This window comes from Globicephala melas, chromosome 2 (assembly GCF_963455315.2).
Source record: "Globicephala melas chromosome 2, mGloMel1.2, whole genome shotgun sequence".
NCBI classification, from domain to species: Eukaryota; Metazoa; Chordata; class Mammalia; order Artiodactyla; family Delphinidae; genus Globicephala; species Globicephala melas.
Window position 1 is genome coordinate 1,840,530 of NC_083315.2, and position 72,089 is coordinate 1,912,618.

Below are 72,089 nucleotides of genomic sequence, written 5' to 3' on the forward strand. Positions count from 1 at the left end.
CAGAGTTTGCAGAGGTGTTAGGAAGATCTTAAGAATCTCTTTAGAAAGGTGAATTTAAAGGTCCATGTTTAGGTCTCAGAGATCTCCGTGGAATGCTCATTTTTTTAGAACACTGAAACAGACAGGAAGAAGCCAAATTTTAATGTGTTTGAGCCTTTAGCTCTGAGGCTCCTCAGGCAGGCTGCTCTTTTCCTATCCCAGCTGGGGATATCCCACAGACCAAGCAGGAGTGGGAGAAGGATCCGGGGAGAAGATGCGGCTGCATCCCAAGGATGGGAATCACACTCTTCCCAGATACCAGCCCCCTCCAGCTCAAGGCTGCTCTCCTCTGCTCTGCAGCCCCTGGCAGGCATTTCTGCCCAGAAAAAGGCATTCTTGTGGCTTGCTGGCAGCAACATTTCCAGATGTGTGGGCAATGCAGCCAGTGACAGATGGCCCAGAGAAGGGACACCGGCCTGCAGAGGAAAGAAACCTGGTACCGCCATCTCACTTCCCTCTTGCCCCTTCAAAGAAATTTTCTTTCTTCTTTCTTTCCTTTCCTTTTTTTTTTTTTTAAGAAAATAAGATATGAGTTAGCATTAAATGTGGCAAGAATAAAAATGAATATTTCTGTGCTGGTGACTACGTGTCTGAGTTCATGGGTTTGTTGGCATCTAAGGTCATGGACCTCATCATTAAAGACAGGATCACAATGAAAACTCACCTATAAGTGAATCAGTAGAACTCTTTGTAATCTAAGTAAAAAAAAAAATAGCATAAGCATGGACTTCCCTGGTGGTGCAGTGGTTAAGAATCCGCCTGCCAGTGCAGGGGACACGGGTTCCATCCCCGGTCCGGGGAGATTCCACATGCCACGGAGCAATTAATCCCGTGAGCCACAACTACTGAGCCTGTGTGCCACAACTACTGAAGCCCACACGCCTAGAACCCGTGCTCCACAACAAGAGAAGCCACCTCAATGAGAAGCCCGCGCACCACAAAGAAGAGTAGTCCCCGCACGCTGCAACTAGAGAAAGCCCATGCGCAGCAATGAAGACCCAACACAGAAAAAAAAAAAAATAGTATAGGCAAATATAGCCATTATTATTATTACTATTAAGAGGAAGTAAAATAGGCCACCTCAAAATATACCAGTTTAGTGTATTGATTATACTGAATTAAGTTCACTTGAAAAACAGCTGGTGCAAGACACACTGACCCTCCTTTTTCCCCCTGGAAGCAGGAAGTAAGTGTCCCATGTGAAGTTACCCTCCCTGTACCAGGAGGGTAGAAAGACATCCTTATCACCAGAGACAGGGAATTCAAGGCTGAGAAGGCTGTGGAAACAAACCTCACTTGCTCACTAATTTACTGCCCCAAGCCCACACTTCTTCGTGTTGTGGATTCTTCACAAATTACTGTTTCTCTGTCTAAAAGGTATAAAAGCTGTTTGCTTGGGCTTCCCTGGTGGCGCAGTGGTTGAGAGTCCGCCTGCCGATGCAGGGGACGCGGGTTCGTGCCCCGGTCCGGGAAGATCCCACATGCCGCGGAGCGGCTGGGCCCGTGAGCCATGGCCGCTGAGCCTGCGCGTCTGGAGCCTGTGCTCCGCAACGGGAGAGGCCGCAGCAGTGAGAGGCCCGCGTACCGCAAAAAAAAGAAAAAAAAAAAGCTGCTTGCTTTAGTCACTTCTTTGAGTCTCATATATTTATGGACTCCCTTCCGTACAAAAATTCAGTTTGCTTTTCTTCTGTTCGGTGTGTCTTGTGTCAATTTAATGATTAGATCAGCCAAAGAACTTAGAAGGAAAGAGGAGAAGTTTTCCTCCCCTGCATTACAAATATGGCAAACAGCATCTCCGTGGAGAAAAGTACATAGTAACTCTAGCAATGACTAGATTAGATGAGGTGTTTTTTCCTGGGGTAAACAACTTCTTCAGAAAAGTGTAGAATTCCATGGGATTCTACACACACACACACACACCCACACCCAGAGGCACACACAGCAGTGATTCTCAAGCATACCTAACACTAACAGCTCGTAAAAAAATGCAGATTCCTGAATCCCACCCCTGGATAGTCTGATTAAGTAAGTCTGGGGGTACAACCCAGAACTCTCTATTTTAGCAAGCTCACCAAATGCTTCTGATGCAAGAATCAGGTCCCTGGACCAACTTCAGAAATCCTAGCATCCCCGAAGAGAAAGAACACGTAGTGTGAAATATACGAAGTAAAACTGCAGGAACATTGGTATCACATTTCCAAAGCCTATGTTCACATCTGAAAACATTTGATTATAAGCATTTGTACAGGACTCTCAACCTAATGTTCCATCTTCATGTTCCCCAGACAGCAGCAGCCACTTAAAAAAAAAGTCACAGGAGAAAGAGAAAAGCTGTCAGTGCCACTGCTTTATAGAAAGCATCTCAGGGGGAATGAAGATACGAAGCACTTTCCATTAAGGCAACTTTGTAGCTCAGAGCTCTGCTTAGTTCACTTAATAGAAGAGATTCTTGTGGTCCTAATAGAAATATTTCCCGTGATTTGAGGTCTGTACAAAAGCCCTCTATGTGTCTGGAGGTGCCTGAACTACTCTTTCTTTAAGGGTCTTCTGTTGTTGTTTTTAAAAAGTACTGTTAAAATATCATACTTTTTCTTGAGAAAGAAAGAGATATTGACCAGGCAGGGACTGTTGGTTACCCTAATTACTATTCTACCTTTACTCACAGCCTTTTTTTTTTCTTTTACCTTGGGCAAATTATTTAATCTATGCTTCAGTTTCCTCACCCATAAAATGAGGATGGTAATAGTTTATTTTATCAATTCTAAGATGAACACTTTCCCCATATTTTGATATTGCTGAAATCAGAGTGCACCTCTCCATTGACAATTTTTTAAAAAGCATTGTGTCCTACATTAATTGGCAGATTTTTCTTAGAGGTGCATAAAATAATGGAGTGTCTTATAATGAGGATGTCTTAGGTTAGATGAAATATGATAATAATATGGATATCCTAAGGTTTTGCGAGGGTTAACTGAGTCAAAAAACAAAATGCTTAGAACTGTGACTCGCTAATAATTAATCACTTGATAAATATAATCTTAATATTCTCACCCATGGATGGATTATAAATTAACTAGTCCCTCCTTGGTGGCCCTTTGGATTGTCTCCACTATTCCTACCATTATACTCTGCATCAAATATCTTTGTATGTAAACCTTTAAGTGCACCTCTAATTAGGACAGATTCCTAGAAATGGAATTACCGGGTCAGAAAGCAAGGACGTATTGAAAGGACGGACTTAAAGTCAGTCAAACCTGGGTTAGGATCACCAAAGGATCTTAGTCATTTTATGTAATCTTTCTACATCTCAAGTTTTGCAGGTATCAAATGGGGATAATAATAAAATCCACGGGTGTTACAGAGAAAAACTACAGGCCCAGAATGGCATCACTTGGGCTAAAGCCCAAGATATCAAGCCTCGACTTAATACCTCACCTGTTTGCAGTTTCGACCTCCCCTGGAAATGTAATCTTAATCAACCAGTCTGGAATTTCCCGGTCAGCACCAGTGACATCCTCTATCACGTGGGCCCTGTCCATTCCCCCCGCGGCCCCCCAGAGGAAGAGGCCAGCTGTTTGATAAAATCCCTGCTATTCCCTTCCCACACTGCCCCCCCAAAAAATTGTCCTGGCCTGAAAATAATCCTTTCCTTTCTTTTGTTAATAGCTCCCTTGTCCCGTCCATCTCTCCATAATAACTCTCCATTTTGTATAACCCCCTGGGGTGCCTCTTAGTTGCAAGGTTGGGTGCTGCCCTGTTCAGGAACCGTTGAATGAAACTAATCAGAGCTTCAAATACACTCGGTAGAATTTTGTTTTTTTAACACAGGCATATTGTGAGGTTTAAATTAAACGATGCAATTAGACAGCATACAATACGGGCCCAGAGTAAGTTAAAAATGAAGGTAAGCTATTTTGCTGGGACGTTGAGACCCCAACAGTAAGCAGGGCTTCACGCCAGCTTTGGAGGGGTCTGAGCTGCACTGCTTGAAATCACCAGTTTCCAACAGTGACCCCGTGTGGCCATAATAGAAACAGCATCCGCGGAAGGGAGGCCTGTGTCGTCAGAATTGATAAGATTCCCTCAGTTCTTTCTCCCGGTGTCGGTTGACCAGACCGTCCGCTGGCAGAAGCCTGTGCCTGGGATTCTTGAACAACCTGAGATAGACAGATTCAGGGAAGGGATAAGGGGCTCCGCCGATCTGAATAGAACGGCCTGAGCGATTGCTTTAAAGGTTGACAGGGGATGACCTCCTAGATACCAATGAACTGGGGAAACAGTTTATCATCATTTCTGTGAAACTGCATGGGAACAGTTGATCTCCCTGCATAATATAACCATGAGACATACTTTGGCAGTCGTATTTGTCCATTATAAATCCCAACGAATTCTAAGAGTGAATTTTAGTGAGTGTTTGGGATGGGCAGCTGATACCCAGGCTCTAATTCACCAAAGGCCTCCTGGCTTGAACTTCTGGAGCAGGAGTTTATATAATGAGCACATTGCATATATTTAACAACTGGCTTGTCAGATGATCAATTTTCATATTTTCAGCGATTGTATGTCACAGAACATCATGCCAACCTTGATTCCCTGGTTTCTACAACCTACTCATAAAGATTAACTAAAAGAGAATATGATTTTAAAAGAAGCTTTTAGTTTCTTAAGTAGATAGCTTCTAGGGCTTCCCTGGTGGTGCAGTGGTTAAGAATCCGCCTGCCAGTGCAAAGGACACAGGTTCGAGCCCTGGTCCGGGAAGATCCCACATGCCGCAGAGCAAATAAGCCCACGAGCCACAACTACTGAGCCTGAGCCCCCGTGCCACAACTACTGAAGCCTGCACGCCTAGAGCCCGTGCTCCTGCAACAAGAGAAGCCACCACAATAAGAAGCCTGCGCACCACGACAAAGAGTAGCCCCCACTCGCGGCAACTAGAGAAAGCCCACACACAGCAACAAAGACCCAAGGGAGCCAAAAATAAATAAATAAAAAAAAATCACTCACCTTATGCCTATGTAAGGATATACTAGTATCTACATATAATTTATGAATTCATAACGTAAACGTTTTCTTATTTTTCTTGATATTTCCAGGCTATGAGTTTCACCTGTAAGTTTTTTCAAATTGTCACAAATGTCCCGAAAACTTTCCGATACATTTATTGAAAAAAATTCACATGTTAAGTAGACTCAGGCAGTTCAAAGCCGTGTTGTTCAAGAGCTAACTGTACTTTAAATCATTTCTAGATTACTTATAATACCTAATACACTGTAAATGCTATGTAAAGAGTTGCTTTCATGGGGAGAATTCAAGTTTGGCTTTTTAGAACTTTCTGGAATTTTATTTTTCAAATGTTTTCCATCTGTGATTGGTTGAACCTGCAGATGTGGAAACGGTGGATAGAGAGGGCTGACTAATTTAATTCTATAGTGAGGAAAAGTGTTATTTTTCTATTGCAGCGAAAATATAAATATTGTAGAGAATGCAAACTTTTCATGATTTTATAGATAAAAAACATAATTTCACAGAAATTGCAAGATTGTGATAGCTCATTCTTTTCAAAATCCCAGTGACTATAAGTTTGCTTTTCTTTGCTAGTAAAGCTTTCCCTGGCATCTCTGCTTGCTGAGCTGTTCTCAGTCGATATATTCAGCTTTGAATGTGAAAATCCTTCTTGGTGACTTGAACAGGAAACCAGGATCTGAAAGGGCATTAGTAAGGTGGCCGGACAATTTATCATCCGAATGGGAACACTTTTGAGAGTGAAAGAGTGTGGAGTTAATAATTACATGGGCACAACCTGAATATATGGTTTCTGGAGCCTTATATCACACACGTTCACATTTTATCAAAGACTAGCTTACCGTGTAAAAAGTATTTTAGTGGCATATGAAATGTAGACACAATTTAAGAATTCGCTAATTCTTTTGCTATTGGCTTTCCAACCTGCATAGGATTCCTTTTTCTTTTTAATGATAAAAATAATACCTGTTTGTTTTTTTAAAAAATACCGAGATGCTAAAAGTCTCTCATTTCTATGCCCCTCAGCCCCTACTTTCCCATTTATTGTCCCGCCGTTCTGAAAGATAGAAATCCAAAGTGAAGGTGTTAGCAGGGTTATGTTCCCTCTGAAACCTACAGAAGAATTCTTTCTTGTCCGTTCCCAGCTTCTGTGGTTTGCTGGCCAACTTTGGTGTTCTTTGTTTTTTGGCTACATCCCTCCAATCTCCGCCTTGTTATCACCTGGTATCCTCCCTGTGCGTCTGACTTTACATGGCTGTCTTCTTATTTGGAGGTGATGAAGCGTTCTAAGCATAATTGTAATTATTGCCCATCTCTGTGAATATACTAAAAACCATTGAATGGTACACCTAAAGGGGTGAATTGTGTAGTATATGACTTAAATCTCAGTCAAACTGTTACAGAAAGTGTGAAAGAGGGAGCGAGGGGGAGAGGGAGGAAGGAAGGAAGGGGAGGAAAGCAGGGAAAGAAAAAAACCCTGTATAAGGAAACCTAGGTTTAACTTCCATTTCCGCCCCTGCCTGGCTGTAGAACTTTAGGAATGTTACTCAACGTCTCTATGCCTTAACCTCCCCGTAAATAAATGGAGATAAGAGTTCCTACGTCACAGGCTTGTTGTAAGGATTAAAAAAGTCAACCCACGTAGCGCACTTAGAACAGTGTTTGGTAAAGAAAAAGTGTCGTTTATCATCTTCTAAGTATAGATTCGCAAGTCAGTGCTCCTTCCTCATGCCCTTGCTCTCTGGTTCTATTTTCATGACTCAGTTTGAAAAAGTAGGTGGCGTGCTCGTTCTCCTGGGAGCCTTCTTTTAGAGAACCGTGGGAGAGGGGAAATCAGACACGTGCGAAAGCCTCATTCAAGCCGCAACTCGCTCTCTTGTATAAGCGAGCGTCCTTCGCCTAGTTTGACCCTCTAGGCCTCCCATCCTTTCCCACCTCCTCCGCGCGCATGCGCGGAAGCGGCGCCCTTTCGTCCGCGCTCTTGCACGTTTGACGATGGCGGCTCGTGGTTTGGGGCTGTTGACCAGTTTGCCCCTCCGTGCTCGGAGAAGTCAAGTCCAGCGTCCTCTCTGCAGGCTTCTCAGTTGCCCAGGAACGGTGGCCGCAGCCCTCGGGAGGGAAGAGCAGTCTTCGGGGAGCGCGGAGACAGGTATGGCGCCGGGGCTGGGGTTGCGGGCGGGCGCAGGGCCGGTGGAAGCGGCGGGGGGACCTCACGGCAGTGTCCCGGCCTCGCTCGGGGAACCTAGGGCTGCCGCCGTCCTTCCGGCGGCGTGGCGGCGGCGCGGTGTGGGACGTTCCTTCCTTCGGGGACTGCGTGCCCGGTGATGAAGTCGTTCAGAGCTCCGCAGCGCAGGCCAGGAGCAGAGTTTGCTAGTGTCTGACAGTTGGGCGAAACGCTGTTGCCAGTTACGGTAGTGATGCCACAGTTGAGCCAGTCGCTTCTTCGTTCACGGATGTAACTGAGGTTGATGCTCGCAAGTTGCCGATGGAGGCCGAGCGGAGTGAAGCCTTGATGAATAACCAGGACCCCTGGTCCTCCAGTGGAGGCTCTGCCTCTGCAGTTACTGACGTTTGCTTTATTTTTCTGATTCTACCAAGAATCAGCTTGGTAACAGATTTGCCTGGGCTGGAATAGGCAGGCGTTCTAAGTTTATAGGCTGGTGTGTTGAGAAGCCCAGTCCCCCTCTTGTGATCCAAGAGCTGCGTTTATGTTATTTACTATTCTTAAAACAATCTGGCAGGATTGTATCACGGTCTCCATTTTGGAGATGGAGACAGAGGCGCAGAGAGCCTAGGGACTTGCCGCTGAGTTAATTTAGACCTCGAGCCCCGCTGTTAAATAAAAAGGTGTTGATTTCTACCATTTCTTGGAGCTGTAGTTTTAAGGTATGAGATGATTTGTGGGAACAGTTCTAAAGAAGGCTAAACAAGTATGGTATTTTCCCGTAAAATAAATGATAGGGTTGCTGTCCTCATCAGACTGTATGAGAGACTCATATTGACAGAGCGTTGGAAATATCAATTACCATGACAGTTCATTGAAATGGTGATTGGACTGTATTTAGTAGAAGCTGTTTCTGTTAAAAACTTTTAAGTGACTGAAAATGTGAGTAAGGCTTTTGCCAAAGGAGCTATTGTGATTTAACATGTGTATAGTGGTTTAAATTTTAGAGTATTTTCATATGCTCTTTGAGATATAAAACTCTGTGAACTAGGTTTGGAAGGAATTACTATTACTCCATTTTATAGATGTGGAAACAGGCTGGTACAGCTGGCTGGTAAGTGGATCATGCTTAGCTATTCAGTAGCAAAGATGAGAATAAACCCTTCTGATTCCAAGGCTTCACTTAGTAGAGCTTTGTCGTTTTTCTCAGGAAATGTGTTTCATTTTGTATCATTAGGATAATATGACTGGCTAAATATCCAGGGACTCTTGTGAGGCATAACAAGTAACAAAATCCTCATTTGAATTTCTTTTCCATTTTTAAAGAGAAGAAGGTGATTATTATAACTCACTTAGAAGCATATACTTTTTTTTTTACATCTTTATTGGAGTATAATTGCTTTACAATGGTGTTAGTTTCTGCTTTATAACAAAGTGAATCAGTTATACATATACATATGTTCCCATATCTCTTCCCTCTTGCGTCTCCCTCCCTCCCACCCTCCCTATCCCACCCCTCCAGGCTGTCACAAAGCTCCGAGCTGATCTCCCTGTGCTATGTGGCTGCTTCCCACTAGCTATCTACCTTACGTTTGGTAGTGTATATATGTCCATGCCACTCTCTCACTTTGTCACAGTTTACCCTTCCCCCTCCCCATATCCTCAAGTCCATTCTCTAGTAGGTCTGTGTCTTTATTCCTGTCTTACCCCTAGGTTAGAAGCATATACTTTTATAATTAGAAGGAAATTGAGAAATCTCCAGTTCAGTTTTTCACTCAGTGTGAGAACTCGTTGCCAAAAGTTTGGCCTGACCAGTAAATAGGAGAGAAGTGCTCTTACCCCCTTGGGTTTGGATTTGATATCTATATGAGTCTTCTCCCTTTCCTCACCCCGGAAGCTAAGACATTCCCTTGGCTCATTTTGAGCCTTCATCAGATCAAACTTTTGGTCTTCTTTTGTCCATCTACTGCTGGCTGAATTCCCCCCCCCCATTATGTGCTTGTGTCTTTATGTTGTTTTTAATTCTAAACGCAGGACAGTGTGTTTTGTGCTTATGGTTTTCAGATTCTGTTATCAAGACCGTTGCAAATTTGAGTCTGTCTTAAAATACTAACACTTATTAGTTTTTCCTCCCAACTTTGTGTTGTTTGTAGATTTGACAAGCCTTTTGCAAGGTCATGTACTTATGCTACCTGAACTTTTTGTCCCCCTCATGACTTTGTCCCGTCTACTCCGTCGTGCCTACTGCTGTTCAAGGTTAGAGCCGTCAGTCCTGTTCAAGCCTGTCGCCCCATCTGTCATCACACTTCTCTGTCTCCCTCTCGCACGCAGTCCTGTGCTTCCCCAGTAATCCAGCTGCAGGGATACCTGCATAATAGTGCAAAACATTGTATACCAGTGATATTGCAGTATTGTTTGTGATAGTGAAAAAGGTAAACCATCTCCGTATTTATCAGAAGATTGATTAAATTACCATAAACACCTAAGAATGTTTATGCAGTTATTTTAAAAATGAGGTAAATATATATCTACTGACACAAAAAGATATCAACTATGTATTAAATATTTAAAAGCATGCTACAGAAGAGAATGTATAGTACATTTTCAGTAATCGTGTGAAAAATGTTTATCTCCGGGGAGACACAAATGTATATGTTTATGTCCCACCTAGTAAGTGGGTATTGGAGGGAACAAGGGGAGGATTTATACTTTTACTCTCTGAAAGTTTACAGCTTGACTTGACTTTTACAGTAAGCAGTTGGACGTCAGTGTAGACTCGGTAAATATCAGAGACAAGAAGATAGAGGTGGTAATTCCAGCTGGAAAAGCGGGTGAGGAAAGCCTGGACCATAAGAAAAAGAAGGACAAGTTGGAAGGGCTGTCAGTAGACTGAGGTCCAAGTGAGTGAGAGTGGTCCCTGCCCTCAGCGTGGAAGACAGATGTTCTTCCGTGCTGTTACGTAAACACAGCACCGTGACTTACCTTCTTCCATAGATGTTGAAGTGAGGTAGTGCAGAGGTGGAAGCAATTCTGCCTTGCAGAGTCAGCTCTTCTCAGAGCTGAGCACAGTTTGGAGGATGAATGGGAGTTTGCAGGGCAGAAAATGAGAAGGTGGGCATTCCAGCCAGAGAGGAGAAGACTGAAGAGTTCCAGTGTGTGTGGTGGTGCCCTGTGAAGGGCAGCGTGCGTGAGCATCGTGGAGGAGGTGGGGCTGAGGTTGACATGGCTGAGGAGGGGGCCGAGATGCCGGCAGCTTCATAGCCGGGCTGTGGGGCTCAGACCTCATCACGGATGCGGCAGGGAAGTCAGAGAAGAAGACTCTCTGAAAACGATTACCTTAGGAAGCTGACTTCGGCAGCAGTGTGGAGAGTGGCTTGAGAAGGACAAGACGGGAGCGAATGAGACCAGTTTAGCGATCAGGCTGCTGTGTTCCAGGCCTGAGATGAGAGATTGATGTGGAAGAATTGGCATCCGGAGGAGAGGAGAGGACGCGTGTTTAAGAGGTGCACGTCTAGCATCTCTACAGTGAGTGTAGGGAAGACGCGCAGTGTGTTTGATCAGTTGTTAGAAACGTGGAGTAGGGCAGGGCCAAGAGTGCTCTGCGGAGACCTGCCTCCAGGTGGATGCAGCCCAGCAGGCTGGAGGGTCCCACCGGCGCGTACTGCCTGCCTTCCTCTGTCTTGACCATGAGGATGTCTTGGGGTTTGCTGAAATGAAGGTTCAGTGTGTGTGCAGTATTTCCTGTATCCATCAGTTTTGTGACCTTTTGAAAGAAGATGAGGCTGAAAGCTTTTGCTGATTTCTGTGCATCGGTTACATTTAACCTCTTTGGAATTAGAACTTGAATGATTTTCGTTTTCCTTGTGTTTAGTTCACTTGTTGATCTTTCCTTTGTGGTCAGTGGAGTATTTACTTCTTGCCTGTCACAGCTCTTGCCTGCATTCCCTGTGATTGTAAACTCCCTAACCCCCGGATGGTTTTTAATGGGGAAAAAACCCGTCTATTTCTGTAGTAAAAAGTATCATGAGCTCTTTATGGGCAGCAGCTAGGGTTCGGGCTCGCAGATTTCCCTGTGATGCAGAGCACATGATAGTGGGTAACTCATTGTTAATTGTTTGAGCCAGATCAAGACCCTTTACAGAGAAAAACTAATCACTTATTTTATTTTTTAAATATTAATTAATTAATAATTTTGGCTGCGCTGGGTCTTAGTTACAGTGTGGGGATCTTCATTGCGGTGTGTGGGATCTTTTAGTTGCAGCACGCGGACTTCTTAGCTGCGGCGTGTGGGATCTGGTTCCCCAGTGAGGGATCGAACCCGGACCCCCTGCATCGCGAGCGCAGAGTCTCACCCACTGGACCGCCAGGGAAGTCCCCAAAACTAATAACTTACTGTAATACATTAAACTTCTAAACTCATTGTCTCGTTGCGCTCAGGCTTGTAATCATTTTTTTTCAGGTTTTGGAATGTTACAGCTTATACAGACTTTGTATGTGTGTATTTGTGGAAGTGGTTTTACTTTTAAAATTTTGTGGAGTGCTCCCTTTTTAGCGCTCTGCATTGAGTGTAGTCAGTCAAAACAGAGTGGACAATTTAATGGTAATCACAAGAGAATGGTAATAGGAAGACTGGGAATAGTATAGCTTCCCCCTTATCAAGAAGAAGAAAGCAGACGGAATGAGGATGAAGTTGGTGTGGTCAGGAGTAAAATCTGTATATACCACACCAAGAGATGCTTTGAATTTTACGTGTGTGTGTTGGGAATGTCTTTGTCTCATTCATAGGCTCTGAAGACAGGACTCCAAAAAAGAGATTCTCTGAGGTGCAAAAAGAGAGACGAGAACAGGCGCAGCGGACTGTGTTAATCCACTGCCCAAACAAAATCAGCGAGAAGAAGTTTCTCAAGTACTTATCCCAACATGGATCTATTAACAACCACTTCTTCTATGAAAGCTTTGTAAGTATTTGAAAAACAATCTAACTTAACATTCATACTTTTTTTAAAGTTATTTTTTGCTCTGTTGCCTCTGCAATATGGTAAAGTTAGATTCTTTTTTGATATCCTGCATCTATCTTTGTCTAAATTTCTTCAATGAGATTTTTTTTGATATGAGAATAGAAATCCTTATAGGAGTATCACAGAATTATAAGCATAATTATACCTGAATCATTTCATAATTTGAATACTTTAAATCGTTCCATTACCTTAGGTGTAGAAGCCAGCGGGAGATCTTTGTTTTGCCTTTTAATTTTCTATTTCAGCATTATTTTCAGCTTCTCTTAACTAATACCACTTTATAATGTTCCTTTTCTTAATCTGCTTATAATGGTTAAAACCATTGCTCGTGTTAGAAGTGTATCATTGTAAATTTTAAAAATTAGTATTTTGCCTGTTATGATAATTGCTTTGAAATATGAACTAAAATACTGTGTTAAAAATAGAATTTTGAAATGTGTTCTGTTCTTCTTGTGCTTTTGGTATAGGGTCTTTATGCTGTTGTAGAATTCAGTCAGAAGGAAAGCGTAGCTTCACTGCAGAATGTAACTCGCACTCCAAGCCTGGGCACAGAGGCTGCAATTCCATTCAGATCACGTTACTTCAATTTAAAGTTGAAGACTCCATTAAACCAGACTTCTGAGCAGTCAAGTATTCGATGTAGGAATCAGTCTTCTCCTTCAAGCAAGAAGCTTTTTGAATTACTTTGTTGTGCAGAAAGTGTAAGTTGATAGGTGTCCTTCCCCGACTTGATACGTGTGTGTGTTTGACTTGTTTTGTATATTGTAAGTTTTTATTATTAGATATTCATACTGAATGAAAAGTAAAAGTAATCCTTCCCTACTCCCTGCCACCATATCCCATTTGTAATCCTCAGAAGGAACCACATTCTTCCAAAGTCTTGGGCCTTTGGGTTATTCTGGCTTTCTTTCACTTGTCAACATGGCATATAATCGTACATGGCATTCTTTTATAAATTTTAAAATACCTTATTTCTGGTTTTATCTCTTTTTTTCTGCTCTAGTAATGTTTATAGTAGTTTTGGTTTTTCTTACTCAGACTTGTCAAAGGTTTAGCTAGTCCTTTCCAAGAATATGTTCATGGTTTTAGTTATCAAAATACTATTTTGGGGGTTGATTTTCTAATTTTTAAAGAAAAAACCTTTTGTATTTCCTCTGCTTTCTGTTATTTATTTTTCTTGAGTTAAGTGTTTAGTTCAGTTATTTTCAATATTATTTTCAAATGTGGGCATTTAAGGCTGTGGTTTTCATTTTAAATATTCAGCTCCAGCATGCGCCTTCACAGTGTGTGATCGTTCTATCACCAGCCTTCTAGGGAACATACAGGACTGCTGTTCGGAGGAACTGGGGGACCTTGGGCCTGCATTCCTCGGAGCCTTGCTTATTTCTGGTGTTGCTTGCCTTTAACATTGGTTCTTCTCTCCCCCCAACTTCATTTAAATGTCCAGCTTTGTGGTTGCTTTGACCTCCTCTACTGGGGCATTTTACTGTTTGCATTTTCTAAAACAATACTTTATACTCATGGCCTAAGAAAAACAGTAGTTTTAATTCTAGGCAACTTTCGTTTTTTGCTGGTGTCCTCATTCCTTAGTGCTTTTTAAAGGGCATTTGTAAAATCCACTTTTAAGGCTACATGTAAAAAGATTGCCCCTTTTTAAGGTAGGTCTCCTGAGCCATCAAATTTCTGGAAGTAAAATGACAGTTATTTCACGTGACCTTAACATTTTCCATATTCTCTTGTTTTTGTTCTGGCCAGCTAGGTCGATGATCAGCTGAACACTCTCCTGAGGGAATTCCAGCTCACAGAGGAGAACACCAGGCTCCGATACCTCACCTGCTCTCTTATTGAAGATGTAGCCGCTGCGTATTTTCCGGACTGCACCGTCAGACCCTTTGGCTCCTCAGTGAACAGTTTTGGAAAATTAGGATGTGATTTGGACATGTTTTTGGATCTAGATGAAATTGAAAAATTTAGTACTCACAAGGTAATTACACTTCTTTAAATCACAACGTTGTCAGAAAAAATAAAGGAAATCTTTGGGTTTAATAAAATTACAACTTGATTTCTAAGCTTAAGAAGCAATATGGTTAAAGAATAGGGTCTGTTTGATACTGATTCTTTGGAATTGTAAAGTCTTTCTTTGTATTGGTCTAATGTTATCATTTTTTTGTGAATATCTTAAACATGTAATAAAATGGTTATTCTTTTTGAGGGTTGAGAATTTTTGGGGGTAGGCCAGGGTTCCTTACTGTGTTATTCAGATTATGTGTGTATTAACTAATTTTTTCATCTGCGTGATCTAGTTAGTGAAATGCTTTTTACATCTCATGATTTTTGTTTCTCTTCATTTCTCAGAATTCTTTTGATATTTGTTTTATTCAAAGACTATGTTAGCTACATATAGGTATATGATTATTATACCTTTTTATTGGGTTGTTCATTTATCATTAAATTTTGTCCATCATCTCTAAATGCCTTTTCTTTCCATTCTTTTTTGTTGGTTAAGATGGCTGCTCGTTACTTGTCTCACGCACCTTCTCCTCCTGCATCAGCATTTCCAGCCTTCACATGTGTTGTTACGTTTCGGGTATAAATAGCAGATACTGAATTCTGTGCTTTTACTCCAATCTGGGAGTCTTCTTATTTATTATGACTGGTAATTTTTGGCTTATTTCTCCTGTCTTATTTTTTATTTCCTGTTTTCTATGCTTTTTCTTTGCTTTTCATTCCTTTCCTTTGCTCCTCCTGTTGGATTCTTTCTTTAGTCTGCCCTTTCCTCCCTTCCTGTTACAGTTTAGAAATTGTATATCCCATTTATGTTCTTATTAACATGTGTGTCTGACAGAGTAAACTTAATCAGTGTGTCTGTCATCATCCCAAACAATATGAGGTGCTTTAATTTCATTACAACTTTGATTTGAAAAGGCTTCTGTGTTTTTGTAAAATCTTAGCTTTTTAGGACTGTTCTTTCTTATGTATTTCAAACTAGTAATCATCTCTGTGTAGATGTCCAGTTGAAACTTCAAACTTGACATTTTGAAAACAAAACTTTATCTTCATCTCCTTGTAAATATTCTTTATAAGTTTTTATAAAAGTTCTTAGGTATGTGTCCCATGTTAATCAGTGGCATCTTAGCTTTCCTGACATTTGCTGTCGTCTAAGCGAAGATACCTAAGCTAATCTTTCAGGTCTACCTCTTCATTTACATACTCAAAGCTATAGTGACACGGTCCCTTATAAATTCTCACTTAGATGGTTGTAGCAACATCCTGCTTTCCACGTGCTTCTCGTGTCATGCCTTGGTATTCCAGCCCTCAGTCTCTGCTGGGGTTATCTTAAAACACAGACTGGATCATCCACAAGCTTAGAACAGTTCTTGGTTTTAACACAGAATTGAAATGATCTGTCTCATAATTGATTTTAGTCATCGTTTGTCTTTCTCTGTCTTCACACACCCAGTTTTCCAATCACGTCATTTAATTACCAGTTGTGGGGCACTTTTAGGATCTGAATGGCCACTGAACCGTCGTTCTGTGTCTTCACCGAGGAGTGCGCTTCCCTTCCACGCCTGGCTACCATTCCTACACGGGTTTCAAGGCCTCGTTCTGACTCCACTGTCTTAAACCATACTTGATTGTTTCCTCTGCTCCGGTCAAAATTAGTCACTCCGTTTTTGGAGTGTAGCTCATACTTCTGTCTCCAGATTCCTCCTGTGTTACGTTTAGTTCGTGGTTGATCTGTGTCTCTCACTGTATCCTAAGCGTGGGCAGGGCAGGATCCACGTCTGTTCATTTCCTCGTCCCACGCAGTGCCCGCCATACTTTGTCTGCTCAGCATGTAATTACATAGTTGAAACTGGCCAAGAAATACGAAACACATGAAAGTGAAACGGGTCAGTCTGATTAAGACTAACATGTCCTTGAAATTGTATTAAATTCCTGGCAGGGACACTTAAATTATTTTAGGCTATTTTTATATTAAATAAAAGAACTTGCCAGATAATTGAAGTGCATTATAATGTGTTGTAATGGTGAAAGCTTGGGCTCGGGAGGGCAGAATAGCAGTTCTTTTCCTTACCAGCTGTATGACCCTGGGAAAGTTATTTACCTTCTCTGTGCCTCGATTTTCCTAGCCATAAAATTGGCAGAGTGCTATAATGCCAGCTCATGGGGTGTTTGAGAGGATTGCTAGACAGTGAGAAATACATTTTTTTCTGTTGGAAGCAGAGGAAGGAGTTGGAAACTTAGTTGGATCTTAGATTTCTGAAATAGAGAGCTGTTAGGAAAAGATATTTTAAAAGACGGTGCTCCAGTCTCACTAAACAATTTAACATTATTTCGTATGTAGATTTAACTTATGCAGTGTTGTTATAAACATATACTCTGAAATATATGCTTGTTTAAGATGATAATAGCTTTGCTAATAGAAACATTTTAAAAATGAAACATGAAAAACAGGAGCACTTTTTTTTTTTTTTTTTAAAAAAGAATAGATTTTAAAAACCAGGAGCACTTTTAAACTCATCCTCCATAAAGCAGCTTCCTGACCACTGTATGCAGCTGTGAGCCTCTCCCTCTTACCTCTTGGTGCTCCGTGTGTCCCAGCACTCCCCCTTGGTGTGTGGTTCTCTGGGCTTGTTTTATTCTTCAGCCTGAGTTGAGGGCAGTTAGGAAGGGATTATAATATAATCTATACAGCTTTTAACGTGATTTTTCCCCCCACTTAATAGTGTCTCAGCATCTCAGTCTACTGCATCCTTTTCAATGGATGCAGAATGTTCTATTGAACGAATGTACCATAATTTACTTAACCAGTGCTTTATTTGTTAGACAGGGGACAGTATCTTTTTTCCCCACTTTATTGCCAACTATATTAGGTAATATTTTTAGGTTGTGCATAACAGAAACCAACCCAAAGCAGCTTAAACAAGCAAACAAAAGAAGTAGAGGAAGCATCCCAGAACCCAGGGTCAGGAATGTGGGTGAGTCTTAGGAAAGGACAGCACTAGGAAGTATAACCAATCAAGAGTCCACGAAGGGTTCTGTTTCTTCTCCACGTATTTGATTTACTTAATATCTTCCTTCCCTTCACTCCCCTCTCCCCACCCGCTTCGATTTTCTTTACATTTTCATCCTCATGGTGTAGACTGTGCCTGCCCCAAAGCTTCTGAGTTATATTTCAACCACGTGGTTGCCTCGTAACCTCAGCTGCAGTTCCTGGTGGAGACGGCTGGCTGGATGAGGGTGTGCCCCCACAGTGCTCACATCAGCCGCCCTGCCTGGTGCACATGTGTTGTCAGGGCCATGATCCTTTCAGGGGGACTGAGTTCTCAAAGAGGGGCAGGAGGCTTTACTAAGCTAGACAGAGCTCTTAAAAAGTGTCTACCACACAAATAATGCTGCAATGAGGGGACAGCCTTGCAAATCAGCTCATCTGTATGAGCGTTCCTTTGGGGTGATTTCCTAGGATTTGAATAGCTAATCAAAATCTTATTGATATGTATTTAAAATCTTGCTATTTCAATACTAAAGTTGTCCCAAAAGTATGTCCCGGTTTACACTCCCACTGACGGGATGTATGTGTTTCCCCTCACCCACCAACACTGGTCCTGTCGCCCTTTTTGTCTTTGCCAGACTGATAAATGAAAAATCTCATTGTTATTTTAATTTCTTCTTAGTTTCTGGACAACAAGAACATCTCTTTCTATGTTTCTTACTCATTTTTTTTTTTTCTGTTAGTTTCTTATTCAAGTGTTTTTGTCCATTTTTAGAATTGGGTGGGCTTTCCTCCCTTCCATTTGTACAAACCCTTCATAAATTAGGAAAGTTAGCCCTTTATATGATATGTATTATTGTCTTCATTTGTCTTTTATCTAGTAATGAATATGTGCTTGGCCTGAAGATGGTTTTAATTTTTATTCATCCGTATTCTTTTGTGTGTTCTGGAATTTCATGTCATGCTTAGAGAATCCTTCACTCCAAGATTGTAGAAACTTTCACCCATTGTGTTCTGGTACTTTATTGATTAAAACCTTTTATGTTTAAGTCTTTGGTCTGTGTTGAATTTACTTTGGTTTTGGACTAGTCTAGTGTATTTTTTTAATGGCCACTTGGCTCATTGTTTCAATAGCAATTTTCCTGCAGTAATTCGCAGAGTTCATTTTATTAACTATTAAATTTCTGTAGTTAGGTCTGTTTGTACTGTTTTCTTCTATTGATCTACTGTCCTCGTGCATATATTTCCTGTTATAACTACTGTGGGTTTACAGATCTTATTAAAATGGAAAGGCTAACTTGGAAAGGGCACATGTATGTTCACAGAATTTATAGAATCTATGGTTCTACAATTGTATTACTTTATGATATATACTGTGGTATGTAAGTTAATTATAAAAAGCCAATGATTTTTCAGGTTAGTATTTTTACTCTAGAGAAACAAAAGAAAACTGAAGATATTTTGAAAGTATTTTTATTGAAGTATAGTTGGTTTACAATGTTGTGTTGATTTCTGGTGTCCAGCAAAGTGATTCAGTTATACATACATATATTCTTTTTCATATTCTTTTCCATTATGATTTATCACAGGATATTGAATATAGGTCCCTTGCTATACAGTAGGGCCTTGTTGTTTATTTTATGTATAGTATCAATAGTTTGTATCTGCTAATCCTAAACTCCTAATTTATCCCTCCCCCACCCCCTTGGGTAACCATAAGTTGGTCTTCTATGTCTTCTGAGTCTGTTCCTGTTTTATAAATAAGTTCATTTGTGTCATATGTTAGATTCCACACACAAGAGGTATCACATATTTGTCTTTCTCTTTCTGACTTCACTTAGTATGATAATCTCTGGGTCCATCCGTGTTGCTGCAGATAGCATTATTTTGTCCTTTTTAATGGCTGAGTGGTATTCCATTGTGTGTGGGTGTGTGTGTGTCACATTGTCTTTATCCATTCATCTGTCGATGGACACTTAGGTTGCTTTCATGTCCTGGCTATTGTAAATAGAGCTGCAATGAATATTGTGGTACATGACTCTTTGAATTATGGTTTTCTCAGGGTGTATGCCCAGTAGTGGGATTGCTGGGTCATACGGTAGTTCTATTTTTAGTTTTTTAAGGAACCTCCATACTGTTCTCCATAGTGGCTGTATCAATTTCCATTCCCACCAACAGAGTAGGAAGGTTCCCTTTTCTACACACCCTCTCCAGCATTTATTATTTGTCGACTTTTTAATGATGGCCATTCTGATGGGTGTGAGGTGATACCTCACTGTAGTTTTGATTTGCATCTCCCTAATAATTAGTGATGTTGAGCATTCTTTCATGTGTTTGTTGGCCATCTGTATGTCTTCTTCGGAGAAATGTCTATTTAGGTCTTCTGCCCATTTTTTGATTGGGTTGTTTGCTTTTTTGTTATTGAGTTGTATGAACTGTTTGTATAGATTGGAAATTAAGCCCTTGTCGGTCCCATCGTTTGCAAATATTTTCTCCTAGTCTGTAGGTTGTCTATTTTGAGAGCTGAAGATTTTTGGTCTGCGTTTGGCTGTGATCGCATGAAGAATTTTTTGTGTATGTGTTTGTGTGGTTATTGATTTTCTTTGTTTGTTTTGGGTTTTGTTGGGGGGGGGGGTGTGTGTGTGTGTGTTTTGGCCAGAAATGCCTTAGAGCATCCTTTTAGAAAAGTTTTTTTAAGAAATTCCTTTTTATGAAAAGCTCCTATTTACAAATGTTTTTATTATTCAGGCCTCAGGAAATTTTCTGATGGAATTTCAAGTGAAAAATGTTCCTTCGGAAAGAATTGCAACACAGAAGATCCTGTCTGTGGTAGCAGAATGCCTTGACCACTTCGGCCCGGGCTGTGTGGGGGTGCAGAAAATACTGAATGCTCGGTGCCCCCTTGTCCGGTTCTCACACCAGGCCTCTGGATTTCAGTGTGATTTGACTACTAACAATAGGTATGGTCTCTTATTTATTATCTTAAATGTGAATGTTATAAGGTATTAGGATAGTTTTTCTGGTACAGAAACAATGGCTTTCGACTCTTTGATATGCTTTAATAATAATTTTTTAAAAATTTGAACACTTGAATTGAAAAGTAGGGTTTTCAATTATTAAAATGTTAACGTGCCTAACTAACATCCTCTGAGAAGACTTGTGTTTCATTGTTCTTACTTATGTAGCCTGATAACAACTAAGAAATTCCGAAGTATATAGCCTTCTAGCGCACTTGGAAAATAAAGCAGTACCTTGGGTTTGTGCTCTCAGCTGCTTCCAGATGCAGTCGACTGTGTGTCCAAACAAAGGTAGCATTTGCTTAAGTCAGACGGTGGTCTGAGCAGCCTAATGAGACTGCGTAGTTTTTCTTCAGCATGTTTTCATTTTATTTTCAACCTGTTTGCTTTAAAACACGTAGGATGAGAATGACAAGTTCTTTTATACTCTGACGACTTTTCTTTGGTTCTCAGTAGGGAAGACTTCTCAGCTGAGGAGTTTGTTCCTTTATACTCTAGTATGCTCATTACGTGTGTTTGGTTTCACTGTACTCTCTGCTAGATACATAATCAGAAGTACAAATAGATTCAGAAAATCCAATCTAGAGCAGTTTTGATTAAACTCAAGTGTTCACTAACAAGTCAGTGCTAAGTACTTTTGAATAATAAAAATATATACTGTATTTCTATCATTACTATATTTTCTTTATAGTATATAAATAGAATAAAATGACTTTTTTTTTAGAGGTGAAAGATTACATCATTAATTTTTTTTTTAGCAAGAAACACCTTTATATAAATCCATACAATCAGAATAGTTTTTAAACTACTGAAATTTTTTTTTCACACATACACGCTGTATTTTATTTTTACAAGAGATAGACTGACACCAAGCATTGTAAATGGATGACCACAACGAAAGCAACAATGACTGCAATTACCAAACATGAAACCCACTCACACTATGTCATAATAGTGACATTCAGTCCAGGAATCGTCCACTGTAACAGCTCCTTTACTTTGCAGTGAAAATTGATTTGTATATATTTTGCTTCTGAGTCCTTGTGGGATTTTTTTTTATTCAAATAGAAAGTCACAAAAATTATAATCATCCTCATCAGTTCACTCAGTCCCATGTAATTAATTTTTTTTCATCTTGATCTTTTGTTAGCACTTTTATGAATTCATCAGTTTTCCGTAAGAGTTCTGAAAATGCTTATTCATTCAGTTCAGCAGTATAGTCAGTTACCAGAAACCTGTACTTGTCAGAGTCTTTTCCATGAATTCCTTGAAGAGGAAACCCTTTTATAGGAACATTTTTGCAAGAGCATCAGAGTACACCCGGAACTGTCTGTAAATGACAAAAGACTTAAAAATGACCACAGTTAAAGATTTGATAAAAGTTTATAATAATGCAGTTGACAAGGAAATTTAGTTATTTCTGAGATATACATTTTAAAGTAATAACTAGAATTATGACTTATAACATTATACCAGGACATATAAGATTTTTAGAAATTTCATGTAACGTCTGAAACATTTATATTAACGTATTTCCATACAAATAACCCAAAGAAAGTTTAGTATTAGTTGTTTTTCTGTGTGTTTGTTTTTTTATACAGCAGGTTCTTATTAGTCATCAGTTTTATACACATCAATGTATACATGTCAATCCCAATCGCACAATTCATCCCCCCGCCCCCACGGTTTTCCCCCCTTGGTGTCCATATGTTTGTTCTCTACATCTGTGTCTCTAAAAGGACATTTATCTTTGTAATAGTGTTATTTTCGTGGTCTTGTTGGTATAGTTTTAAAAATTTTGTTTTAATATGCTTCAGGTTTTTATACTCTCATTGTTTTTTTATATCAGATACCTTGCACTATTTGATATTTATTTTTCAGCTTAATTTACCTTCATTTACATGGATAAAACATTTAATCACCATGAATTTCTAATTTGACATTTCTGCTCTTTTCCTTAAACTCAGGAGGTAAATGCCATCCATGGTGGTACTTAGTAGACAGTTTGGAGCTGATACTGTGAAATGATGCTGTGCCCTCTCTCAGCTCTTTGAGTAATTAAAAAACATGTCTTGATCAGTAGGAGGTTAATTTTAAAATAATTCTTACAATTCTTTGCAGTGTAACACTATGACTAGAAAACTTATTGAAAACAGGCTCTGAAGATTGATTTCTTAATAGACATTTTATCTTCATGGATTGTGGTTTTTATAAATATTAAACTTAAGTAATTTGGGCTGAATTTTAAGACATTTATACTTTCTTGATAAAATAAGTAGAATGTTTTCCTTGTCTGTCAAAGGACTAGATAACCCCCCTTTCCCATTCTAAAGTGTCCTGATTTAGATGATAAAGTATAAGGTTATTTCACCTATAATCTACAATGAGATCAAATTGTTTTTGAAATTCAGTTATCAGGAAATCTTTACCCTGGAAGAATTATCATGTTTCTCTTTGTGGCCAGTGTAAATCCTACAAATGACCGCATTTCATTTCTAGCTACTTCTGGTAGGAAGATCAGAAATAAACTTGCAGCTCAAATTTTAATTAATCTGCAGAACCATCGGGCTGGAATGCCTACAGCCCGAATGCATTCTGGTGCTGACTTTGTTCGTTCTGTCTGTATCTTCTCTGATCTAAATTTCTAGACTCATACCTGGACAACTTACTATAGGGGTTCTTAAATGCTCCCTAAAAACACTGGAAAAGCAATGGGTGCAACAAATAAACACATGAACTGATAGCTCAAAAAAAAAAAAAAAAAGAAAAAAGGACTAGATAATCCAGGTGTGCAACTGAAGTGTGAAGCGTCTTATTTACAGATGTGCTGGTGTCTTTACTGCTAGTTAATAAAGAGTGCTTAGGTAGTATTTCACTTATTAGGTCATGTTTAGGAACTTTGATTTTAAAATTTTAAGCTTTAGAACTGCATCGTGGTTGTCAGCAGTTAGAAGAATGTTCTAAGGGTAATGAAAGTATAACCATTCACGTTAAATTTTATATTGCGAATACATAATGCTTTTGATGATCCGCTCTTGTTATTCTGAATATGTTCAGGTAGAGTAAGATGTTTAGATGCGTCCCCAGGTATGTGTTTTATTCTACTCTGGGATCATAATTTGGGGGTTTGACAATTCCTGTTATTTTTCTCTTTTGAAGGATTGCCTTGAAGAGTTCTGAACTCCTTTATATGTATGGCGCCCTGGACTCCCGAGTGAGAGCCTTGGTGTTCAGTATCCGATGCTGGGCTCGAGCACATTCATTAACGAGTAGTATTCCTGGTGCTTGGATTACAAATTTCTCCCTTACCGTGATGGTCATCTTTTTTCTCCAGAGGAGATCACCCCCTATTCTTCCAACACTAGACTACCTAAAAACCCTTGCAGGTGAGACTGGAAGCATCTATTTTCTCTCTGACATTTGAATGGATAGAATTACCATGTGTTTTCAGAAGCGTGTGTGTGTGTGTTTGGTGGTCATGTATTTTCAAAGCCTTATGAATCTAAAATTTAAGAGCTTTTAATTTTCTTAATGTCCAGCAGAGGTCATGAGAGCAGATGATTTGTGAAGCTGAGGCCTTTAGAATTTTTTGAGAGTTCTGTCTTGTGTCAGTTGGCAATGTTGTTTACAATCTCCTGAGCCAGTTGGAACCTCTCCCTTGGTTTACCAATCTTGGAATGACCTTGGAAAAAAATATATCCCAGATGCAGCTTCTGATAGGATCCCAGCTTCAGAGATGGCTTTCCAAGTCTGAAGCTATTTCCAGATTTCTCTTAGAGATGCTAAAAACTGTTTCATGTTTTTTTTGTTGTTTTCGCATCTTTATTGGATCATAATTGCTTTACAGAGATCCTAAATTTTTTTTTTGTTAAAGCTTATAAGGAATCATAGGTAAATGGTTTTAAAATTAGTATACTATTTAATTTATATCTTAAATAAATTGAAATTTTGCTAGACTGCTGGATGAGATACTAAAGTATTACAGTCCTAAATTCTGAAAGGAAGATGATTCAGGGATGTGCTCAAAGTGTATGCGCACTCCATCTTCTGCCCCTCCTGTATGTTGCTGCCGAATGGTTCTCTTAAAGTACATCCCTGAATCGCCCCTGTTTAAAATCACCTTAAAGGAATTCTATTCCCTGTAGAATAAACCTCAAGCAGTTGACTTAGCTTGGTGTTTAAGATTTTCACCTGTAGCCACATCCAATTTTTCCAACCTCTTCTCCCACCATTTTTCTTCATGTGTTCCCACGTTTCAGCCAATATCACGTTCATAACATTTCCTCTTAGCTCTTTCATTTATGCTGTGTGTTTTTCTTCCTAGAATGTGCCTTTTCTTCTCTTAAGTTCTTTTAAGTTCCCTTCCATGCCACTTTTCCTTACTATTCAAATTAGAAGTAATCTCTTCTTTCCTGTGAACACTGTAAGTGGTGGTACAGCTTGAAAGTAAGCTTTAAAAAAAGCTCCATGTGGCAGGTTAATGGAAAGTAGCAAGTTTTCAGGGAGGTGGAGTGGTGAGCCTGTGTCTCATCTTTGAGGTTGGGTTAAAGGGCATCGTCCGCGCCGGTGCTCATCTCATCGTTTGGTGTCATTCATTCACTAAAGATCTGTTGGTGACTTACTATGTGTCAGGTGTGATTTTTGGCACAGACGATGTTCTCAGGTAACTCAGTCTAGTAAAGAGATAAGAAACAAACAGAAAACATGGGTAGATCTCACCAGTAAGCAGCCTGGAAATAGCACTTCCTGCTCAGTCCCTGCTGTGTGCCCTGACGCTTCTGACTGCTCTCCTAGAAACCACTTTGGGGAAATATCATGGAATCTTGGAGTTCAGAAGCTAAGAAAGAGTAGAAACTGAAAAAGAGGAGGAATTGAGGCAGGTTTATGTTGGGGGCTGACTGCTGCTAACATCGTGATTGTTCTCTTCCAGTCTGGCAAGCGCTGCCACCCTGCCACGCTCAGGCCCCTCGCATCCCTGCCCGGGGAGGTTTATACTGCTTCTCTCCTTCCCACTGCTCCATTCTTAACAGAGTGATTTTCAGAAATTCATGTCTAATTGTAGTATTCTCTCTCTTGAAATCCTTCAGTAATTTCCTAGTATCTTTTTTTTTTTAATTTTCACTAATTGTTTCAGAAAAAATATGATTTGTGAACTAATTAAAAATGACATGTTGGGCTTCCCTGGTGGCATAGTGGTTGCGAGTCCGCCTGCCGATGCAGGGGACACGGGTTCGTGCCCCGGCCCGGGAAGATCCCACGTGCCGCGGAACGGCTGGGCCTGTGAGCCATGGCCGCTGAGCCTACACGTCCGGAGCCTGTGCTCTGCAATGGGAGAGGCCGTAACAGTGAGAGGCCCGCGTACCGAAAAAAAAAAAAAAAAAAAAAAAAAGACATGTTGAGTTTTTATTCCAAATCTGTTTTAAACCCAATTTAAATTTATTCACATCTTATGGCATCAAAACTGACAAAATTAGTTTGTGAATTCCTTCATTTTCTACTTAAAAACACCAAATTAGTTGTTAAAAATTCTTCATGTTTTTAAACGTGGTCAGAGAAACTTTGGGACCACTTCAGTTGCTTCTTTCCACACAGCACATTATAGGTGTGAATTGCCAACAATGTAAAGCGAATTTGATGTTGCTACTTTTTTATCTTTGGTTTTTGAAGTTCTAGTGAAATCTTGAACTTGTAAAATAATTTTCTGTGGATGAATGTATATGAAGGATGTGGTGAAGATGATTTTGAGGAGAATTTGTCAAAATATTTTTTTCCTACTCATTTAAGTATTTTTCAGAATCCATGTTTTTTATACTTTCTGATTTTAACCAATGGTCCCATACTGATGTACATTCAATAGTATATGGCTAAGAATAAAAACAGTGTTAAATCGTGAAATAATCAAAGCCATCTTGGGCACTGCATAACTAAGCAGCTGAGGGACTTGTGTCCTGTTACAGTCCTTGTCTTCTAAACTGCGCCTCTCATTGGATATTCAAGTAGAGGCTGTCGTTTGTGTTGTTTCACAAAGAAGACAGTGAGACCCTGTCAACACGAGTGCCTACCTGCATGCCTGCCTGCTGGCTTGTTTGTTAGTAGACGGCAGCGTCAATTTCTGGGGCGCCTGTTAGCACTTCTAGGACTTTGTCAACCGCTGTTTGAAATCCAGAAGTGGAAGTCCAAACTTCTTATCCTTGTGTTTCGGGTCCTTCGTGGTCTTCGTTTTCCTCCTCCTCTTGTACCTTCCCTCTTGTGTGTCGATCGGGAGCTGCAGCCCTTCTGCACATCTCTGTGCCTTCGCCTGAGGTGGCCTTTTCCTCCTGCCTCCTCTTCTTGCCTGGAGGACCCCCTCATCGTCAAGGCAGAGAGGACATGCCCAGTCCACAGACTTGCTTGTTAGCTCTTTCCTGGCTTCTCTCTCCCCGCTGCCTCCCAGGAGGCAGTGCCTTGTCGGCTCCCAAGTACCTGGAGCGCACCTGGCTGGTAACAGCGGGTAGACTGCTGTCGTTCTTTTACCTGCCTGCCTTGGCCAGGCTTTTCTAGGGCAGGCTGTCTGATTCGTCTCTGCATTTTCTGCTCCTGGCTTAGAGAAGTTCGGTAAATAGATTGAAATGATTGGATGAGCATTTTAAAGTTGAAGGTGGTTTTGTACTGAGCATGATGGCAAGTTTCGTATTTTGGTTATTCTTGAGTTTTTGTTTCTTTATCTTTTCTTAGTCACTACTACTTCCCCCATGTGTCTTATTTTCGTGGGTCTTCTGCCCTTTTTTTGGCTTTGCTACCTTTGTTATATTTACTTCTGTGTTTAATGCTTTTAATATAGCATCTTCCTCTTACACTCAGTTGTTTGATTAGAGTTCTTTTGTTTAGGATTCCTGCTTTTCTTTCCTATGACAAATTGAAGGTTTGAGGAAGAAACGACTGGGTAGTGTTTTCAGCAAATTTGATGCGGAGACCCCAGCACAGAAGAGAGCTTTATTTGCCAGCTTTCTGTGACCCAGTAACAATGTATTGAGTACCAGGCACTTGGCTAAAAAATTTTATGCATCGTCTCAATTTCCTAAGTTCACGTAGTTAGAACATGCTAGAGTCAGAATTCAAATGCAAGCACTTTTCAGAGCTTATACTTTTTTTCCAACTGAAATATAATACACATCAAAGTGCATATGTGTGTGTGTGTTTGTGTGTGTGTGTATGTGTGTGTATAGATTTTCGCAAACTGAACACACCTCTGTAACCGCCACCCAGATTGGATAAAGCACCTAGAAGTACCAGCTGTGCTCCTTTCTGGTCACTGTACACCTTCCCGCAGCCCAGTCTCTTCTGACAGCGTAGATGAATCTTACCTGTTCGTGTCTCTTATGTCAAAGGTATCACAGAGTACATATTCTTCTGTGTCTGGCTTTTCCCTCTCAACATTGTGTTTAGGAGATTCACTCATCTTAGTGCATTTGTGGACCATTCATTTCCATTGCTATGTAGTATTCTGTTACATGAATATTCCAGAAGTTTTTTCAAGTTCTATTTTGGTGGACACTTGGGTGATTTGTAGTCTGGAACTGTGACAGGTAGTGCTGGTGTGCCTGTTCTGGCGCATTTCTTTTGGTGAGAACTGAACACAGGTACTCATTTCTGTCCAGTGTATCTGAGGAGTAGAGTTTCTGAGTCTCAGGCTTCGGGTATATTGAGCTTTGGTAGAGACACTGGCAAACAGTTTTCCACAGTGTGAACTCCCGCAGGCCCAGCATACAAGTTGTAAATGCTGTTGGTCTTTGCCAACACCTGGGATTATCTTTTTTTATGTAGTTCTTCTAATTGCATGTGTCGTGGCATCGCGGTTTGTTTTGATTTTCTTTTCCCCGGTGACTAATAACATTGAGCACCTTTTCATATACGTATTAGCCATTTGGGTATCTCTTGTGAAGTTTCTGTAAGTCTTTCGCTTATTTTTCTGTTGGATTATCTGTCATTTTCTAATTCATTCGTTGGAATTCTTTACATATTCTGCATGTGAGTCCTTGGTCACGTGTTCTGTATGTATATGCGTATCTGTGTATCTCAACTATGTGCACACTGGTTCCCTTCACGCCCTTGATAGTGTCTGATGAAAAGGACTGTGGCTTTTAAAGTTCTATCAGTTACAGATGCGCATGGTTATTGCGGACTTTGTGACTGTAACTCGCGCTCTGGGCCCGTGCCTTCTACTCCTTTAGTCTCTCACTGTAGGCACCGCTTTTAACTCTTCTACCTGATCTGTTTCATATTTTAAACCATATTTCCAAAATAAAATCCTGAATTGCTGTTTCTTGATTTTCCTTTTTCTTTAGCATTCGGCACCGTCTGTGACTTCCCTTTATGGAAGAGGAGGAATAACTCTTGCTCCTGTAGGGCCCTCACACATACACACGTATTTTCCACCCCTCGTATTGTGACTAGAGCTACGGCATGATCTTGCTTGCACTCTTGACACTGTTGTGACTATGGAAGCACTATTCATATCTGATCCATGCAGTAAACTAAAATTAATTTCCTTTCCTGCCCAACTTCTTATATTTTTTGGAGTTAATAGTTTTTAATATTCCTTATTTATTTTGTTTGCTTAGTTTTTCATGTACTTAACATTAATTGAATCTCAAACTTGCCATGAGTTATCTCAATAAATCTTTTCTCAAAATAGAAGCGTCAAATACTCTGTTAATTAATTCTTCTTCACCTAACCTCTGTTTTTAAAAATAGTTCTTCATTTTATTTTGTTTAGTCTCATGTTAGAGGCCTTCCTCAGGTGTCTGGTAATCTTTGAATTTCTGCTCATGTTTGAGTTAGAAACTAAAAGCTCATCTGAGTCTCTGAGCCCGGGGGGAGCTTGCTGGCTGTGACACACGATACAGGGCCCGGCCGGGCTGTTCTCTGGGGCTTTGGGTCCCCATATCCAGGTCGTTCCTCTGGGGCTGCAGGCTCCCCAGAAAGGACTCTTTCGATCTTTTTCTCTGGCAGAAAAGGCCTGGCTACTGGCATGCTGAAACTTTGGCATTTATTGTGCCATTTCTTGCATTTAGAACAGTTTTCCCACCGTCAGCTGTGTCTTGCATCTCCCAGTCTAGAGGTTCTTTCTTCTGTCTCCAGGGTAAACGTGACATTTTCCGTCAGGAAGAGACCTGGGGTCGGGGGAGGGTCTCAGTGCTTCTGTCACCGTCAGGCGTCCAGGCTGGGCCTGGCGCTTCAGCTCCTGAGCCACTGGGAGCTCTGCCTGGACATCTGGCTTCCTCTTGGCTTTCTTTACTGCTGGGTTAGGACCCGGTGTTTGCACGTTGCCTGAGTCATTGCTGCTTGTGCATCTGTTCTTCATCTTAAAAATGTTGGTTGCTCTTGGCTCTTCTTTTCTCCACCTTTAAGATTGTATGTCATCTTACTGTCATTTCAGTGGTGCTCTGGGAGGGGGTAAAGGTGGATGCCCGAGTTTATTTTGCCATCTTTACCCCAGAGGGGCTGAGTGTCACTGGAGCACGAGGCCTGATGGGGGAGGGGTGCGTAGAAGGACCTGGCCTCGCCTGTAGACTAGCACGGGTGATTAGCAGTAAGTAGTCTGTGTTACAGATGCACACGTGTGAGGAACAGCATCTAAGTGTGAATTATTCTGGAGTCGCGTGAGCTACGAGGTGTTAGAGCTGCTTTCAAGGGGGGATATACCCATGCCACTCAGAGTCTTCACAGAGTTAGATCCAGGTACTTGAGAGGCGATCCCTTGGATGTGCATTTTCAAAAATCACTGGCTGGTGGACTAGAAGGAAGCAAAACGGCAACTGCCCGGGTGTGTTACCCCCGCCCCACCCCCAGATATTAAAGAGTTAGCCTCACAAGTGAGTGGGGCGGAGTCCCCTGCCACCTGCTGGCGTCTCTCAGTTACTACTGACCCATGGCATACCGGAAGGCCTGGCGCTGTTAATAGTTACAGTAGAAGCGGAATGTAGTTAGTTATATGATTGTAGCTATTCAAGTTTAATTCCAGTAAACTCTTCTTATAAGAGTAGGACATGATAAAGGATTTGTTACCAAAGAAAAATTAATCAGCTTTCATATAAACTTGATGCCTGTTGTTACGTCCCTTATTTAGATGCCTGTCCACTTCAGGTTGTTTGTTAGAAATGCATGTGGCTGGTGCAGTGTTGATTTTGGCTCTTTCGAACAGAAAGATGAGCCTAAGTAATCATATAACCCCGTAGATGCGATTATCTCTGCTGCAGCCCCTAGTAAGCCAATGTATACCAACTCTTACCAGTTGTGGCCTCTCTGGCAGACTGTGGGTTACGGTAGTTCAATATTAGTTCCCTGACAAATGTGGGTACGTTTATCAGTCTGGATATGTCTGTGAGAATGTTACTCAGTGAATTTCATTTGTCATATGTATCATGTTGAAAAACAGTAATTGCTGTAGCAGTCATTGAAAATCTAAAGATTTCCAAAGGAAGCAAGAAAATCAGATTTAGCAAATACATAATCCTCATTGTTTTCGTGTAGTTTTGAAGCTCACTTAAGGGGAAGGACTCTATTCTGAGTTAATTAAGGAGCTTACACGGCTATTTTGTCCACAGCTGAGAAAGTTCGTATTAAGAATTTTTGCCAGTGTTTCATACAGTACATTTAAGAAGAAAGTCATTGCCGCGGGAATTAACGCAGAGTAATAGGGTATCTTACGTCTGAGTAGGTTGAGCATCATTTCTCTGTGGCAGTGCTGTCCAGTAGAACTTTCTGTGGTCATGTTGTACATTAGGGCAGCCACTTGTTATCTGTGGCTATCAGGCACTTGAAATATGGTTAGTGTGACTGAGGAACTGAATTTTTAATTTTAATGGCCGCATGTGTCTAGTGGCTGTTATATTGGGCTGTGTAGCTGTTGTTTGGGTGATAGTTTAATAGCAGAAAAACGAGGGAGAGAAAAAAGGGGAAGACTTCAACAGCTGAGTTGTTTCTTAGGTTTGAATGCCTTGGGGATTTTGAAAAAACAAAAATGGCCCTATCTTAAATCAGAGGATAATTTTTGTCCTTTAAGTTTTACTACTTTGTTAAAAACTCTTTTAGTGAAGACCAGCAGTCATAGACACAGTCTGTTTTTCATCAGTGTACATTCCTAGAAATACTTTAATGTAGAAATACTTTAATGTGGATCTCATTTTTCTATTAGAATTACATTTCTGGGGGAAAAAAAGGACATAGCAGCTAAAAGAGCATCAATATATGTGACTGGCCTGTGTCACAAAAAATATAAACTGTTGATAATTTGAAATAATAAAACATATGCCCAGGTCCCATAAAAAGTAGATCTAAGTGGAACTGTATATAAGTTCTTCAGTTGTATAGTAGAGTACATAAAATTTGCTACTAAAATTAATAGCAATTAATTTTAGAATCTAGAATTAATGGTAGAATCTGGAATGCTTTTTGACAACTTAAGTCAGTAACTCAGGTCTTAACCAAAAAATAACCAAAATCATAAAAAAGGGGAGACAGAAGTTGGAAGGAATCTTGTTTATCTCTTTCTAAATTTCTTTCTGGCTGTTCTAGATAAGCACTCAGAGTCAAATATCAGCGATCATTCAGATTCTTGGTTGTGTGCCCGCTGTACGCTGGACTCTGTTCTTACGGGCTGGATGGGAGCGGGGAGGGAAGGTCATCACTGCCTTGATTGGACAGTGGCCTCTGTAGCCCCAGACTACAGAGGGTAAGGGAGCAGACAGCATGCACGCAGTCATAGCGCAGTCGGGCAAGTGCCGATGGAGCACAGAACAGAAAGGCTGGAGCGCCAGCTTGGAGTTAGGGAAGGCGAAAGCCGTTTTTAGGTGGCCACTCATCAGACTTTCCAGAATGGGAGTTTGCCTGCATGTTGTACAGTGGAAGGTAGGTTAAAATGGTTGCAGGATTTCATGGTAGCTGTATATTTATTGATAACTAGGGAAATGATTACCTCTGAAGATGTATATACTGTTAGGAAGGGTGAATGTTTAAGTCCACTGTGCTGTTAAGTGTGTGGTGCTGAGTCCCAGTCGCTCTAGAGGCCTGCGTCTTAGAAATTACTGGAAGCTTTTCAGAATTCTTAGGACATTCAATTCGTATGTATCGTGGATGAATTGTTGAAAGTAAACGCACAAAAGGGTGATAGGAATGAAAATGGAAATTAAATATTATTGATCAAAGATAGTGCCAGGATTTAAGTTGGTGAAAGATGGGAACTGTCTACATTTTCAGCTAGAAAACTGATGACCTCAAAAGATAGATTAGGAGTCATCGAGTGTTGACAGACAATTCTAGTTTGCTAAAGTACATGTGAAGTTAATTTTACCGAAGTAAAATTGCTCTCAAATCTTTTTTTAGTCGAGTTTTAATCCTACTAACCGTCTATACTATATATAAAAAACACTGACTAATAAGAGGGCACATTCATCTGTAACTTTGATTTATGTGATTATAGATTTCTGGAACAGGGCATATCTTTGAAGTAGCATGCTAAATATTTCTCATCCCTGTTATTTAAGATGCAGAAGATAAGTGTATAATAGAAGGCCACAACTGTACCTTTGTTCGCGACTTCAGTAGAATTAAACCTTCAGGAAACGCAGAAACACTAGGTAGGTGTTTTCTTGCTCTTTGTTCCTTTTGGACTGAAACAGACTTTTTTATTGTTTTCCTTGTTTTATTTTCTTACAGAATTACTACTGAAAGAATTTTTTGAATATTTTGGAAATTTCGCGTTCAATAAAAATTCCATTAATATTCGACAGGTAAATACTGTTTCAATGTTTGGTTATTAGGTAGATGGTCTTCTACTGCACTAATATTTAATGAGTTTTGTTTTCAAAGCACTGTAACAAATGTCATTGCGTGTCACCTCTATGGTGATAGACAGTAATAAGAAAGCTGGTGCCTTAGTGGAGCTACATGACTTGGCTAAGATCAGTCATCTAGTGTCTGGAGGAGCAAAGGCCAGCTCTTTTCAACTTCTGCCTTTGTCACGTGGCCAAGTAACTTTGTGTCACTTACTACTAATACTGTGTCCTTCAAAATGTGGAATATATTCTGAAAGTTTTTTAGAAAGCATGATTTTACATATAGTTCTCTTTAAACTGGATTTGGGTTTCTATGAAAGAAACAGAATACCTAGTCCCAAAGATAGATGTGAGTGATTCCCTCCGTTTGAACCCTTAGGGTTTAAATTACTTAGGCAAGTGAATTATGATTTGGGTTCATCTGAGTAGCTGGAATGACAGACATTTTCCCTAAAGAGAATCTATCAGAGTAAACCCTGAGCAAAACTTGTTTGCACGTGGGAAATACTCGAGATGGCGCTCCGGGTCTGTTCTGCTCAGCATGTAGGTATCTGGTTACAGCCCTTAGAAGACGGGCTTCATAAAGCACATACTCAGATATTGTTTTTGTTTCTTCAACTCTCCTTTTTTCATTCTTCCCTAACCCTTATCCTGCTCATGGAGATCTTGTTTTTAACAAATAAAAAAGAAAGAAAGTGTGGGGTTGGGAGAGGGTAGAGGCACAGCGCTCTGGACTGCAGTCTAGAAGGAAAAAGGCACGGAGCATAGGGAGTTCTTCACCCTTTCTGCACCCTTACCCCTTAAGGTTCGGGGATGGTGGTCAGGCAGGACCCTGCGGGGCAGCGGCTTGAGAGGAGTTAGGGAATTAACGGGCTGCTCGCGTTGGAGACCTGACTGCTGGTTTTGCAGTGTCTGAGTCATATATGTGGTGTCATTTGCAAGAGGAAACGATTATATAGGCTAGTGGATCACTGATGTTTGTGTGACTCGAGCTCTAGCTTTTCTTTTTATTTCTGTGTCTTACCTGGCAGAGCCTTATTTAAGTTGGATCTTTAGGAATGTAGATGGGAAACGTCTAGTGTTTTTAAATGAATAATCCTTTGTTCCTTCTCTTCCTTTCTCATTTCATATTTGTGCAACATTAATTACTATATTTAATTTAAGGCTTCTGATTTTGTGTGCTTCTATTCCCACTGTAATAAGTATGTTTTTAGCAAGTTTCAAACATAACTGTATCTTGTTTTCTGCCATTTTTCTTTTTCATATTTTTTTTTCTTTCCCAGCTCTATTCTGTTAGGTAAATATTATGTTATTTTTAAAATACTTTTATTGGTTGACTCAGCCCAGATACCTCTCATCAGAGCAGTGACATCATCATCCGTAGCTCATAAACCTAATTTACTTTTCTCTAAAGAATATTCATAAAACTACAGTGGAAAAAATCAGTCAGAAGTACACACACACATATACACTAACTCATAACATGCATATATACCCACTCCCCTTGGGGAAGAAACTCTTTACTCTGTAAAGTTAATGCTGGTATTTTATGCATTTTTGACGTTTTATTAAACCAAACAGTTTTTATATCTGAGCCCTTCATATATTTATACATCTTTGTCTTCCTTGTAATTATCTGTAGGGAAGGGAACAAAACAAACCTGAATCTTCTCCACTGCACATTCAGAATCCTTTTGAAACTTCTCTCAACATTAGCAAAAATGTAAGTCAAAGTCAGCTGCAAAAATTTGTAGATCTGGCCAGAGAAAGTGCCTGGATTTTGCATCAGGAAGATAAAGATCGCCTTTCGCCATCAAATAATCAGCCCTGGGGGCTGGCAGCCCTGCTGCTACCTTCTGTAGCAAATAGTATGTCTCTTGCCAAGAAGAAAAAGAAGCCTGCAAGTGAAAGAATTAAAAACTTGTTGGAATCCATAAAAAGTGAGAGTACAGAAAATTCCACAGCCACCAATGGGTAAAGAGCAGTTAGTACTCAGGCATGATGGCTGCTCCTTCGCTTTCAGAACTGGTTTTAGCCTCTAAGATAATTACTGGACTGCCTGGAAGAATGGTGTGAAATTCTGGCAGATCACACTTTCATCCGATGTCTCAGTTTTCATGATCTTCTCATTGGGCCCCTTAAACTGGTCTGACATTCTGCGATGTTTTCAGTCTGAAAGCCAGTGGCACTGTATTAAAACGCCAGCCATGGGAACAGGTGAAAGAAGATTGGAATATACTTCAGTTAAAATATACAAAGCAAGTGGGAAAAACTAGTTTTACAATCAAACCATTGTTGAAATCTGCATCAGTCTCTGGGTGTAAATCATTTAGAAGGACTTCTAGGTATGTACATACGTAGGCAATGAATACAATAAAGCTGCAGAATTTGGTAGTACTCTGTATTTTTGTATTCTTCAAAGTACTCGTATTCACATATAAATAAAAGCAGATGGGTACTGATTTCCAAAAATGTTCATGTTTTTAAAACAGATGAATGCAGACACTTCAGTTACTACATTCTAGGTATTCTAAGCCAAATATATGAAAATACTAGTGCGCTGTATTTAAAAATATTACTTAGTTAATTTTTCTGTTTTCAAAAATAAAATCCTTTTTCTACTAGTATGTGGTATTGCCAATATTCCTTCACTTCTCTTTTAAGAATTCCTTTCTCCCTGTGGGGAATAGGTATGTATTGAAATACTATTTCCATTACATTCCCTGTAGAGTAACTTTCAGTTTATGCAGCAAATATAGAGTTGGAAAATACACACTTGAGCCAGCTGACTTCACGGTGAATTACTCAGCCGCTTTGGGCCCCAGTTTTCTCTTCTGTTAAATGGGGATGATAATAGTGCCTCCTTCACCAGATGGCTGTGAAGGTTAGGCGAGGCCCATAGGAAAGTGCAAGGTCATGGGCCTGGCACTTAGCACGTGTTTGTAATGTTTGTGGTATAGAATTATTATTCTTGCTACTCAGAATACAGATGTAGCATTTGTACTGGTTTTCAAAATAGTTTCCCATCTAAATTTTAGGTCAGAAACGATAATGAGCTCTGCTTGGGGCGTTATGGGAAACTCATTAATAGAATTGTCATGAAGCAAGTAAGTTCTGTGCCCATGTGCCGTGCTATTTGATTTCACATCTGAAACCAACAAACAGGCAGGCATCAGTGTTCTTCTATACAGGCGGTGTCCTTAAATTAAAAGCCGTTTTTCATTTGTTTTTTAATTAGGTTAATTCTGTTGGGCCGGAAATCTGTATTGAGAGTTAAAAAGAGGTTTAAAAAGCATAAATATTTAAGAGTTTCTAAATGAAATGATTTTTTTTTCTGTTCACAGGTATTTGATTGGACATTTTCATTTTTTGGTTGGTGTTAAGTCTAAAATGGTCATTTGAGCACATAAAGTATGTATATGTGTTAGCACTTCTTTTCTTTTTTGTAATTTATAGAATAACTTTGACACTCTAGGTCTGTTTTACTTTTCAGAATGAGGTTTAATTATAGGATGTTTTAATCTACACTGATCTTTTTTTTATTTTTATTTTTTTAATTTATTTTTGGCTGTGTTTGGTCTTCATTGCTGCGCATGGGCTTTCTCTAGTTGCGGCGAGTGGGGGCTACTCTTCGTTGCGGTGTGCGGGCTTCTCATTGCAGTGGCTTCTCTTGTTGCGGAGCACAGGCTCTAGAGCGCAGGCTCAGTAGTTGAAGCGCCCGGGCTTAGTTGCTCCGCGGCATGTGGGATCTTCCCGAACCAGGGATTGAACCTGTGTCACCTGCATTGGCAGGCGAATTCTTAACCACTGTGCCACCAGGGAAGTCCCTACACTAATCTTTTAACATGAAGTTTTCATTCCAGTAAACTGCATATGACTACAAACAAATGTATTATGTTTTTTCATAAGTTCATTGTATCACTTACCAAATTTTTAAAAGATAGTTTTTATTACATCTTAGGGGATAATCAGCAGTTATTTGTCATTGCCATTTCTTAGTTAAAACTAACTGCAGCAATAAAGGTAAGGAAAATTTTTCAAGGTTTTTCTTTTCTAGCTATTATGAGGGTTTCATCCACTAACTCTCATGAACAATAAGTTTTATTCTCTGTGTGAAAGTAACTTTGATGTGAGCCTACCTGAATCAGATTGATTTCATTATACATCATTCCTGATTTTATAGCCCACTAGGCTAATTCGTGGAGTTATTATCCATTTTTAGGAAATCAGAGAATTGTCCAGACATTCTAGGAAAACAACGCGTAATCTGTCTCATTCACAGACCTTCAGTCATCATAGAGAAGAAGAGAGGATAAAAACAGTTGCAGTTGGACTTTCTTCCTGCGATCATTCACTACTTAGCTCTTTGTTTTGCTCTAGGGTGAGACCAGAATTAGACTGTTTCAAGTCACTTCATGTTCCTAGAAATCACTTGGCCTTAGACATACAGCTCTATTCAATTCGTTACAGCCTGATGCTGCCACAGTAGGCAAACGCCACATTTACATGTATAATTTAAACCTGCACAGAGAACATCTGCAGCAAAACCCGCAGAAAGAGCCACCAGGCAGTCGCAGCACGTCCGGGTAGCAGCTCTCTTCTCCACTCTCCAGAGTTCCGTATTCAGTTGGTGAGTAGCTGTCCTAGTGTCTCGGTTCAGCCCCTTCAGGAGCCGTTGTGGGAGGGGAACATTCAAAACGCTGTAGCAAGGAAGAAACTGTTTCTACCGGAGATAGAAGAGGCCGATGTTCGTCAAATAGAATAGGGTAGGCCTTGAAGGAACTGTAATCCCTGTGGACCAAAGGAGGGGCCATAGGGATTGTCATTCTGGGAGCAGAAGGCAGTGTAAATGGGAGTCAGGAGGACGAAGCGCGCTTGGAGTGCGGGCCGCCTGACCGGCTGGGGTGGGGTTTGGGCTGTGATACTCAGAGAGTCGAGGTTGAGCAAGATGGTGAAGGACAGCGAGTTAAGGAGGTTGAGTATATTTGCAGCGGTAGAGCATTGAAGGTTTTTGTGTACGAGAGTAATAAAAGTTAAAGCAGTACTTTAGATGATAAATCTGTTGATACTAAGTAGTTATCAAGCGCCGCTGCTTTTTGCTTAGCAAATTTGAGTACCTTAGGGTCCATCATTGAGTTAGATAAAATTTGGCTGTTAAATTTTGCACACAGGTCCAGGAGCTGACTCTCATATACCTCAGAAGAGTATTTAACAAGAAGGCAAAGTTTAAGTGGCTTAAAGCCATCATCAGGAAATATCATCAGGTCATGGTATGTAATTTTATGTAAAGCCTTCCTAATGAGAAATTCTTTGCAGTATATACTTGGACAGGAATGAAAACATGATCAGAAGTCACTTTTCACCTTGGGATGATGTTGGAAATTTTATTTTAAATACTTGAAAGGCTTATTTTAGTTTCCATGCTGAGTTCAATTCCTTGTGGATACATATTCCAACGAATATAAACATTACAATGTTCCTCTGGAATTCCCATGGAGCAACTCCCAGAAAATGTCTATTTTAGGTGGAATCTTTAATCAGAAATATCTATGATACAGGATATATAAATCACCACAAACTATTTTGAAAATACACTCTTTATATTTCAAATGCGATCCCTTATGTTATCTGTGTGTATGTGTATCCACCCAGCTTTAAGTGCTCAGTGGGGTCAAAACTAGATTAAAGTCATTATTCACTTTTTCTGTCTACTTTCAGATGAATACATTTAAACTTTTTTTTTTTTTTCACGGCAAAGTTTCTAATCTTTTAGGATGGGGTGCTGAGATGTTTTAAAGAGAGTATTGGAAAGATGGGATTTGAAACAGTAAATGTTACACTGTGAAGAATACATAGTATGGTAAAATACCTAATTTGGAATAGAGCAAGTCCAACATAATGAAAAATATAAATTATAAATGATATTTTCTGGGTTTATTTTGAAGTATGACACATTGAAAACTTACTACAATGGATGCCGTCAAATAAAATGGAGCAAGTTAATGAAAGATTACAAATTAGGTTTGTGTTATGTTCTGTGTCACCAAATTCATTAACGTGTCAGGCACAATGGAAGTCATACATTTTGAAGCTTCTTATTACAGAGTTACTGGTACTTGGCTTAGATTAATGGAGCCTCATGGTTAGAGTTTTAATTAATCTTTGCTAAGCTTACACGTGGGCTCGGAGAGTGGTGTGAAATAACATTAACATCTCTTTGTCTCAAAAACTGAGTAAAAGGTGGATTATGAAGCTGGCTGATGTCTTGCAGTGGAATTTGAAACTCAAAGCCTGATTTTTTTTTTTTTTTACTTCATGTGAGATGTGTATTATAATTCTAGAGATACGCCTGTCAGTATAGAAGTAGCGCAAGCTTCACCTTGTTTTTCTTCTTTAGCAGTTGATTTTGGTGATTTTAGAAGGACTGTTTGTTTATGATTTATGTGATAATGTCCCCTTCCCCCCAGTTCTCTAACCAAACCTAAAGCAAGTATCTTTGGCGTTTCCCTGCTCGATTCTTGGCATCACTGGTTGTAAAGCTCAGTTATCAGGACTGAGGGGTCTTCTTCAGCTTTATATAATTGAGTTTTTAAAACAGAGGATTACAGTATTTTTCGTATATTTTTTATTTGATCAAAATATTTTTATATTTTGATATCTTTCTTTTTTAAAAAAGTGATGACTAGAATAACAGTGAGCAGTGGTACTTCACTTATCTGTTGTTAAGTGGTAAGATGGGTTCAAATGAACACATTTTTCATATAACACTGATTTCCAGAGCTTCATCCTCATCTCTGGACATAGGACTGTCAAATGATTATTTTAGTCCCACCTCTAGAACTTCATCATTATTGTGCACTGGACTTTGTGCTTTACTTCCAATTCAACCTGTTTTATTTTTTTTATTTTTTATTTATTTATTTATTTATTTAGGCTGTGCTGGGTCTCCATTGCGGCACGCGGGCTGTTCGTTGCAGGATTCTCTCTAGTTGTGGTGCACGGGCTCAGTAGTTGAGATGTGCGGGCTCCAGAGTGCGCAGGCTTAGTTGTTCCACGGCATGTGGGATCTTAGTTCCCCAACCAGGGATCGAACGCATGTCCCCTGCATTGGAAGGCGGATTCTTATCCACTGGACCACCTGGAAAGTCCCTCAACCTGTTTTAAATTAAAATTATTTTCTTCCTCAAAACTGGCTAACCTCATAATGGGCTCATTTCTGTTGTTGGTATCATTATTCTCTGCCACCATAGCTCAGACTCTGGGATCCTTTTAGACTCCTTTTTTTTTTCACCTTGTTTAATTAATCTCTCTATTTCTGTTGCCATTAGCTTAGTTTATGTCATTACCTCTCTTCTAATTTAATACAATAAGGTATTAGCTAGTTTCCCAACCCACTGTTTTCCCTCTTCTGTGTACCCATGTAAACCATCAATTTTCAAAGGAATAGGAGTCAAAGTACCTTTTATGGTAAATTAACATTAAATTATATGTGTTTATTGCAATTCTAAAGATACCTTGAAACTGTACAGAGCTTAAGGCCATTCTAAATATCAGGTGTACAAAACATATACCAGTTGAAGGTTCTAATTAGTACAAAGCACTGGATTCTTTTCTGTAACATCAAAATGTCTTCTGTTTATAAACTCCACTGACTTCTGAAAGTTTTCAAACTTCTCTACTAATGACACTTAATCCCCCAAATACTGGTACAACAGAGTCATTCACTCAGTAAACATTTACCCGTGATTGCTATGTACCAGAACTTCTAAACTGAGACATACCAAGAGACGGAAGGTTTGAATTGCCAGAAAAATGATTTTTGTTCTTGGATAGAAAGGCTTAGTGTAAGGGTAACAGTTTTGCCTACGTATCAATTAATGATGATGCAGTCAATTAAAATTCTTTAAGAATTTTTTAAAGAAACTTGAAAGTCATTGGAAGTGTATGAGGAAGAATAAACATACAAAAATAGGAGAAAAAATTTTTAAAAATTCAACAAATAACATTAAAATATAAGGCACGGTAATTAAAATAATACTCCTGGTTTGAGATAGACAAACCAATGGAACAGTAACAGAAGTATACTCAAGATATGTAAGGGAATTTACAGTGATATGATAAAGGGCAACATTTCAAATCAATAGAAAGATGGATTATTCAATAAATAGTGTTGGGACAACTGGTAGCTATTGGAAAAAAAAAATAGTTTGATCCTAGTCTCACTCTAATACCCAAATAAACTCCAGGTGGGTTGGAATTTAAATGTGGAGGGGAAGAAAGTGAAATCATAAAGTCCTAAAGCAACCCTGGATGAATATTATGAACTTGGGATAGGGAAGGGTGTCTTTTCAAGTATGACATGCATTTATAAAAGAATATATTGATGATTTGACTACTTTAAAATGGAAAGCTATGCCACAAAACAGCCATAACCAAAATTCTGATCCTAATGGAAAAAGGGCCAATTTTTCTAATAATGAGCTCCACAAATGTATAAGAAATAGGCAGAACAAAGCTATATCATAGAAGCAGTTAAAATGGACAAGTAATAAAGATGGTCAAGCTTACAGATAATTATATAAAACATTATTATTATGGAGCATTTTGAACCCAGGCAAAAGTAAACTGAAAAGTATAATGAACTTGCATAAATCCATCATCTGTTTCAATAATTAACTCGTGGCAAATTGCTTTAATATATAACCCATTTACTTACCCAGTCTGTATTATTTTAAGTATATTTCAGTCATTCTATCATTTTATCTGTAAATATGTCAGTTACTGCCAAAAGATAAGAGCTTTTTTCTAACATAATCACAAATCATTATTAAACCTAAGAAGAACAAACAAAACAATAATTCTCTAGTATCTTCATATCTACTTAGAGTTCAAGTTTCCAGCTGTCTTATGGATGTCACAGTTGTTTTTTCCCAAGACTGTTTGTTTGAATCGTGATCCAGTTACGGTCCCCATGTTGTGATTGGTTGGCCTGTTTCTGAAGTCTCTTGAATTCTTAGGTTTACACTTCATCTCTTTTTCTTTTGCGATTTATTGAAGATGTGGGGTTATCTGTCTTAGGGAGTTTCCCACAGCATGGACGGTGCTGATTTTGTTGGCGCGTGTGATTCTGTGCCGTGGAGTTCAACGTTAATGACATAAGAATATTTATCAGATTTAGAAAACTTTCAGTCATGTTCTTTCCTGTTTTTTTCCTATCTTTGTCTCTTCATCGTGGGTATTTCTAATCTGCATTACAGCTTATCAATTTTTTTCTTTAGAGGTGTCTAATTTTTTAAACCCATTCATTCAATTCTCAATTCCAGTAGGGTTTTTATTTTTGTTTTTGTTTTTTCAGTTCTAGGATTTCTATTTGGTATTTGAAATTATTTTTCCTAATTTTCTGACAGAATTCTGAGTCTCGTCTTTGATTTTCTTATAAAGTCTGTCTGATAAGTTGATCGATTATCTGGTCTGCTTCTGTGTTTCGTGATGCTGACTTCTATTCTAGGATGCCTGACTGGTGGTGGTTTGTGTGTTGACATTGTATGTGGAAAATAGATTACTTGAGGGAGGGTGATGTTGATTTCCCTTCAGAATGGATTTATTTTTGCTTCTGGAAGGTGGGTGGGAGTACTTATGATCCTGGATCACTGTGGTCCAGAAGGGGCTTGAGATTTTGAATTTGGATTCAGTTCCAGATTCTAGCCTAGCCCAAAGCCAGGAGGGCTCAGCAGGGCCCCTTCTCCTCGTTAGGTCCTGAGCTCCCTTTCTCTGCGATCCTTCTGAAAGCCCTGCTCAGCTCTGATTGCCTCATCCGCAGGCGTCCCTGTGGGGAAAGCAGTCCCACGTGCTAGGCTCACCTAGTGTAGGTCTGCGTCTCTGCAGTCCTGTAGGTTTTCACTGCCTTGATAGTGTTTGGATGCTTTGAAGCAACTGCTTTTTGTCTTGCCCAGCTGCAAAGACAGCTGAGAGACAGAGAGAGAGTTGGTACGTACTGCCTAGACTGCCATTACTGGAAGCCACTGAGTTCTTTTTGAGTCCAGCTTCTGATCCCATATGTGTGTATATATATATATTTTTTTCTTTTTTTTTAATTTTATAGGAATGATGTATACTGTTCATTTAGTTTACTTCCTTCTAAGGGGCTTTCACATGATGTCTCAGTTGCCGAAAAGCCTTGAGTTGGGCTTTACCTAGCAGTGCGGACACCTGGCTGAAGTGAAAGCCTAGTTCACCCTTGAGGAAACAAGGTTCTGCAGGTGTTGTTCTGTGCTCGGCTTCAGAAATCAGAAATTTCCAGCTTTTACTTCTGGATTGTGATTTCCTCATAGAGGATTTTGTCCATGCCAATTGCAAGTTTAAATTTATGCCATGTGTGAATGAGTGGCAAAGTGCCCAAATAAGAATGGGGAAAATATCTTCTTTTTCCAGCCATGTTCAGACACCTCAAACAACTGTGAAATACAATTTTTCTTCCAGTTTTCCAAAATATTTATCTGGGCTGAGACCAAGAATGAAAGCATTTTAGGCCAAAAACCCCTTGGAAATTTTATGACTTATAATAGAGTTCCCTTTTGAATTTTAGGCATATGTTGTTGTTAGAGTATCTTATTTATGAACGCAAGATTTTAGTGCATTTTTACGTCAGTGAAATAACTCGTGTTTCTTTTCTATAAGTTATTTTTTTAATATTTAGCTATTTCATATTTGTAGTTTTTCGGCTATATTATCAGCCTATATTTGTTTAGGTAACAGAGAGGTAGCAATTAAAAATAGCTATCATAATTTTGAGTTAGTTTTCAACTTATAATTTGATACTTGTATTCTAGCATTGCCATATTGCCAGAAACCTTAATTCAAGTCTCAATATTTAATAAAATCATTTTGAAAAGCAAAATAATTCGGTGTTTTTATCTTGGTTGCTCTGAACAAAGCCAGTACTTCAAACTTCTCGACGCTTCAGGGTGAAAATTGTGTTAAGTAGTATTTGAATTTAAATGTGGTTTAAAATGTTTCTTAATTCTAAAGCCCTCTGTAGTTTCCGTTTTCTAAGCAATATTAGCTATATTTGATCTTCTAGATGAAGAAAGATTTGACTATGATTAAATATGTACAGTACCATCCTGGAGTAAATTTTATTCATAGATTAGTAAAATATGTGCAGCGTGATTTAGGAGAAAATATTTTAGGCCATTAAATTTAGTTACATAAGCTATGGTATGTTTTAAATTCTGTGCAGTGAAATCTGTTTTGCTTTAAAAATAAAAAGTTCGTTGCACTGGAAAATGTGGAGTATTTGTTATCCAAGACCATCAAAAGCATACCCGGTCACATATTTAGGAAAATTTTGAAATACTAGTTTTAGCCTATCAATTTAATGGCATTTGTTATGATTGTCTGATTTTCTTATCTGTACTTAAAAGCCTTAAGAGGGCTTCCCTGGTGGCACAGTGGTTGAGAGTCCACCTGCCGATGCAGGGGACACGGGTTCGTGCCCCGGTCCAGGAAGATCCCACATGCCGCGGAGCGGCTGGGCCTGTGAGCCATGGCCGCTGAGCCTGTGCGTCCGGAGCCTGTGCTCCGCAACGGGAGAGGCCACAACAGTGAGAGGCCCACGTACCGCAAAAAAAAAAAAAAAAAAAAAAGCCTTAAGAACACTCTTAATACTTGATTTGGTCACATTTCTTACAGTACATCGGTTTCAATGCAGTTCTTTTCTCTGATATGGAGTAAGTATAGGACCTAGCACAGTGCCTGGCACATATTTGGTAATCGATAAACATTGCTTTCTTTCCCTTATCCCACCCCCATTCTTAGCCCATGATTTTAAAGGTATTAAGAAATAAAAATAGTACTAAGAAAAATTTAAGAGCTCAGCTTCCATTTAAAAATTTTAAACTTCTTTTTCTAAAAGAAGGGTTCAAAATTAATGCATGGTGTTGTAGGCAGGGTTCTATGATGGCCCCAAGATTCCCACCCTCTGGAGGACACCCCTGTGTAACCCCTTCTCCTTGAGTGTGATCAGACCTGTGAGTGACTCCCTTGATTGGGTTGTGTTACATGGCGAAGGTGATGGTTGAATCGTTCTGTGATTATTACCTGATATGACTCCTAGCAGACTGGAGAGAGACATTTCTGCTGGCTTCGAAGAAGTAAGCTGTCTCATTGTGCATGGCCGCGTGGCGGGAACCTGAGGGTGGCTTCTAAGAGCTGAGAGCCGTCCCCACCAACAGCCAGCAAGCAACCAGGGGCCTTGGTCCCAGCCACAAGGAAACTGTGAGACAATAAACAAATGTAGGGGCTTTTAAGAGCATCCTGAGCATAGGTGAGATGACACCTTGGCCAACACATCGATTTTAGCACTCTAAGACTGAGAAGAGGACCAGTTAAATCGATTTCTGACTCAAGCCACAGAAACTGAGAAAATCAATGTATATTGTTTTAAGCTGCTAAGTTCGTGGGAGTTTGTTATGCAGTAATAGAAAATCAATACATTAGGGAAAACCTCCCTTGTGAAAGTTAAATTATTTTTTATTCACTTTACAGTGTAAATATCTTTGTTCAGGACTGGCAGTCAAAGGATGAAGATTGATATGAGTAATCATCCTCATCAGTAAACAATCAAAGGTTATAGCTGTGCTCTGAATAAAGGCCCCGACTATGTCTATGTTCTAATCCCAGAAGCTGAACATGTCACTTTACATGGCTAAAGGGACTTTGTGGGTGTGATTAAGTTAAAGGCCCTGAGATGGGGAGATTATTCTGGATTTTCCAAGTGGCCGCAATGTAATCATAAGGGTCAGTAGGAGGAAAGAAGATGTGATGAGGGATTCAGAGGTCAGGTGGAGAAGTATTTGAAGATACTGCACTGCTGTCTTTGACGATGGAACTGTAAGTTAAGAAATCTGTGGTGTTTTAAGCCACTACATTTGTGGTAATTCGTGCAGCAGTAGGGAAATAGTACACAAGATAGCTGAGAGAAGCCTGTTACATCGAAGAAAGCAAAACAGTGATTCGTAGGACACAAGCAGGACGAAGAACACCTCAAAGATAAAAACTTTAGTAGTTGTTTTTTGGGGGTTCTAGTATTGAGACCTCCTAGTCTGCCATCTTGCTAATGTCCTATGAATATCTTCTTCATTACATTCTTATTTACTTATAGCTTTACATACTTTATATATATTCTTTTTTTCAACTTTATTACATATTTTATTAAAACTGAGAGGACATTTAATGTAAGTTGTACCCAAAATGCTATCATTCAAAATCTTAAGACACCAACAATTGTAAAATGGATCTGCATTTCAGAAATGTTAAAATGTGTGTGTATGGGGGTAGGGGGTGGAGATCAGGGAGAACAATGCAATGCAGCAGATACCTCAAAATTCCTTTGCCAAGTGATTGTAAAAACTTTCCCTCCTACCAGAAATACAAAAATTCAAGATTTCCACATCGCTACAAAAACTTAGAGAGTTTGATGATACGGCTTAAAAAAAAAAAAAAAAAAAAAAACCTGCAGTTCCCTAAGCACATTTTCCAAATATTTATAGTTATTTTGTGTTCCCTCTAGTGTAAATTGCTGTTGCCATTTTTCTACTCAGTTTTGTATTTTCCCTATTAATTTTAAGAGCTTTTTATGTATTCTAGCTTTATTCATTGTGAATATTGTCTGTCATATTCTGGATTGGTTTTGTAATTATTTTTTACATTTTTCTAATTATCTCTTTCTTCACCAAATCAACTTTTTTATTAAGTTTTATAACCAGTCTTCACATCTTATAGGTGTTTCATCCCTGTTCTTATTCAAAATTGTCTTGCCTATTCTGGGCTTCAACATTTCTTTGTGAATATCAGGGTCTGTTTGTCAAGTTTTATGAACAAAAATCTTTGAAATTATATTGATGTTATAGATTAACCTTCAACATTTGCATCTTTATTATAGTGCATTTTCCCATCCATGAACGTGGTATACCTCTCCAACTGGTCTTCCTTTATATCCTTCAATAAAGTATGAAATTTGTTCTCATAAAGCATTTACAGATCTTTTGTTAGATTTATTCTATGGAATGTTATTTTTTGTTAGCTACTTGGAGTAAGACATTAAAACTACATTTCCTAACTTATTGTTCGTGGTGTTCAAATACACTAATTTTATTTGACTTTGTATCCATAATTTTAAAAAAATCAGCTCGCCTAGATGGTCTCTTAATTTGCTTATGTAGATAATAATATCAAATGCAAATGTTTCTTCAAGGAATTTCCCTATTATTTCTAGTTTGCTAACTTTTTTTTAAACATCTTTATTGGAGTACAATGGTGTGTTAGTTTCTGCTATATAACAAAGTGAATCAGCTATACATATACACATATCCCCGTATCCCCTCCCTCTTGTGTCTCCCTCCCACCTTCCCTATCCCACCCCTCTAGATGGTCACAAAGCACCGAGGTGATCTCCCTGTGCTACGTGGCTGCTTCCCACTAGCTATCTATTTTACATTTGGTAGTGTATATATGTCCATGCCACTCTCTCACTTTCTCCCAGCTTACCTTTCCCCTCCCTGTGTCCTCAACTCCATTCTCAACGTCTGCGTCTTTATTCATGTCCTGCTGCTAGGTTCTTCAGAACCTTTTTTTTTTTTTTTGGATTCCATATATATGTGTTAGCATATGTTTTTCTCTTTCTGACTTACTTCACTCTGTATGACAGACTCTAGGTCCATCCACCTCACTACAAATAACTCAATTTCATTTCATTTTATGGCTGAGTAATATTCCATTGTATGTATGTGCCACATCTTCTTTATCCATTCATCTGTCGATGGACACATTGGTTGCTTCCATGTCCTGGCTATTGTAAATAGAGCTGCAATGAACATTGTGGTACATGACTCTTTTTGAATTATGGTTTTCTCAGGGTATCTGCCCAGTAGTGGGATTGCTTGGTCATATGGTAGTTCTATTTTTAGATTTTTTAAAGGAACCTCCATAATGTTCTCCATAGTGGCTGTATCAATTTCCATTCCCACCAACAGTGCAAGAGGGTTCCCTTTTCTCCACACCCTCTCCAGCATTTATTGTTTGTAGATTTTTTGATGATGGCCATTCTGACTGGTGTGAGGTGATACCTCATTGTAGTTTTGATTTGCATTTCTCTAATGATTAGTGATGTTGAGCATCCTTTCATGTGTTTGTTGGCAATCTGTATATCTTCTTTGGAGAAATGTCTGTTTAGGTCTTCTGCCCAGTTTTGGGGTTGGGTTGTTTGCTTTTTTGATATTGAGCTGCTTGTAAATTTTGGAGATTAATCCTTTGTCAGTTGCTTCATTTGTAAATATTTTTTCCCATTCTGACGGTTGTCTTTTCGTCTTGTTTATATTTTCCTTTGCTGTACAAAAGCTTTTAAGTGTCATTAGGTCCCATGTGTTTATTTTTGTTTTTGTTTTCATTTCTCCAGGAGGTGGGTCAAAAAGGATCTTGCGGTGATTTATGTCATAGAGTGTTCTGCCTATGTTTTCCTCTAAGAGTTTTATAGTGTCTGGTCTTACATTTAGGTCTTTAATCCCATTTTGAGTTTATTTTTGTGTATGGTGTTAGAGAGTGTTCTAATTTCATTCTTTTAGATGTAGCTGTCCAGTTTTCCCAGCACCACTTATTGAAGAGGCTATCTTTTCTCCATTGTATATTCTTGCCTCATTTATCAAAAATAAGGTGACCAGGGGCTTCCCTGGTGGCGCAGTGGTTGAGAGTCCACCTGCCGATTCAGGAGACACGGGTTCATGTCCCGGTCCAGGAAGATCCCACATGTCGCGGAGCGGGTAGGCCTGTGAGCTGTGGCCGCAGGGCCTGCGCGTCCAGAGCCTGTGCTCTGCAATGGGAGCGGCCACAACAGTGAGAGGCCCGCATACCGCAAAAAAAAATAATAATAATAAGGTGAACATAGGTGTGTGGATTTATCTCTGGGCTTTCTATCCTGTTGCATTGATCTGTATTTCTGTTTTTGTGCCAGTACCATACTGTCTTGATTATTGTAGCTTTGTAGTATAGTCTGAAGTCCGGGAGCCTGATTCCTCCAGCTCCGTTTTTCTTTCTCAAGATTGCTCTGGCTATTTGGGGTCTTTTGTGTTTCCATACAAATTGTGAAATTTTTTGTTCTAGTTCTGTGAAAAGTGCCAGTGGTAGTTTGATAGAGATTGCATTGAATCTATAGATTGCTTTGGGTAGTACAGTCATTTTCACAATGTTGATTCTTCCAATCCAACAACATGGTATATCTCTCCATCTGTTTGTACCATCTTTAATTTCTTTCGTCAGTGTCTTATAGTTTTCTGCATACAGGTCTTTTGTCTCCTTAGGTAGGTTTATTCCTAGGTATTTTATTCTTTTTGTTGCAGTGGTAAATGGAAATGTTTCTTTAATTTCTCTTTCAGATTTTTCATCATTACTGTATAGGAATGCAAGAGATTTCTGTGAATTAATTTTGTATCCTGCTACTTTACCAAATTCATTGATTAGCTCTAGTAGTTTTCTGGTAGCATCTTTAGGATTCTCTATGTATAGTATCATGTTATCTGCAAACAGTGACAGCTTACCTCTTTTCAGATTTGGATTCCTTTTATTTCTTTTTCTTCTCTGATTGCTGTGGCTACAACTTCTAAAACTATGTTGAATAACAGTGGTGAGACTGGATATCCTTGTCTTGTTCCTGGTCGTAGAGGAAGTGTTTTCAGTTTTTCACAATTGACAACAATATTGGCTGTGGGTTTGTCATATATGGCCTTTATTATGTTGAGGTAGGTTCTCTCTATGCCTACTTTCTGGAGGGTTTTTATCATAAATGGGTGTTGAATTTTTTCAAAAGCTTTTTCTGCATCTATTGAGATGATAATATGGTTTTTCTCTTTCAATTTGTTAATATGGTTTATCACATTGATTGATTTGCCTATACTGAAGAATCCTTGCATTCTGGGGATAAACCCCACTTAATCATGGTGTATGATACTTTTAATATGCTGTTGGATTCTGTTTGCTAGTATTTTGTTGAGGATTTTTACATCTATGTTCATCAGTGATATTGGCCTGTAGTTTTCTTTCTTTGTGACATCTTTGTCTGGTTTTGGTATCAGGGTGATGGTGGCCTCATAGAATGAGTTTGGGAGTGTTCCTCCCTCTGCTATATTTTGGAAAAGTTTCAGAAGGATAGATGTTAGTTCTTCTCTGAAAGTTTGATAGAATTCGCCTGTGAAGCCATCTGGTCCTGGGCTTTTGTTTGTTGGAAGATTTTTAATCACAGTTTCAATTTCAGTGCTTGTAATTGGTCTGTTTATATTTTCTATTTCTTCCTGGTTCAGTCTCAGAAGGTTGTGCTTTTCTAAGAATTTGTCCATGTCTTCCAGGTTGTCCATTTTATTGGCATAGAGTTGCTTGTAGTAATCTCTAATGATTCTTTGTATTTCTGCAGCATCAGTTGTTACTTCTTTTTCATTTCTAATTCTGTTGATATGAGTCTTCTCCCTTTTTTTTCTTGATGTGTCTAGCTAATGGTTTATCAATTTTGTTTATTTTCTCAAAGAACCAGTTTTTAATTTTATTGATTTTGCTATTGTTTCATTCATTTTTTCCCTTTATTTCTGATCTGATCTTTATGATTTCTTTCCTTCTGCTAACTTCAGCTTGTTTTTGTTCTTCTTTTTCTAATTGCTTTAGGTGTAAGGTTAGATTGTTTATTTGAGATGTTTCTTGTTTCGTGAGGTACGATTGTATTGCTATAAACTTCCCTCTTAGAACTGCTTTTGCTGCGTCCCATAGGTTTTGGGTCATCGTGTTTTCATTGTCATTTGTTTCTAGGTATTTTTTGATTTCCTCTTTAATTCCTTCAGTGATCTCTTAGTTATTTAGTAGTGTATTGTTTATCCTTCCTGTGTTTGTATTTTTTTACGGATTTTTTTCCTGTAATTGATATCTAGTCTCATAGTGTTGTGGTCAAAAAAGATACTTGATATGATTTAAAATTTTTAAAATTTACCAAGACTTGATTTGTGACCCAAGATATGATCTATCCTGGAGAATGTTCCATGAGCACTTGAGAAGAAAATGTATTCTGTTGCTTTTGGATGGACTGTCCTATAAATATCAATTGAGTCCATCTTGTTTAATGTATCATTTAAAGCTTGTGTTTCCTTATTTATTTTCATTTTGGATGATCTGTCCATTGGTGAAAGTGGGGTGTTAAAGTCCCCTACTATGATTGTGTTACCGTCGACTTCCCCTTTTATGGCTGTTAGTATTTGCCTTATGTATTGAGGTGCTCCTATGTTGGGTGCATAAATATTTACAGTTATTATATCTTCTTCTTGGATTGATCCCTTGATCATTATTTAGTGTTCTTCTTTGTCTCTTGTAATAGTCTTTATTTTAAAATTATTTTGTCTGATATGAGAATTGCTACTCCAGCTTTTGTTTGATTTCCATTTGTAAGGAATATCTTTTTCCATCCCCTCACTTTCAGTCTGTATATATCCCTGAGTCTGAAGTGGGTCTCTTGTAGACAGTGTATATACGGGTCTTGTTTTTGTATCCATTCAGCCAGTCTATGTCTTTTGGTTGGAGCATTTAATCCATTTACATTTAAGGTAATTATATGTATGTTCCTATTACCATTTTCTTAATTGTTTTGGGTTTATTATTGTAGGTCCTTTTCTTCTCTTGTGTTTCCTGCCTAGAGAAGTTCCTTTAGCATTTGTTGTAAAACTGGTTTGGTGGTGCTGACTTCTCTTAGCTTTTGCTTGTCTGTTAAGGTTTTAATTTCTCCATCAAATCTGAATGAGATCCTTGCTGGGTAGAGTAATCTTGGTTGTAGGTTTTTCCCCTTCATCACTTTAAATATGTCCTGCTACTCCCTTCTTGCTTGCAGAGTTGCTGCTGAAAGATCAGCTGATAACCTCATGGGGATTCCCTTGTATGTTATTTGTTGTTTTTCCCTTGCTGCTTTTAATATTTTTTTCTTTGTATTTAATTTTTGATAGTTTGATTAATATGTTTCTTGGAATGTTTCTCCTTGGATTTATCCGGTATGGGACTCTCTGTGCTTCCTGGACTTCATTGACTATTTCCTTTTCCATCCTAAGGAAGTTTTCAACTACAATCTCTTCAAATATTTTCTCAGTCCCTTTCTTTTTCTCTTCTTCTTCTGGGTTCCCCTATAATTCAAATGTTGGTGCATTTGATGTTGTCCCAGAGGTCTCTGAGACTGTCCTCAATTCTTTTCATTCTTTTTTCTTTATTCTGCTCTGTGGTAGTTATTTCCACTATTTTATCTTCCAGGTCACTTATCCGTTCTTCTGCCTCAGTTATTCTGCTGTTGATTCCTTCTAGAGAATATTTAATTTCATTTATTGTGTTGTTCGTCATTGTTTGTTTGCTCTTTAGTTCTTCTGGGTCCTTGTTAAACATTTCTTGTATTTTCTCCATTCTGTTTCCAAGATTTTGGATCATCTTTACTATCATTACTCTGAATTCTTTTTCAGGTAGGCTGCCTATTTCCTCTTCATTTGTTTGGTCTGGTGGGTTTTTACCTTGCTCCTTCATCTGCTGTGTGTTCCTCTGTCTTCTCATTTTAATTCATTTACTGTGTTTGGGGTCTCCTTTTCACAGGCTGCATGTTCTTAGTTCCTATTGTTTTTGGTGTCTGCCCCCAGTGGGTAAGGTTGATTCAATGGATTGTGTAGACTTCCTGGTGGAGGGGACTGGTACCTGTGTTCTGGTGGATGAGGCTGGATCTTGTCTTTCTAATGGGCAGAACCACCTCTGGTGGTGTGTTTTGGGGTGTCTGTTGATCTTATTATGATTTTAGGCAGCCTCTCTGCTAATGGGTGGGTTTGTGTTCCTGTCTTGCTAGTTGTTTGGCATGGGGTGTCCAGCACTGTAGCTTGCTGGTCGTTGAGTGGAGCTGGGTCTTAGCGTTGAGATGGAGATCTCTGGGAGAGCTTTCACCATTTGATATTATGTGGAGCTGGGAGGTCTCTTGTGGACCAGTGTCCTGAACTCGGCTCTCCCACCTCAGAGGCACAAGCCTGACACCAGGCTGGAGCACCAAGACCCTGTCAACCACACTGCTCAGAAGAAAAGGGAGAAGGGCATGAAAGAAAGAAAGGAAAAAAAATTAAAATAAAAATTTTTTTAAATTATTAAAAATTAAAACGTAATAAAAAAAGAAAGAATGAAGAGAGCAACCAAACCAAAAAACAAATCCACCAATGATCACAAGCACTAAAAACTATACTAAAGAAAAAAAAAAAACACGGACAGACAGAACCCTAGGACAAATGGTAAAAGCAAAGCTATACAGACAAAAATCACACAAAGAAGCATGCACATACAGAAAAGAGAAAAGGGGGGAATATATATATATATATATAAACTAAAAAGAGAGCAACCAAATCAATAAACAAATGTACCGATGATAATAGACTCTGAATACTAAACTAAGATAAACATAAAACCAGAAACAAATAAGATGCAGAAAGCAAACCCCAAGTCTACAGTTGCTCCCAAAGTCCACTGCCTCAATTTTGGGTTGATCGTTGTCTATTCAGGTATTCCACAGATGCAGGTACATCAAGTTGATTGTTGAGATATGATCTGCTACTCCCGATACCGCACAGAGAGATTTTCCTTTCTTTGTTCGCACAGCTCCTGGGGTTCAGCTTTAGATTTGGCTCCGCCTCTGCGTGTAGGTCGCCTGAGGGCGTCTGTTCTTCGCTCAGGCAGGACGGGATTAAAGTAGCAGCTGATTAGGGGCCTCTGAATGCGGGGTGAGCCTGCGGCACCAGAGGGCAGTGTGACGTTGCTCCAGCCTGAGGCGCACCATGTGTTCTCCTGGGGAAGTTGTCCCTGGATCATAAGTCCCTGGCAGTGGTGGGCAGCACAGCCTCCCAGGAGAGGAGGTGTGGATAGTGACCTTTGCTTGCACACAGGCTTCTTGGTGACTGCAGCAGCAGCCTTAGCGTTTCATGCCCTTCTCTGGGGTCCGCGCTGATGGCCGCAGCTTGCGCCTGTCTCTGGAGCTTGTTTAGGTGGTGCTCTGAATCCCCTCTCCTTGTACACCCTGAAACAATGGTCTCTTGCCTCTTAGGCAGGTCCAGACTTTTTCCTGGTCTTCCTCCCAGCTAGCTGTGGCGCACTAGCCCCCTTCAGGCTGTGCTCACGCAGCCAACCCCAGTCCTCTCCCTGGGGTTTGACCTCCGAAGCCCGAGCCTCAGCTCCCAGCCCCTGCCCGCCCCAGCAGGTGAGCAGACAAGCCTTTCCGGCTGGTGAGTGCTGGTCAGCACCGATCCTCTGTGCGGGAACCTCTCCGCTTTGCCCTCCGCACCCCTGTTGCTGCGTGCTCCTCCGTGGCTCCAAAGCGTCCCCCCTGCCCACCCCCCATCTCCGCCAGTGAAGGGGCTTCATAGTGTGTGGACACCTTTCCTCCTTCACAGCTCCCTCCCTGAGGTACAAGTCCCATCCCTATTCTTTTGTCTCTGTTTTTTCTTTTTCTTTTGCCCTACCCAGGTACGTGGGGAGTTTCTTGCCTTTTGGGAAGTCTGAGGTCTTCTGCCAGCATTCAGTAGGTGTTCTGTAGGAGTTGTTCCACATGTAGATGTATTTCTGATATATTTGTGGGGAGGAAGGTGATCTCTATGTCTTACTCCTCTGCCATCTTGAAGGTCTCAATATTTATATATGTTCTTTATTGAGGTGTTTCTTCAAATCTTTCATAATTAAAAAAGTGAGTTGTTTTCTTTTTGAGGTTTGAATATTATTTATATACTTTGGATACAAGTTCTTTATCAGGTATATTTCAATCTGTAGCTTATCTTTGCATTATTTTAACAGTATCTTTTAAAGGTCCGAAGTTTTAGATTTTGAAGAAGTTCAGTTTATACATTTCTTCTTTTATGGATCATGCTTTTGCAGTCACATCTGATTTTTGCCTAATCCAAGGCAGCAGATTTTCTCATTTGTTTTCTTTTAGATGTTTTACATTTTTACATTTTACATCTTGCAGATGTTTTATATTTTAAATTTAGTTTATGCTTCATTCTGCGTTGATTTTTATATGTGGCGTAGAGTATGGATTGAGCACCTTGTTTTGCATGCAGTTATCCATCAAACTGACTTCGTGCCGTTGTCCATGAGAGTCATCATTGAACATGGTAGGGTAGGGAACTCCGAAATGCCATCCCTCCCCTGAAACAAGGATTAAGCTGGCACAATCTTTCAGAATCAACTTTTCTTGAAGTTTGAAATATAACAAAAAAAAAACCTTAATGGGAGGATGCATAATGAACAAGGAAGCTGCTGAATTTCGGGGAGGGCTGTGTGGCCTTTTAATTCACCTGTTTGCCATTTATTACTCCTATGCTCGGCAGTGACTATGAAGACAGCAACCCATATACTTAGTTAGCTTCCTGGTGCAGGGGGGTAAATGGACCCAGTTCTCAAATAATTGTGGTTATGTGTCTTGATCCATTTGGTGACTCCCTGAGGAATCAACTCAGGGGCTTGGCTTTCTTTCATCTGCCTCAGAACCTTCTCAGAGACACATGAGATTCCCGGGAAACATTTGTCCAAAGCATTTAGTGACAAATATACTGGCTATAGCTGCCTGGGGGTAAGAGATAACAATTGGGACAAGCAGTAGACACACTGAAAAATTCCAGGAAAGAAGAGACTGGGAAAGGAAATGCATAGGGATATAAGGGCTTCTAAAAGCTCTCAGGTATACAGGGAATCTAGAAAGCCACACACATGCACAGGACTGGAGGTGTGCTCATTAAAGACCTGAAAAGATCCTAAGCTTTCACCTCCAACTGACATGTAGGCTCCAGAGAATCAGGAATTCCAGTCATACACAGCTTGACTAAGCACTGGAGTGCTTAAACACAGAGCCAATCTGCAAAGACTGGAAGGTGACAATGATGACAGTGATGACAATGATTAGATCAAGTCAATTAAGGAAATCTCTGTTAAATCACTAGCTGACCAATAAGCTTAAATAACAGAGATTTCAGTGGCCATTAATGACAAAGAATACTGTCCTTACAAATTTATTTTAGAAAAACCACTAACAAGCAACTACAACCTCCCTCAAAGTAGCAACAACAAACCCAGAGTTGCCACATTATAATATTCAAAATGTCCAGGTTTCAAAAAATATTATGTTGCATGCAAAGAAACAAAGTATGGCCCATTATTTGGGAAAAAAATAACAGTAACTGTCCCAGAGGAAGCAGAGACATTGGACTTACTAGACAAAGACTTTAGAACATCTTAATATGCCAAGAGATCAAGGATATCATAAACAAAGAAGTAAAGGAAATAGGGGAATAATGTCTCACCAAGTAGAGCATATCAATAAAGAGACACAAACCATAAAAAGGAGCCAAATAGAAATTTTGAAACTTACAACAATTAAAAAATTCTTTGGAAAAATATAACAATAGATTTGAGTAGGTAGAAGGAAGGATCAGTGAGCTTGAAGGTAGATGAGTTGAGATCCAGTCTAGAGAGCAGAAAAGAAAATGAAGGAAAGTGGACAGAACCCACAGACTTGTGGGACCTGATCAAGCTTACAACATATGCATAATGGAAACCCAAGCAGAGAAGAGAAAGAAAAGAGCAGAAGGAATATTTGAAAAATTAATGACCTTCACCAAATTTGGTGAAAGATGTGAATCTACAAATGCAAGAACCTCAGGATAAATTCAAAGAGATTCACACCAAGACACATTATAATTAAACCATCAAAGCCAGAGAGAGGCTTGAAAGTGACCCATCAGGTACAGGAAATCCTGAATAAGATTAACAGCCAATTTCTTACCAGAAATCATGGATGCCAGAGAGTGGATAATATATTGAAAATCTGGAAGGAAAAAACCTGTCAAACAAGAATACTGTATCTGGCAAAATTATCCTTCAAAACTGAAGGAGAATAGGATTTTGCTGGATGAACAAAAGCTGAGGCAACCGGTCACCTGGAGACATGCCCTACAAGAAATGCTAAAGGGAACCTTCAGGCTTAAATGAAGGGCATTAGACATAACTCAAAGCCATACGAAAGAATGAAGTACGAGAATGAGGTCAACTATGTAGGTAAATAGAAAAGCCAGCATTACTGTATTTTTCTGGTAATTTTTACTTTGTATATGATTTAAGGGACAAATGCATAAAACAGTGATTATAAATCTATGTAATGGACACACAATGTATAAAGATGTACTTTGTGACAATTACAACGTAAAGGGGGGACAGAGCTGTGTAAAAGCAGAGATTTTTTACACTATTGAAGCTAAATTGGTATTCAAACTAGATTGTTATAGATTTAAGATGTTAATCCCTATAAGTAAAAAATATACAGAAATGTAAATTAGAGAATCATAATAGTATCCTAGAACAAATAAACACTAAACAAGACAGTAATGGAGGAATTGAGGAACCAAAAAATATGATATATAAAAAAGCAAATAGCAAGATGGCAGAAGTAAGACCTTTACCAGCAATTGCTTTAAATGAAAATAGATTAAACTCTCCAACTAAAAGGCAGAGATGGCAGAAAGGATAAAAAAACAAGATCCAACTGTACACTGTTTGTGCCCCTCTCTCCTCTCCAACGTTCTGCATTGCAAACTGTAGTGCCTTGGTCTCCATCCTCTTGATTCAGGAAGTCCTCTTGTCTCTGCCTGGGTCCCCTTCCCAGGGATGTGTTTGGGAAACTCAAGGCAGTGAGCTGGGAGAACCCTCTCTCAGGGCTCACTTCTTTTTTCCTTTATGTCCAAAGTCATGAAAGCTGTTTTTTCGTAGTTTAACATTTTAGTTGTTTTAAGTGGGATAGTAAATCTAGTTACTCTAGTTACTCCATCTTGGGCAGAAGCAGAAGACAGTATTGATTAATTTTTGTAATCTATAAAAGTTTTATAAAAAGTTTTATAATTTTTTAAACTTGGCTTTTATTAGTAATCTTTGGTTTTACCAATTACTCTGTAAACTAGATTTACATTGATAACCTTACAATTATCCATTAAAAAGGTATTTCTTTGACCTTTTAAAAATCATTTTAATGATGATAAATATGTTAATTCAAAAAATCATCCTAGTTTCTTTTAAGCATACTATAAAAGTGCTTTATACTGATCTTAATCTTTTGGCTTTTCTTCCCCCCTTAGAGTAAGAGGAAAAAAAATAAATTTTGAATGTGTTGACAAGTATCCATTGCCAGTACGCTATTTTTCATGTCTCAGGAAAATAGTTATTTTATGCACTAGGTCATTGTGGACTTATATTAATTACAGCAGTTACAGGGGTAAAGAAAGAAACCTTGAGTAGGCATTCTAATTACTGATCTGGAAACAGAACAACTGGAAATGTGGTTCTAAGTTTTCTTTAAGAAATAATGCCTTTTGATCTAAAAACATTAATTTAGATAGCAAGAAACGCCTAAATTTGTATATTTATATCTTTTTTTTAGGTTTAATGAAAATAATTTTGTGGGTCTGTGTCTGTGTTTGGTCTCTTCCTCTGAAAGCTGCTTTAGATTAGAACGCCCTGCTCATTTAAATGAAAGGGGAATTTAGCCTTAAGTGATGAAAAAGTAGAAGTTTCATGACTCACATTGATATGAAAAAAGAATTCAAGAATAGTGATGGATATTGTTTTAATTTTGCCAGTACAAGTTGTAGTTAACAAGTGATGAATACCAAGATTATATATACTCTAGATGTAACGCCAGAAAAAATAATCCTTCAAACATACAGTAATAATACTTGGTCCTGAAATACATCAATAAGCCATGATACCTTTTTGGATATAATATTCATTATGATGCGTGTTTCTTAACATAAATATTAATCTTCAAGGAGTTTATAGCTGTGACTAAGAGAAAATTCCATAGTTAGTCTTGGATAGGAAAAACTTTAGAAATGAATTTAATAGTAATTTTGCTAATAAGAGTCGCCACATAGCGTTTCCATGCAGCAGAGAAGTGGTATTTTGTGCTTTTTGACAGCTTACCATTGTAGCTGGCAGTAAGGCTGGATATCGGTCAGTAGATCAGAATCACAATGTCAGCACTGGATAAATTAAAGCTATTATTCCAATTCTGATTGGGTGGCTTTAGAATGGGGCAAATCAGACATGTAACAAAGAATGGCAGTTTGCTTCATTTAAGAGGATCCTCGCACGTCTCTGCCCCCAATACTCTCCTGTCTCTTCTTTATTCCTCATATCCAGGAGAAACTGTACTCAGAAGAACACATTCTGGGTAGAGAAGGCCAGTCAGCTACTCTGGAAGGTTAGTGGTGTGGTGTCACATTACAAAAGCTATTGAAGATGACCAAAAAAACAAAAGCAAATTTTTGGTAACAAGAAAAAATTTGTGTACTAGAAACTAATTACTTCCCTTTTTCTCTGCTACTAAAGCAGATTGTGCTGCTGTTGTGGACTGGAAACCTTATTCTTAAAAGGGCTGGTGCTCTCTGGAAATGTGAAAGCAAAATGAGGGCTGCAACTTGGCTCCAAAGTAGTGGCTTCCCAGAGATTTCCAGAATTAAAATGATATTTATTCTCATATGTGCCCAAATGATTTGGGAGCAATATAGACCTTCGTCAGAATGTACATTCTTCCTCCACTGAGGGAAGAAGTTATTTGTTACTGTGTAGGAGAAATGTAGATGAGTTGGGGGAAGTGGTTTATGTCTCTCTCAGATGGTGTTGCCTCCATTTACTCAGATTGCAGGAGCCTGTTATATGAAAAAAACATAAATTGCACCATAGTATTAAATGATAATTAGGACCTATACAACTTCACTGTTCTTTCTGTCTGAAAATATCTTCTGATTCATCTTCAAGCTTATTTCTCATTTTTAGCCAAATGGTTCTTCTTTAAAGTCCAAACTAAAAATGGAAAGTTGGCCTGATTTAGTTACCTCCCTATATATCTGGAATTTGATACCTTTGTTTCCCACATCCTCAGGTTCCAGTCCATTGGCATGTCCTGTGGGCTACCCTCCAGAGCATAGCCCAGCTGTGTCTGCTTTCCACCATCTCCACTATAAACGCCCTAGCTCAAGCTGCTGTCACTCCTAACTGTTCTCACTTCCAGTATTGATTTTCCCCTCTCCATTTACACACACTAGTTGGGTAGTGGTGTGCGAGGGCTGCCATGACAAAATACCACATACCAGGTGGCTTAGACAACAGAAATCTATTTTCTCACAGTTCTGAAGTCCAAGATCAAGTTGCCACCAGGGCTGGTCTCTGGTGAGAGTTCACTTCCTAGCTTGTAGAAGGCTGCTTTCTCACTGGGTCCTCACATTGTGAAGAGAGAGATCACTGGTGTTTCTTCCTCTTCTTTTAAGAACAACAGTATTGGGAATTCCCTGGCAGTCCAATGGTTAGGACTCGGCACTTCCACTGCAGGGAGCCCAGGTTCAATCTCTGGTCGGGAAAGTAAGATTCTGTAAGCTGTGCAGCATGGCCAAAAAAACAAGCAAACAAAGGAAAAACCAAAACAATCATTTCAGATTAGGGTCCCACCCTTATGACATCATTTAACCTTAGTTACCTGCCTAAAGACCCTATCTCCAAATACTGTCACCCTGAGGGTTAGGTCTTCAATATCATAGGAGATCTCAAGTGACCTTGAGTAGACAAAACATCTTTAAAAAGAACAAAATTGGGGAATTCACACCTCCTGATTTCAAAAACTTATTACAAAGCTACAGTACTCGAAACAGTGGCATAAAGACAGACATATACAGCAATGGAATAAAATAAAGAATCTGAAAATAAATCCTCACATAAATATTGTCTATTTTTGACAAGAGTGCCAAGACTAGTCAACAATAAAAGGACAGTCTTTTCATGCAAAAGAATGAAGTTGAACCCTTACAATAAACATTAACTCAAAATGAATAAAGACCTAAATGTAAGACCACAATTATAAAACTCTGAGAAGAAAACATAGGTGAAAAGCTTCATAACTCTAGATTTACTGGTGATCTCAGGGAAGACACCAAAAGAATAGGCAAAAAAAGAAACAATAGATAAATTGGACTTTATAAAAATTTAAAAAAAACTTTTATGCATCATAGGACAGTATCAGTAGAGTAAAAAGGCAACTCAAAACGGGAGAAAATATTTGCCAACCATGTATCCCATAAAGAATTAATATGCAGAATGTGTAAAGAACTCCTACAGCTCAACAACAAAAAGACAACCCAGTTAATAGGCAAAAGATTTGAATAGACATTTCTCCAAAGAAGCTATACAAATGGCCAATAGGTACCTAAAAAGTTGCTCAACATCATTAGTCATTAGAGAAGTGCAAATCAAAACCACAGTAAGATACCACTTCAAACCCTCATTAAGATGGCTATTATATGAAAACAATGGAAAATAACACACATTGGCAAAAATGTGGAGAAATGGGAACCCTGGTACAGTGCCGGTGGGAATGTAAAAAGGAGCAGCACACTGGAAAACATTTAGTGGTCCCTCAAAAAGTGAACATAGAATGATCAAACCATAGGATCAGCAATTCCATTCTTTGGGAAATACACAAAAGAACTGAAAGCAGAGACTCAAACAGATACTTGTATACCAATGTTCATAGAAGCATTATTCACCATAGTACCAAGGTGGAAATGATCCAGGTGAATAGCTAAATGAATAAGCCAAATATGGTTTATAAATAAAATGAAGTATTATTCAGCCTTAAAAAGGAAGGAAATTCTGATCCATGCTACAATGTGGATGAGTCTTAAAAAACATGTTAAGTGATATAAACCAGACACAAAAAATCAAATAGTGTATGATTCCACCTATATGAGGCATCTAAAATAGGCAAATTTATAGAGACAGAAAGCAGAAAGAGGTTATCAGATGCTGCCTAAAAATGATTGATATTACCATGTGTTTACAAGGAAGTAGAGCAACTAAAATTCTCATACATTGTTGGTTTGAATGTAAAATGATATACTGTAGCCATTTTGGGAATCTAGTTAGCAGTATTTACTGAGGCTAAACAGGCTTAATCTAGGACCAGCTTCCACGGAGGGTGCAGTGAGCTGGAATGATCATCACTGTCACCATTACAACCACAAGAAGAAGAAACTTGAGCAAACCTCAAGTTCACAACTTTCTTGAACTCATTAGAGAGCGGAGGTTGAAGTGCTACAAGCTAGCCCCAAATCTAAGGAGAGGCAAGCACATGCAGGGAGAGACAAGATGCAAGCTTACCTGGGAAAGATGCAGCTGAACATCAGGAAGAAGAATTTAGCTAGGATTCTTAGAAAATAGGTAAAAGCCAAGTTGGATTGGTGACAGAATTTGGAGCCTGTGGGGACTGCAGATACAAGGGAAAATTACATCCAGGTGTATATACTTTTCTTCACAAACCTCACCAGGTGCCCACAGAAATGATACATGAAAATTCTGAGAAATGGGCTCTCATTGTGCCAGCCTGGAGGGAAAGGTATGAAACCCTACCCAGATCCCTTCCCCCTTAAAAACCTTAAACTGCAGAGGAAAGGGTAACAAATGCTCATTCTGAGGGCACTGGTAAAACACCACTGCAGCTGAAGAAAGGGAAAAGGAAAAAAAAAACCTCTTCCCTGAGGAAGGATAGCAATACATGGAGGGCCCAGAACTGTGGGAACAGAAGCACTAAGAGGACCACATCCTTAGACTCAGGGACACAAGGCCTGCTTTAGACTGACGCTTAATCAGAATGACAGTGGGTGCTTCCCCTTAGACCTCTGCCGCATGACTGTGTCAAGTAACAAGTAACAGTGGAACATTGCTTGCAAGAATTGTAAGAACGTGAATCAAGAGGTATAGCACAAAAGGATAGCCTAAAGTTGAAGGAGGAGCAGACACTGAGAAAAATCCCCTGGTAAATGAGCCCCACCCTAAACACAAGTATTTATAGAAGAATTTGAAGAGGGGTGTACAACAAATCCTAAACCCAGCTCAACCCTATTGATGGACTCAAAGTCCCAAACTAAAATGCTAGTAGAAGGAAAGGCATGTCCACCTCCAGGCATGAGTCACTACTGACTAATGCTAGAAAAAACTATAAGGCATATGGAAAAACAAGAAAAACAACACACTGTCAATTAAGAAAAAGCAAACAATAGACCAGATTCAGATAGACACAGATGTTGGCATCAGCAGACAGATAATTTAAAATAACCATAATTAATATGCTAATGGCTCATAGGAAAAGATTAGCACCATGCAAGATCAGATGGACAATTTCACCACAGATGGATACAATAAAAAAGAATCAAGTGAAAATGACTACTGTCATTTAAACTGTGTTGAATTGGTGAAAGGATAGAAAAACAAGATCAATGGAACAGAATAGAGAGCCTAGATACAGATCATCTTTGAAAAAGTGCAAAGGCAGTTAAAGTATAGTCTTTCAACAAATGATCCTCGGAAAATTGAAGGTTCATGTACAAAAAAATGAGTCTTGACCCATAATGCATACCTCATATGAAAATTAACTCAGGATAGATTATCGATCTAAATGTAAAACACAGAAGTATAAAACTTCTAGAAGAAAGCGTGTTAGAAAACCTTTATGACCTTGAGTTAGGCAAATAATTCTTAGATATGTCACAAAAAACATGCTTCATTAAAAAAATAGGTAAATCAGATGTTATCAAAATTGAAAACTTTTTGATCTGCAATGACAGTATTAAGAGGATAAAAAGACAAGCCACAGACTAGGACAAAATATTTGCACATCACATATCTGGTGGAAGAATTGTATCCAGAATATATGAAAAATTCTCAAAACTCAACCATAAGAAAACAACTCAATAAAAACCAAATCGACAAAAGATTTGAATGGGCACTTCATGAAAGAAGACACAGTTGCCAGATAAGGTGCTCAACGTCGTTAGTCTTTAGGGAAATGCAAAAGAAAATATAAATGAGATACCACTACTCATTGATTAAAATGACTTCTTTTCAAAAATCAGACAGCACCCAGTGCTGGCCGAGGTAGGAGGAAGTGGAACTCTCGTACATTGCTGGTGGGGATGCAAAATGGTACAACGACTTTGAAAATCAATTTGGGAGTTTCTTATAAAGTTAATCATATACTTGCCAGCAATTCCATTCCTATGTAGTTACCCAAGAGAGATATAAACCATGTTCACACAAAAATCTTTATGTGAATGTTTAAAGAGTCACATAAAAAGCAGCTTTATTTATAATCATGGTTCATGACATTTAACTGAAGAGGTGATATTTGGGATGAATATGTAGCGAAAGACTGGGCACCACAACACTGTGTCAGATGTAGCAGGCTAAGTCTAAAGCAGCACTCAGCACGTGCAGCAGAAGTGTAGTGTGAGCCACAAATACAAGCCACACATGGAATTTACAGCTTTTAGAAGCCACGTTAAAATGTAAAAAGAAAACTATTAAATTAATCTTAATAGTATACTTTGGTTAGCACAATATATCAACACTTAACCTCTATTAAAACATTGACATAATATACATTTTTTTGCACCAGGATTTGAAATCCAGTGTGTGTTTTACCCGTACAGCATATCCCAATTCAGACCAGCCACATTTCAAGTGCTCAATAGCTGTGTGTGGTCAGTGGCTGCCATGTAGGACACCACAGTTTCTACAGGAACTTCGAAGTCATTCTTGCTGGAAGAAAATGTAGACCAGAGCAGTGCATCTCAAACTAGCTCTGGTGTAGGACCGGTGCTTGTGTTTTTTAAATGTTCAATCTATTTTGGACTGCCGTTTTTGTAAAATGAAATTAAAAAAAAAAAGAATGGAAAAAATAAAAATGAAATAGAAAGTGAAAAGTAAAATGCAAGCTTAATTTTAAAATATCAGATTCGGTAGACATACTATTCTAGGCTCTCTCTTTCCATTTCTGTGCTTATCTCAGTCGGGGCCAATCGTACACGGTTCACAGGCCGAGGCCAGCCTGCAGGAACCCTGCACTAGAATATGGTGGGGCTCGCTTGTCTCCCCACCAGTCGTGTCGCTGTAAAGGGAGATGCCTCGTTTCTCGTTGACCCACAAGATAGTATGCTTCTGACGATTTGATACTAAGAAGCCCAGCTCGGCTTTAGCAATGCTTCCGCCTGAAAATAATGGAGCAGTGCTGTCATCACTTGTTCCGGTAAACAAATCCTTGCATGCGCACCACAGATTCTGTCTGCACCATCTGCAGTGCCTCTCAGAGTCTAGGTCAATCTATTCTGTTTTTGCTTTTGTTCTCCAAACCTTAAAGATAGTCTTGCGAAGGCAGTTTCGCTTCTCAGTCTTCTTTGCATGAACTCCATGAGAGTAGGGTTTCAATTTTCTCTCTCTAAAAAAAAGTGATAGCTGGGACTTAGAGTTTGAGCCAGTCATGTTTCACGTAGGATTCAAATATACTGAAAGAATCGTGGGGAAGGCCAGTCAGAGGCTTCCTTGAATGCCTGAAGGACTCTTCCAGGGAGAGAGTGGACCAGTGGCGTTGGGACCGGCCACTGTGACAAGACACAGTTCGCACCCCAGGTGGCAGTGCTCAGTCATTCTTCAGGAACTACTTGTTGAGTACCTACTATGTGCTGTGGAGTTTATATAGATCATCTATCACATTTAACCCTCCCTCTGGAACGAGCTTGAAGGCATACCCCTTATACTATAATTTATTTCTTCGGAGGTAAAACTTTTGCATTGTCCAAAATTCAGAATTTACAAAAGGACATACCATGAAACACAGTGAAAGGTCTTCCTCTTACCTTGCCCCACTCCACCCAGGTTTTCATGCCACTGCCACCAGTTTTATGCTTAAGCAAAAACGTTTGCCTGTATTTTCTTTTCCACTTTTTTACCTCCCTCCTTCCATTTGTCATTAGTTCTTAGTAACTATTCTGTATCAGATAGCAAGTGTTTCCTCGTCCATTTTTATGCTGCATAAATTGCCATTGAATGGATAAATTAGAATTTGTTTAACCAGTCTCCTATCTTCAGACATTTTTTCCCAATCTTTTGCAATTACAAACAATGCTGCTAATAATATTTTGTATTATCATTTGTTTTATGTATTAATGTATCTGTAGGATGAATTCCTAGAAGTGGTGTTTCTGGGTCAAAAGTTTCATGAATTTGTAATTTCGAGAGTACTGCAAACTGCCCTCCCACCAGTGAATGATAGTGCCTGTTACTTTATACCCTCACCAAGAGTACATCGGTTTTTTTAATCTTTACTAATATCAGTTCAAAAATGGTGTCATGCTTTTACTTTGCATTTTCTTTATTATGAGTAAGTTTTTGAATTTGCTATTCTGCAAACTTTTTACTTCATAAAAAACTTTCTTGTCTCTTTTATTGTTTTGTAAGAACATTTTATATATTAGGGAAATTGGCTCCTTGACCATGGAGTGGTTGTATTTTTCTCTTGCTTGCCATTTGTCTCTTGACTTTACTATTGTGGTTTTTGCCATGTAGAAATGTTTTATTTTTACATGGTAAAAGTATATCCATTTTTTGTTTAGAGTCAAGAAAGCCTTTTCCATTTCAGGAGTATTTTAAAAATTATCTCATGGTTTCGTCTAATGTTTTTGCAATTACAGTGCTCGCAATGTTAGATGTAGCTAGAATTGATCCTACTACGACACGTGAAATAGGTGTCCATTATTTTTTAGATGGCTACCTAATTGTCCCAATACCATTTATCAAATAATACATGTTTCTCTCCTGGATTTTAAATCCTACTTTTATTATATAATAAATTCCAGTTTGTATTGGGGTCTCTTTCTGACCTTCTGTGTTCTTCTACTGATTTGTCTATTCAAGTGTCCATTCCAAATGGTTTTAACAAACTGTTTAACCAAAATATTTAAATTATAGCTTTATAATTTGTTTCAGCATCTGAAGGGCTTATATCCCTCCCATTACTTTTTTGTTTATTTACCTTTCTATATGAACTTTAGAATCAGCTTGCCAAGTTCCAAAAAAAAACCTGGTTGGTTTTTAAAATCGGGATCGTATTAAATTAATAGATTAACTTAGGAAGAGTTAACAGCTACGTGATGTTGAGTCTCCCTCCCAGGAACATGGTAACTTTTCCATTTGTGTATCTTTTCCTTCGTTTGCCTCAGGAGTGTGCTTCCAGTTTTCATCACATAAATCACGCCCATTTCTTCTTGGGTGTATTCCTAGCTAGTTTATCCTTATTACTGCTACTGTGAAAAGGGGGACTTTTCTTTCATTGCGTCTTACGACTGACTGTTGTTGTTACTGTTTCCACTCTTAGCAGTGAGTAAACTGACTCTAAGAGAAGTGACCTTCCGAAGTCTCACCAGTGGCAAGCAGCTGAGATGGAACTTGGCCTCAGATCTGATTCTGCCCCGATACCAACTTGTGGATAGAAACGATCCAGTGTTTAATATATACCTTGGTGACAAACGTGTATCATTACTATCGCATATTCGTTTCTTTTCTGTTGGAACTTAAAGGAATCTTGAGACATGACCCCGCCCACTCTCATTTTATTGATGGGGAGCATGGTACAGGGCTATCAAGAAGCTGTCCAACGTTCACAGGGGAAAGAAGGAAAGAGATCCCGTCTGACCCTGTCACCTTTGTTTTACCAATTCCCGCTCCGTGAAGCAGCTTGAGGACATGAGGGCGCCTTTGTCCACTGCAGCTGGAAATACTGCCTTGCAGCCTTGGTTTTGGCTTTCAAGCGGGTAATGTTATTTTAATCACCCCCTGCTGAGTTTTTTCACAGAACTGAAATTATAAGGGCTGCTTCTATTTTCTATACTTGTTTAAAATACTGTTTTGCTCTGCCACCCTAGAATGCACAGGAGAAAGGGTGTTTTTTTTTTTTTATGTCAGCACATTTCATTTCATTTTAAAATGACCACATCCTGGTTGACAGGGGCTTGGATTCTTCCAAGGAAGCCGAGGGTGGAGAGGTGGTCAGTTAATACTGTCGTTGGCCTGCAGAGGGAGCTCCAATGCACATCTGGCCCATTGGTTAATGTAGGGGAGTGACTTATGGACTATATAGTATTAGAGAGTCAACTTAGCTTTTCCTTTCCCTACTGCTCTGCTATGTAATGGATCTCCACCCCGGGAGTCGGGGTCAGTGCACAGAGGGTTTTACTCACACGTGCTCCACAGCGCTCTGAAAGGCTCTGGAAAATCTCCCTTCTAGGGATAGGCCACAAGAAGTCTTCTGTGGTCCTGAGAACTCAGCACCCTTGGGCTTTCTACAAAGAACCATTTCCTCTTCCGTATAGTTTGCCATTTACTGTTTAAATTCATTTTAAAAATTATAAATGTAGACATACTCATTACAGACAATTCTGAAAATTGAAAACACATTAAGAAAAGAGTTGCTCAGAACCTCCAACACAGAGCTGCCCACCATGGCTGTATCTCCTTCTGGTCTCATAGGCTCCGTACTGCCTAAAGCCTTCATGCTCTGCGATTGACACTTGCAAAATCCGTGTCAGGACAGCTTCCTGCGCTGGAGAAGATCAGAGCAGGAACGGCCTGACATCCACAGAAGGTTCTGCGATGGCAACTCAGCTTGACTGAAGAGAAAACCCTTCTCCCTAAGTGTCCTGAATTCAGCTGATGATCTGAGGACGAGTGGCTTGTCCTAGGGCTGCTTGTGGCTCGTCTTCTCAGCCCATCCGACCCAGACATTAAACGGCTAGTTCATGACCCTTTGCTGTCCATGTGATGGCAGAGAACTCTGCGATGCCGTGTGACATGGCAGAACACATTTAACTTGTCACGGAACAAATGTTTCATTGGGAGCGGCACATCGGACACAAGGCAGTGAGTCTGCTCCACGCACCGCAGCCTGTCTGCCCTTGAGCGTTTGGAAGAAGCAAAGAGGGTGGAGACCGCAGCTCTGGCGCTGGCTACTGTCCACAGAGAGAAAAATGTGAGTTTTTAAGAAACTTGTTGGCCGTGCTTCTCTCAGAGAGGAGGTATTTGTTTGCTTCAAGGAAACCAGAAGAGATAGAAAAGAATGGAGCTTCAAGACCCCCAAGTGAGAATTCAAATACATACAGAATCCCCTCGAGTCTTTACAATTGTGACCTGATATCTGTTCTTTGTCTACCTTTGAATTGAATGGATGCTTCAGACCACGGTGAGCAAAATGGCAGAGTCTGATTTCCAGATGCTTATCAGTTTCCTTGAAGGAGGGAGAAAAGGAGAGAGAGAGAAACAGGGATCGAGAATGGTCGTGCTTCCTGATTCCTTGGTCCAGTTAAATATTATAGGGATGTTTCTTTATGGGGTATGAGACATATTTCCTTCTTTCAGTGTTTGCTGTGTAAGAAAAAGAATTTTTTTGTTAGTTAAAATTATTTTGTGTAAACCTTTAACAACTACAGGGTTTAAAAAAAAAAAAACCAAACAGTCAAGCAATAATCTACTTAGAGCTCAGGTTAGTTTAGTTTAGACCAGTGTAGGGATTCTAAGGAAATAAAGTTTATGATAAGTAGATGCTTTCTAAATTAATTAAATGAAGTGTCATTAAATAAATAAATAACATTTAAAAATAATAAATGTGGAACACAGGCCAAGGGAAAAAGAAAAACTAAGAAATTTTTATTTGCGTTTTCTCAGGTTGATTTCTTGTGGATGAAATGTTTCCCCGCTCGACTGAGTGGGGTGTCATCAGCATCTCAACAATGAAGAGGAATAGAATTTGTAAGAGATAAAAGGCTGCCCTCATCAGCATTTTAATTCAAGGAGAAGCACACCTATTGAAAAGGGTTCTGTCCATCTACACACAGCTTTGTAAGAAGGGTTAGAAGGTCCAGGATGAGCCAGCAAAGGTAAGAAGTGGGATCCCGAGGAAGAATCTCTCCAGGTTTGCACCCCAAATGACTGAGGGTATTTCCTGAGGGCAGGTTTGAATCTGAAGGACTGCCAGCCTCGTCAGACTGCCGGTTCAGACTTGGGCGAGCCTGAGATGAAAGATATGCCAACGGCAGGAAGCTTTTTCTAAACTTCCATTAGGCAGGACGTTTCCATCCAAAAGAGACTAAGGGTTCACTGCTTAAAAAGTGCGGCTAGGGCTTCCCTGGTGGCGCAGTGGTTGAGAGTCCGCCTGCCGATGCAGGGGACGCGGGTTCGTGCCCCGGTCCGGGAAGATCCCACATGCCGCGGAGCGGCTGGGCCCGTGAGCCATGGCCGCTGGTCCTGCGCGTCCGCAGCCTGTGCTCCGCAACGGGAGAGGCCGCAACAGTGAGAGGCCCGCGTATCGCAAAAGAAAAAGAAAAAAAAGTGCGGCTACACAGTAGCATGGCAGTTGAGCAGTTTCTATGCTGCAGCCTTGATTTCATTTGGGGGATGGGCATGAGTGCTATAGAGCATGATTAGCTCAATTAAGGAATTAGTCACGATCAAATAATTACTTAGACGTCTGTTGGAACCTATGAGCTTATCAGGGAAGTCTTATTCCCAGATGAAGAACTTTTATAATCTTGCCACAAGAGGAGTTTACGGTTTACACCTGTATCAAAGGTAACTTGTTGTGATCTTTATCTAAAAAAATAAAAATACACTAGAGGAGTGCATTGGAAGAGGCCTAGTTTACTGTCCTTGAATGCAAGGTTGCTCGGCCTGAAAGATGGTGTCCGTCACGTGGCAGACGTCCAGTCAACAATTGCTGAATAACTTTAATGCATCGCCACTGTCTCCCACTGTGGACTGTACACCTGGCTTCATTTCCTCAGATGACAGGAAGGAAACGCCTATATGACGCCCCACGTAATTGAGCGTCTTCTTGGATCGGGCCAAGAGGACGAAGTCTAAGCAGTTGACCCTGGACAGATAGCTGACGAAAGACGCAGCTGGAGATGCTGGGCGTTGAAGGAAAAGACCCTGTCTGGTCGGGTGCTGGTGACCTGTGACATTGGACTCTGTGGGTCCAAGAGGCCTCAGAAGCAAGTAAGCACCCAGCTGGGCAGGCAGGGGAGGCTTCTCCCTCCTCTGACTCCCATATCCTCACCCACCCCACCAACCACATGGATGTTTTCAGTCTTTGGAATTACAAGTTCCGTGTTTCAGATCGCACGAGTGATGTGCGTTCCTTGCAGAAATGTGAAAAGTAAGCCCAAGGACAAAAGTTCCCTGTGGTCCTGGCGCCCAGAGCAAGGATTGTTCGTACCTCAGTGTGCGCTGCAGCCACACTTGTTTCCGCGGCTACATATGCCCCCGTGTAAGTATCACTTTATACTAACATACGCATGTGCGTTTACAGTGTGAGGATTCACAGGACGGGTGGTTTCCTGTGCTTTGCGTTATTAAAACACGGTGTTGCCTAGAACATGTTTTTTATCGGCTGCGTAATCTCCTAAACGCAAGTGTCGTGGTCGTTCTGGAGAACCCGCTCAGGTTCGAGGGGAGGGAACATAGGCTCTCCCTCCTAACGGGGCAGTGGCAAGGTTCTGGGGTAGCCTGTGACCTGGGAAGACACTGCGTTTATGCAAAATCTGCCCCAGTGTTCACTGCTTGGATTGGCCGTCACACCTGCTACGTAATCTTACCTGTTCCCCCGTGTTCTTCTGCCTGCTGCAAGAGCTTAATCACTGGAATGACATAAGATTAAACAGAGGTGACAAAAATAGAACAGCCTGGGTCAGACCGAGGGAGGGGATTTCAGGGGGTTCAGTACTTGCCATGGTGATTATTACCAGACTCTCGGCACCAGCTGTCTGCGCCCTTGGCCTTCGGCTCTCGGCTATGATGAGTGTCCCCAAAAAGCATTTTGAAGGGAAGGGACAAGCCACGGAAAACAGAACCTTCCTAAGCAAAAAGTGAGGGGGGCGCTTCCCTTTGATCACTGGGTAACTTTAAGCAAATTACTAACTTCTCTGTGCCTGCGTTTTCTTATCTGTAAGATGGGGATGATTATAATACCCATCTCATAGAGTTATGATGGAGATCAAAATGTGCTCGTCAGTAAAGCACTTA

The 72,089-nt window shown here is 39.6% G+C and overlaps 1 protein-coding gene and 1 long non-coding RNA gene across 2 annotated transcripts in view; one reads left to right on the plus strand and one right to left on the minus strand.

Moving 5' to 3' along the window:
• The first annotated feature begins 7,016 nt into the window (after positions 1-7,016).
• On the plus strand, positions 7,017-35,698 carry MTPAP (mitochondrial poly(A) polymerase). The gene is made up of 9 exons (XM_030832346.2): positions 7,017-7,210; positions 12,011-12,183; positions 12,711-12,944; positions 14,003-14,227; positions 19,988-20,199; positions 23,416-23,642; positions 32,781-32,873; positions 32,953-33,026; positions 34,714-35,698. Exons 1-9 carry the CDS (start codon positions 7,057-7,059, stop codon positions 35,047-35,049), a joined length of 1,728 nt encoding a protein of 575 aa, XP_030688206.2. The 5' UTR covers positions 7,017-7,056; the 3' UTR covers positions 35,050-35,698.
• A 32,404-nt stretch (positions 35,699-68,102) lies between these two features.
• Positions 68,103-72,089, minus strand: part of LOC132596794 (uncharacterized) — a 17,068-nt gene continuing 13,081 nt past the window's right edge. The window contains exons 2-3 of the long non-coding RNA XR_009562801.1: positions 71,663-71,704; positions 68,103-69,434 (exon numbers count right to left, since the gene is read on the minus strand). This is a non-coding gene — a long non-coding RNA (uncharacterized lncRNA). The remainder of the gene's footprint in view (positions 69,435-71,662; positions 71,705-72,089) is intronic.

Bases quoted from the DNA above. Each gene is read 5' to 3' on its own strand.
- MTPAP (XM_030832346.2), top strand. From the start codon at position 7,057: ATGGCGGCTCGTGGTTTGGGGCTGTTGACCAGTTTGCCCCTCCGTGCT. The intron at 12,945-14,002 runs GTAAGTTGATAG...CTGGCCAGCTAG, and splicing joins TACTTTGTTGTGCAGAAAGT to GTCGATGATCAGCTGAACAC. The intron at 23,643-32,780 runs GTGAGACTGGAA...CTGTTATTTAAG, and splicing joins CTACCTAAAAACCCTTGCAG to ATGCAGAAGATAAGTGTATA.